Source organism: Ceratotherium simum, chromosome 7, assembly GCF_057802395.1.
Source record: "Ceratotherium simum simum isolate JZ-2026a chromosome 7, ASM5780239v1, whole genome shotgun sequence".
In the NCBI taxonomy this organism is placed as follows: domain Eukaryota; kingdom Metazoa; phylum Chordata; class Mammalia; order Perissodactyla; family Rhinocerotidae; genus Ceratotherium; species Ceratotherium simum.
Genome location: NC_141906.1, coordinates 3,059,680 through 3,131,768, shown reverse-complemented (window position 1 = coordinate 3,131,768; position 72,089 = coordinate 3,059,680). Strand labels below are relative to the sequence as shown.

General features: G+C 41.8%; 1 pseudogene; it reads right to left on the bottom strand.

The window, feature by feature from the left end:
- Window positions 1-37,174: 37,174 nt before the first annotated feature.
- Window positions 37,175-65,976, bottom strand: LOC101405708 (serine/threonine-protein kinase MARK2-like; annotated as a pseudogene).
- Between the last annotated feature and the right edge of the window lie 6,113 nt (window positions 65,977-72,089).

The window sequence follows — 72,089 nt, the reverse complement described above, 5'->3', positions numbered from 1 at the left end:
AACAAAGGACCTGTTTGGGGATCTTTGCCAGTTAGCTCAAGGAAATTTAAAAAGGCTGGGGAAAGATTGGTTGAACATACTCAGAGAGCCACATGTGGAATTTGATAGAAGCAAATAGGTAAATACATATAAGCAGTATTCGTGGGAACTGGAATTGTTTCAGAGAGCTACACTGTACATCTTTCTGAGTCTGCATTTTCTCTCCTATCTGATATTTTCTTCACGTGTGTTCCATTCTCCTCTATAGACTGACTTCTTCTGCCTATTCATAGATTCAGCATCCCCGTGACTTCAAATTACCCATGGCTTTGGTTTGACTGTAAACCTCCCACTCTGACACGGAGTGATTTTCAACCCTAGAGCCCTCTTCCTTCTGAACTCAGGCTCTTTGTCTCTAGGTTCAAATTCTCTTTTAGGCATCTGGATGGGTAATTTCAGCTTGTGGTTACTTTTCTCTTGGTTCAAATGGCCACCACAGAAACAATTCATTATCACACTAGGAGGGTTTGGTAAAGATGGCTGCCCATTTTGAGTCTGTTATCAAGTTGGATCAATTTAGAAGCGAAAGCTGAGCCTAAGAAACTGAGTTCATATCACAGATTAAAAAGAGAATGATAACAACTACAATAACCTTTAAAACTCAGAAAAAAACACAACAACTTGAGTTTCTACTCTAACCAACAACTCTAGAAAGGATATAAAAAGTAAATCAGGTAAAGATTGTGCTCACCAGCTTATCTTTAAGCCTCTTTGATCAAGCAAGACTTGACCTTTGGGGAGTTTTGATCTGTTTTTGTGTTGTTACATTCCAACCACGTAAGTTATGAAATGCTATAAAATTTAAGGACACAATGCTGCATCACACTTTCAGTATACACATATCATCTGCCTGGGTTTTGGAATGTGGAGAAGACAAGTGCCTTCCTGGTCAGAGACATTTATTTTTCTCCCATGGAGAAACCGTCACCAGGCTACTCTTGGAAGATGGAGGAGAGAAAATGAGACATCACTTTTGGTTGAGTGGGCGTCAATAGCGGAGGAAGATGGCTGGGATGGCTCACAGAGTACACTCCAATTTTCAAATCTCTGGCCTTTCATGTGCAGGATAGACACTCTGGAGCCATCTAGTGGTATAACATCATTGACTAAAGCATTGAGAAGGGCCCAGTTCAGACTTGAGTAAAAGTCCAAATGCAACTCCAGTGGAATCTGACCATCTAACGGAACAATCTTGCACAGAGGCATCATTATTTCATGAAGGCAACACCTGCTGCAGCTGTCCTGGTTCTAGGAGGGCAGTGGGCATCCTTGCACTCAGTCATTCCTCCTGTCTACAGCTTCCTCCAGCGCTGGTCTAAGGTGTGCATCATCTAGTGACCTAGATGAGATGAAAGTTATAAACAATAGTTATTCTAAAAGATGAATCCACAAAATACAAGACTGCATCCATTCAGCAGAAATTAGAATCTTTTGGTGACTTTATTATTGACTACTACACAACTCTACCTATTTTCAAATAAACACCTTTGGGCTGAGGTTGGGTTGTCAAGAGGATTTTCGATGGTTTTATGTTTTAAGGGTAATGCTTCATTTTAACTGATATTTATGGGGCTTTGGAAATGGAAGGACTGGAGGCGTTTTCCTGTCCCTGAACCTGGAAACCAATCCTCTCTAGAAGATTTGGACTGGATGGCACTGATTTGCAATACGTAGAAGAAGTTTTCCTTAGAAACTGCACTGATAGCTTCGTTCTATTCATTTTACCTCATTTCTTTTGCTTGACAAACTAAATTGGGGTCCATGGCAATTGTTGTCAAACTTGAACGTGCATCAGAGTCAGCTTAAGGCCCGTTAAAATGCAGATTATTGGTCCCCACTCTCAGAGTTTCTGCTTTAGATAGAAAAGCAGAAACTGCTTTTCTGGGTTGGGTCCAAGAATTTGTGCTTATAACAAATTCCCAAGAGATACTGATATTGTCGACTAGGGGACTGTACTTTGTGAACAACTGATGTAGGGAATCAAGGCATGGAGGTTCATCCTTCGTTCTTTCACTGACTCAAAGTCAAGACTCAAACATTCTTTCAGAGCTCCCTAATGTGTAACGGGTTTTAATTGTTGATAATTCTTCTATCTTTTGAAATAGACCTAATTCTTCAAGCGAGATCCTTCACAGAATCCAAATATATAAAACAAACAAAAATAAAGCTGCTCTGATTAAAATGAAGGTTGGGGAACAGCAGCTCATCTGTTCTCTTCACTCCCCACAAATTTTCACAGAAGATACTGGAACCACCTCGGTAGAACCCCTAAGACATCACAGAGTGGTTGGAAAAACAAAGCACTTATGAATACGACTTCTATCCCTTTAGCTCCGCCCTAAAGGTTCACAAGCTACACAACTTCTCAGAAGTTTCTGCTCATCATCCAGACTTCTCTCTCCGTTTGTTTCATCCCAGCCTCAAATACTATTTCCTACAAAATGCCGCTCTTACACATCACCACTATTTTCCATTGGGTGGTGGGAGAATTATGAATAGAAGAGTGTGCATTTTTCTTTTGAGGATAACAATTGATTACAACTTTGGTTCACAGTACTAGTCTATGAGATTTTGGGAATGGCATAAAACATCAGTACTGCATGAGGAGTATCTTTTGCACAGCCCAATTCTTTAGTGCTTCCAGGAGTAGTGCACCAAGCTCACCACTGCCCTGGCTGCTGCCACCATACCTCCCATCAACCCCGCCACAACTATGAAATAGAGCATATTGATACATAATATAAAACAGATCCCAAATAATTACAAACATTAATTTGGGAATACTTTTAAACCATGTCTTTGAACTCAAGATTTCTCTCCTCCAATAGCCCAATACTGGTTTACTACAGAGGAGAGAGAGAAAAAGCAATTTAAGAACTGTCATTAACTTGCAGATTTTCTAAGTCACAGCTTTTATTGAGCTACCTACGGGAATACATAATCATGTGAATATTTATCTAATGCATATATTTCTTTTTTCTCTTCCAAATGAGTTCTTGAATCTAAACCATTACTAGAAAGGTGGAAGTTTCTATATCTCTGAGTTTTGGGCTTACTTTGGGGTATAAATCTAGAATCAATCCACTTTGGTCTGCAGAGAATTGTATTACTTTTCATGGGATAGGAACCGAAAAGGAGTAGTCCCATGATTTTATTGTTGGAGATATGACCCACTCTGACAATCAAGGACAAACAAACCAGTCATATTAAAGGCAGGCATTTGTTTGTTACCAACATACCAACAACGTAAAGGAGAATTTCAGAATAGAAGAAACCCACTGGGAAGTACACGTTTCATTATGGATGGTCATTTTCTTACTTTCATAGACTAAACGTGAATTTCACTGAGGCATATTTCCAATAGCCAATATCCTTTCTCCAGGAATTTACATTACAGCCCCTCTACCCATCGTCAAGGATCTGTTCCTTAACCTGAACTATAAGAAGACCCTAATCTAAAATCATTACTATTAATAATACCTACTCCACACTTTGTTGGATCCCGTTAGTTGGGAATCCAAGGCTGTCTCAAAGAGGCCAAAGGCAAAATTAGCTAATGTAAAGCGTAGATCCAGAAGTTAGGAATAGGTGATGATTCAAAGGTAAAAGTTAACACTTCTTACACAAGTGAGTACCGCAGATATCACCAAGGACAAACATCAGAGAATTCAAATTTGTGGGCAGATTCAAAAGATGAATATGGGGTTAGCAATGGGACATAAAAGTTAAAAAGTCAATTTCTGAACAAATGTAAGGATGTGGAATTGAAGTAAAAATAATATGAGTGGGTCAAGGTCATATTATGTAAAATAGACATAATCAATGCTTAGTGACTCTATTTCTTGGGTTTGTGTTGCTAGGCATATATATTAAAGTGTGTATTCAGAATACACATGTAACATGCCATTACAATTCCCAAAACGTTTTGTCCACTCTTTTCCATTCTTTAGATGAGACATCCCTTAGACGCCTGAAGAGGGGTCTAATAGAAAAACAAAAAACCTGAAAAAAACAGATTAAGTTTCCAAGGGGACGATAATGGGATCTACATGGAAAAAATATGATAGCATCTCTGTGTTTTCTCCTCCAACCCCTTAGAAGCTGGTGTCAACTACCACGTTACCCAAGTCACCTGTTGATTTAATGTCATAAATTAGTTTGCTCTGTGGATACAGAGCACACAAAAATCTCAAAGGAAATCCTATAAAGAAATTTTTCAAAAGACACACATTTGGGGCTTTTTTACATAGACTGCTCAGGGACGCTACGGTCCCACACACTACGGCAGAGTGTGGCAGGTATGGCATTAAGAAACGAAGAGAGGGGCCGGCCCCGTGGCGTAGCGGTTAAGTGCGCGCGCTCTGCTGCTGGCGGCCCGGGTTTGGATCCTGGGCGCGCACCGACGCAGCTCTTGTCAGGCCATGCTGTGGCGGCATCCCACATAAAGTGGAGGAAGATGGGCAGGGATGTTAGCCCAGGGCCAGTCTTCCTCAGCAAAAAGAAGAGGATTGGCGTGGATATTAGCTCAGGGCTGATCTTCCTCACAGAAAAAAAAAAAAAAAAAAAGAACGAAACTAAGAGAAATTGCCTGACTTCATGTCACCAGGTGAGAGTGGAATCAAAAACTCCTAAGATTTACCGCTTTCCTTCTAGACAGGCTGTCTTTCTCATAATCAGAAACCATGTAACTCTCTCTGTATTTGCTACTTTTACACTTGGGAAAGGAAAAGAAAAAAATAAAGGTATTTCCCCCCTGGAAGAAACTGCTCAATTTCCTATGAAAAAGAAATAAAATAAAATAAAATAAAATAAAGTATTTTATAATACACTGAGGAAATTTGGATAGTGGTCAAAATAAATCCTCCAAATGGACAGACCTATGATTTTTCAAGGGTTGTTACAAAGACTATGCCCTTAAGCCAAACAGGCATCATCTTTGGGGAGATTTTATTTGTGTGATCAATTCATATCTGGACAGGTCTTCTGCTGGTTGGCATAGCAACTAACTGAAGTTCATTGAACTTTTAGATGTGTGTGCTAACAGTCTAAAGCTGATTTTCCCCCATAGGGACTGGGAAAGGCTTTCTTTGTTAAACCTCTCCAGTTGCATTCAAAAATACATCACTTTCCTCAAGCCTACAAACACACACATTTGAGATTTGGAAAGTAATATTAGGAAAATTGCTTTTTTTCATATAATATCATAATAATTGTCCTCTATTCCTGAAAGAAAGGCTAAAGTTAAATATTACCCTGTTTCCTATCCATTTCTAGGTCCTTCCTTGGTAACCTTAGGAGGTTCTTTCCGAGAATTTTTCCTTCTAAGATTTTGTTGAAGAAGTCCAGCAGTGGTTTTGCAGAGTTGGCATGTACTCTGACCTTGATAAAGTTCTAGACTTGGAAGTGTTAGGTCTCCACTTAGTTAGGCGAAGATCTCCAGTAATTTGCTTTCAGCCTATGTTCGTTAGGCAAAGAATTAACCGACGCATGTGTAGAGACGAGGCCTGTCACAATCCTGTGCTGAGCACTGCGGAAGGTGAAGGAGAGCACGAGGTGGCCCTGGCGTTGAAAGAACTTATAATACTGTTTTTAAAAAGGGACTAAAGCAGAGGGAATATTAGCAAAGAAGATGTCTCTGCTACAGGGAAGAGTACAACAAAGATTTAAGAAGGACAAATTTCTAGTTCTATCCCACCTTTTTCTTGGTTAATTCCCAACTTTGAAAGCATTATTGCTACAAGAATTGAAGAAACTTCAGGTATGGGGTAGTTGTTTTCCCCAGGAGAATGTAATACCTGACCTACGTGTATCCTAGAAGATCTCCTCGCTATTTGAAGAGATAAGAAGAACAGGTAGCTTTTTAAAAACTACCCCCTTTATGAAGTGGGAATGCTAGTCCAATGATTTGTTCAAGGAATACCCTTGCTCCTTGATTTTTATTTAAAGTCTGCAAGCGGTACCCAATTTTCCCAATTTCAAAAAGATTTGATTTGTCTCACTTCGTTTTTCTGGAGTATAGGAACAATTTCTCAAACATGGATTTGTAGTCATTTCTCGATGCTGGAGCTGTTGGAGGCCACACTGCTCTGATTAAATAGTTAATCTGACTGCTCACGAAGACAATTTCCCTCCAGCCTGGACCTGAGCCAGTCTGCTGCCAGTGAGCCTGTTACCCTTCAGTGACTTCATTGGTGAACAGCGATTCGGTCAGGTTGCTGACCGCGTGTAACTGACCACTGCTATTTATGAACAACTACTCAGTGGCCCCAACTCAGGCTAGTTGCACGTGGCTTTGTGGGCAGCTGGCCCACAGCCTCCTGTGTCTGGGGGTCTTTTGTAAAGAAGTTGGTGTGTTGTGTGGATCTTCGTTCATAAATGGCCTTTCTGGACTGAAGGGGCCGCCTTTGTTAGATTCCGAAAAGGGGAGTGAGAAACGTTAGGAGCTGGGGGGCAGGGGGCCGTGGGCATGTGGAGGAAAGGAGCGCTGAGTGCCAGTTCTGAGCAAACCCACTGTGGGATTTTGAAGGGATGCGTGTGGGGAGGTTTAGCATTAACCTATACTGCCATCCCATGGAGAAGAGGGGGAATTCCTCCCCTGTGACTGAGCTGCAGGACTGCAGGGAACTTCACGAGAAAGAGGCGGCCAAAGGCTGCTTCGAACAACACACGTTTCATTAAAAATATCTTGGAGTCCACATTACTGCTTCAAATGACAGGCTTGGGGGCATTTTCTAGAGTATTAAAGAAGCAATCCTCTGAGACTAACAGTCTCTGGGCCTGCGCCAAACCTCTCCCACAACGGGGGCTGACGCTCTGAACTAGGCTCCTCCATCCGACCTCAGAAACCAAGTGAAAATAAGGAAAAGTTCACAAAAAACCCTCTAAAAGTCAGACTAGAGAACAGAAGGCCAGGCAGTGACAGAAACATCGACAACAAATGAGTGTGAGTGGAAGGGGAACCAGAGAAGAGAGCTTAGATGTGAGACAACGTGACCCTGAATGCAAGCCCTGGCAGTCATTTACTGATCGTTCTTGAAGGAATCCTTCTCTGATTCATGGCAGGAAAAATCGTAGCAGGTGGAGTTAAACAGGCGAGGAAGACATTATTGAAGACTCTTAACAGGGGCCAAGAGCTACTGGGAAGTCCTGGGGACTTGAGGGGAAGGTTGGTCACTGTGATTAGGCCGTGTTTTAGCTAATCGAAGTCTCTGGAAGCTAGGCTCCTACCTTCCCACAGAGGCTGGGAGATAGGGGCTCAATCTTGATGGTTACAACTGAAAGCACGGCTCCTGGATCCTTGAAAAAGATGTTTCTGGGTTGTAAAACTGGCAAAAACCTGGGAGAAAATTTACATCTCAAAGGAGCAGAGAAAGAATTTACAATTGAAGTTTTCTAAAGTAAAGGATCTTAAAAAAGGGAGGTCAGAGGCCTAAAGTCGGGAAGAAGCCTGTCTAAAGTTTAGTCAGGGCAAGGCGAACATTAAGGCCATCTTGGTGAATCAGTCTCCCAGTCTGTAAAATGGCCAGAGTAAGCCAACCATCCGTATCTGCAAGCATGAATGTGGGCATTGGGGAAAAAAATAGAGAAATATGTGAATATGCTAAATTCAGTCAGTGTTCAAGTACTGTTACTATTTTTCTCCATCCTACTTTAGAAATATGCACAAATTCAACTTTAGAAGGGCTAAGGTGAGAAAGGAAAAAGTTTTTACAATGCAAAAGGAGGTCCAATAGAAAATCTCAGATTCGGGTCTAGCTCTCTAACTAACTAACCACGGAGGCTTAAGAAAGTCATTTAATCTCTCTAAACAGTAGTAAACCAAGTGCAGCACAACCCAACCCACCTGATGGTTGTGAAATTTAAGCAAGAGACCATGTGAAGCTACCATACACGTAGGTACTCGGTGAGCACAGTAGAGACTGTGGTTGCATGTGTTCTCTAGGCTGTGCCACAAACTCATTGCTAGTATGATTTTCTTGTTCTGATCTGATTCATGCATCTGTCAGATATTTTCACAAAAATGTGATGTAACAAACCAACCCCAAACTCAGTGTCTTAAGAAAAGAAGCATTTGTTTCCTGGAAGAAGGTATGGAAAGGTGTTGCAGGTCTCACGCTGCTTTGCACAAGGCTGAGATTCAAGCGGTCCGGGCTGGAGCTGGCTGGACCTGAATCCGGGTGGAGGGTTCATTTCGGGTCTGCTCCATGGGCTCTCTGTCTTCTGGGACCCGTGAGCTATCACAGGATGTTCTTCTCATGGTGACGGCACAGGTGCTCACGACACATCTGCTGAAAACCAATTGGCTGAACATGGCCCGTGCAAACCCAAAGGCAGGGGGTGGGCATGTATGCTGCCCAGAGGGCAAGAGGGCGAGGAAACAATATTCCTACAGAGAAGTGGAGGATTAAGACCAGCAATGCTGTCTACCACAGTACATTCTCCAGCGTTAGTATAGGATTGTAGCTTCCCCTATACCTTGGTGCCCCGCATCTTCAGCTCTTCAGTGTGACTAGTTATGCGAGTGGAGAAAGTGTTTGAGCATAAAGCAACATCTCAGGAGAAAGGAGGGAGTGCTTTTAACATATTCCCCACCACACATCTGGAGGAAAACAGGACCCAAACAAATCTCGCATCTGTTTGCAAAAACATTTCATTATGCAGGTATCTTACTTATTTCAATTTTCCTTAAAGCTTTGCCCTTATTGAGAAATGTTCCTAGGACAAATTAAATGAAATGGAGATGCCAGGCTGAAGCAAGAAATTTGAAAGAGTTTGCCAAGTGCAGAAGAAATAAGCAACCATCGAAAGGTGAGCCGGAGATGGCTAAGCACGAGGACTTGCCTCCCCTTTATCTCTTCACCTCCTACTCACACCCCAACTAACAAAGCTGCGTCATTTCAGCTGAAAGAGAAATTCATCTCTGAATATAGATCTGAGTTAAAATCATTCTGCAACGGTCCTACTGTGGCTTTTGAGAACAATGCCATCTCTTAAAATAACTGTGTTTTCAGTCGTGACCTTCAGTGTGTCTGGAAGTTTGCGATGATGAATAGTGCATGGTGAATGGCGTGCTACAGGATGCAGCCCGTAACCGCTCGCAGAGAAGTCACATAGGATTTTCAGTCCTCCTGTTTGTGCCAGTGCTTGGAAAAGAGCAGCAAGTCTGGGTCTATGTGGAGCTACCAGACTGAATCAGAGATGAAAATTTCCATTTAAGCCAGCTACTCAGACTTTTGTGAAACAATTTGGAGAGGCGAGGGGCAGGAAACACTGTGCATAATGATGGTGTGCAGAGACTTTGACATCAGACATGTGTGTGCTTAAATTGTGGCGTTACCATTTAATAGCTATGTGGCCTTGAGCAAATTTGTCATTCCTTTGTCTTTCAGTAACAATATCTGCAAAATAGGAATCATCATCACTCCCAGGGTTCTTATGAGGACCTAGCATGCTAATGTATGTAAGAGATGGCACACAGTGAGTACACAAGGCAAGACAGCTGTTGCTATCATGATATATTAGGGAATTTGTTTTCAGCAAAGAATAGGGTGGGAACCCAGTCTGCTCCTACAGGAGTGGAACCTGGAGACAGGGTGGCACACCTGAGTGGTGGATGGGGCAGGGGTGGGGGCTGTGGGAGGTGAGGAAAGAGTCTGATAAGATAGGTAGGTGGGTGTACAGGGAGCACAGCTGGGGGAAATGGAGATCAGAAACAGTAAGACAGTAACAAAAGCACCTCTTCTCCAAGGCTGAGCATTGCAAGTTTGCTCCTGGAGCAGCATATTCATGTTGATGACCCTGAATCTAGCAATTATAGTAGTGGAAAGGATGCTTTTCAGCCTCTGGAATAAAAGGGGAAGTGTGTGATGGTTAATTTTGTGTGTCAACTTGAATGGCCCATGGGGTGCTCAGATACTTGATTAAACGTTATTCGGGTAGGGGAGTGGTGAGGGTGTTTCTGGAGGAGATGAAGACTTAAGTTGGTAGACTGAGTAAAGCAGATCGCCCTCCCCAATGCGGGGCGGGGGGACAGGCTCGTGCAATCTGCTGAAAACCTGAATAGAAGAAAAAGCCTAGGGGAGAATTCGCTGTCTTTACCTGACTGTCTGTGAGTTGGTGCATTGGTTTCCTCCTGCCTTGGGCTCGGACTCAGGCTGGAACATACACCATGAGCTCTCCTGGTTCTGAGGCCTTTGGACTTGGACTAGAACGATACCATCAGCTCCCCTGGGTCTCCAGCTTGCTGCAGATCTTGGGACTTCTCAGCCTCCATAACCACAAGAGCCAACTCTTTACAATAAATATATATATAAAATCTCCTCGGTGCTGTTTCTCTGGAGAACCTAGACTAACAGGGTGTTCTGCTTCTAGACACAATCCTGAAGCAGTACTCAAAGCCATCTGGACTTAAGATGTGAGGCAAATTACACTGGGTGTTCCCCTCCAGCAACTGTAGTCCAGGGAAAGCAGGTGACAATCCACATCACAGGTAGCTCTGAAGGAGAAAAGCAGCCAGCACTTTGGCAAGGAATGGGATTGGCCACACAGGCTTTAATCTTGTCAAATATTATTTGGTGCTGAGGGTTAAAATTAGGCCTCATTTTAGACGTGGGGTACAAAACGGTGTCTTCTTCCCAGGAGCCAGACGAGGCACAAGAGGGCTGGAAGGCGACATGACTGGATGTGAGGCACCTGAGCTGCTACTTGGAGACGTACCGAAGCATCTAGATGGAGGACAGGTCCCATCCAGGCTCTATACTGCCTGGGAGACGAGACCCCTTGACGAGACTTTGATAATGACCAGAGTGCTACCAGCTGGGCTTTTGAGCAGCGAATCTCCCTGAAACCCTTGCTTCCACACTTGTGAAAGGCAGGAGAGCCCTGTCTTTATCTGTCCTCATTCAGGTCTTTCTATTCATGAAATCTTCCCTGGTGAAACTCCACAAGGCAGGACTCTAATACCCCTCTGCCACATACAGACCAAATCCCCAAGTGCTGGCTCAACTCACTCTACTCCCGATGTGATCTCAACCTGTCCTGTAATCTCCACGTGGTGACCTTGGCACTGACTTTCTCTCAACTTTAACTTTACTACATCTCATACTTCAGACTTGGTGCTCAATACTGTTTTCTTAGAATCCTCCTTGGATACCCTCCTTGAATTTGTTGAAGTAGAGCAGTAAGTACACATGGGTCTAGTTATTGAAATGTACTTGGAAATTAACTTTCCCATCTCTGCCAGAACTCTAGAAGGCAAAATGGATTTATTGGTGAGACACACGCATAGAGGCTTTCCTTTACCCTCCACACGGTTTAGAATGTGTCTGCTAAACAAAAATGCCACCACACTCTGGAGGGCAGCGTGTCAATCTACATCTAAGGAAGAATAAGATGATAAGTGTCCTAGATATGAAATTTACAATTTCAAAATTTTTAAGAGTTTGCATGGGATGCCATGTAGTCTGGCAGGGAATCTTTGGAAAATTAAAGCATGAGATTAGCCCTTCCTGACAAAGGCTGGTTCCCACCATAGACTGTCTTTCCTGATCCTCATTGCTCCAACTCTCTTTCCCTGTGGATGGGTAAGCCCTGTGTGTGTTGAAGTTAATTTGACTTTGGGAGAGGACACATGAGAAGTTATTGACTTTGAGGTTTTAAACTCATTATAAAGGCCTCTCTTTGGGAATTAGGTTTGAATGGGAAACCTTTTCAGATTCTAATGTTATAGGGGCAATAAAATACCTTAAAAGTCAGCAAGCCAAGTGGTTGCTGTCTCTTACTGAATTTGTTCCGATGCTCCAGTAGGGAACCAGGCAGCAATTCTTGGCCATTCCTGAACTTTACAAGTGTGGAGGCGACGGAAGCAATTTGCGGACTCTTTCTAGCCCCTTCCCTTCATCCTGCTCTCACCCCCAAGTCTCCAGCCAGTTGAGATTAATCTATTTGAATGAAGGCAACAGATACATGTGCATGGATTCTATGACTTGAAGCAAGAGACCCTGGTTGCCCGTGCTGTTCTCCATCTGGCAATAGCCAGGCAGCTTCTTGAATGTGGCACGGCTGCTCAGCCTTGGTTTCTCAGGCCTTTCCCATTAGAGGGGTCTTTGAGCTGCTACTTCAGAAGATGGGGGCACCAGGGAAGCAGAAATAAGCCATAAAGACCTTTCAAAGATGGCTTGACTTTACTGTACCGTGCTACCAGACATCCTTTCCTCCACGCTGAGCCAGCACCAGAAAGCCTCCCAGAGACCTTCTTTCCTCGAGGCACCCACTTTGTTCTGAGACCAAATGGGCTGTGTGGGAACTTATAAAAGATGCTGAGAGCAAAACATTCTAAAATGAGTTACTGCAAGAAACTTGTTCTGTGTGTTTAAATGCTGAGCTCAAATTTCGCTTGCATGTTTATAAAAATCCTTTATTATTCAAAGAAAATGCTCTACAATGTAAACAGAAGCTATCCTTGAGTTGTGGGATTATGGATAACATATCCTTGGAATTCTTTCTTTTTTGCTTTTATTACTTTTTTTTATTAAGTGTATGCTATTTGATTGTTTTGTTTTGTTTGGATGAGGAAGATTAGCCCTGAGCTGACATCTGTTGCCAATCCTCCTCCTTTTGCTGAAGAAGATTGGCCCTGAGCTAACATCCATGCCCATCTTCCACTGTTTTATGTGGGATGCCTGCCACGGCATGGCCTGATAAACGATGCGTAGGTCCGCACCCGGGATCGGAAACTGTGAACCCCGGGCCACCAAAGCGGGGTGTGTGAACTTAACCACTACGCCACCAGATCAGCCCAAAGTGTATGCTGTTTTTTAAACCTAAAAATGGTATAAAATTAAAATCCTGTTCACTTTTATGAGGACTTTAATATCTTTCTACGTGTGTGTGCGCGCGTGTTCACACATCCGCATCTCCACATTACAATATCACAGCTGCCTTTTTTCCTATATGTTCCTCTTCTTTGCCCCTCAAAATTACTTTTAAGCTATAATCAAGGAAAAAGAAAATTTCGATCCATCCTGGCTTGCTTTTCTCACACCCAACAACCACTTTAATTTTTTCTGACTAAATGAACTTGGTAGATGAACAGTAAGGCATCACTATTCAGCATTCATGAAACAATGCACCTCCTAGGTGGAATAGTGCACAGTACACCTGCTTTCCAGGAGACCCGCAATAACGCAGGCAAACCTGGAGGCTTCAGCTTCACACACACGACGCATTATCGCTGGCCCCAAGGTTGTTCGTGATTCTCCGGGAGGTCAAGGGCACGGGTCCTGCGGATGAGGTCCACCTGTTGCTGGGAGCACTCAGGACAAGGAAGAGCTACAGTAACTGAAGATTCAGCAGCTTCTCATGGACTGGCATGTACATTCCAGGTCTGGCTTGACCCGTACTCTGCCACCAAGAGGTGGATGACACCATCTTCATTTTGTAGATGAAAATAGTGAAGATCAAAGAGTAAAGTGGCTTTTCTGGTCTGACATATGCAGTGAGTGGCAGATTTTGGATTTAAAGCCAGGTGTTATGACTTTACAGAACTTCTATCCCGTGACTTTACAGAAAAGGGACAAAGACTATATAGAAGAATGAGCTGTTCTACATGAACGGGAGGGGGAGGGGTGAGGAATGAGAGGAGGTAAGAGGGTGGAGAAGGTGAACTTTCCAATTTTCACCTGGCCATAAACCAGACTGACCCCAAGGATTCCCTTTACCCCTCCTTGTGTGGCCCACATTGTTTCCATAAATCCAATCTCTTCTGCAGGTTGGTCCATAAAACATGTGCAGGCTAAAGAGAAGGTCTCCAATAGAGAGTACCTGAATCTCAGAGAGTCTAGGTGATTTCCAAACTTGTAGAATCACCTTATTTTAAACAAATTCTCTATAAACTGTCTCCATTTTTGAGCAATGTGAGGAGTATATTAGTGCTGGCAGAGCCAGTTCTACGATAGACTGAGCAGACAAGTATTCAACTTCAAAATGATTTAAAGGGATACTTCACTTCAAAATACCTGTAATTGGACTGTACTGGGATTTAAAATCAGACAAAGGGTTTGAAATCTAGCCCTGACCAGATAAGTCAAATTGAACAAGTCTTCACCTCTCCGGACACAGGACTAGATGACTAAGGTGTGTGTTTACCCAAGGGCACGCTGGGAGGTAGAGAAAGACCCGGGCTTGGAGCCCAGGCCCATTGATTCCCAGCCAACCATGTTAACCAAGGCATAGCCCCCAGCAGCCCCCAGATAACGCTGATGCTTTCTGGTTTGCCCACCTGCACCTGGAGACAGGACTCTTTTTCCAGGTTTGATAATCACAGAACTTTTCTGCTGTTAATGGAAAACCCTGAGAGCCCTGGAATACCCCCTTCCCGCCTGCAGCCTCCTCCCACCCTCAACCATCCCCTCACCAGCCCAGAACACAGCCTAGAAGGAAAAGGAAAGAGGTTTCTTCTTTTGTTTTTCTGATAACCCACCAGCTGTCAAACACCATGGCATTTGCACATTATCTCATGTCTTCCTACAAATTTATGTCATGATCACTGTTATTCCCAATTTAAAGTTGGAGAAACCCAGGCCCAGGGAGGTGAGATAACTCTCCGAGGATCACGTTGCCGAGGAGTGACTAAAACAGGACTGAAGGTCCACGCTGTTTCCCTACCCTGTGCTTTCCTCCACAGAGCACTGAGAAATGGGTCCGTCAGATGTGAGAGGTTTTTATTAATCTACACAGTTTCTAGCCCATCCTGAACATGTCCTTGATCCCAGAAGAAGGGGGAATGGAGAAGCCGCTTCTGCACAGCAGTCTGCACTGTTCTGTCTCTCTCTCTCTGTCCTCTCCCTGGGCCGAGGGAGGCCCAGACGAAAGAGGCAGAACAGGAGAGGAGCAGCTCTGCTCTCCGGAGTCCATGCGCCCCTCAAGGGCCTTCCAGGGCTGAGTCATTGCTGCCCGGGGCTGAGCAGGACTCTGCAGAGTGGGGTGAGGAAGGCTGGCGTGGCTTTCCCTCCTGGTCCTTGACAACGGAATGCGATCCGTTCTGGTCCCACTGCCTCACAAATGAAAACCCTCCACAAAACAGCGTTAGGAAGCAGAGGCCAGTCAATCCTGCAGAGGGCAGGGACAGCGGAGATCCTGTGTCTGTGACAAGTGGGCTAATATGATTTCCTGAGGCCTTGGGGAAAGAGACACCGGCCTGCCTCAGTGAACAAACAGCAGTCTGCTGGGTGGCAGCCCACTTTGCGTCTGGCTTCCTGCCCGCTGTTGGGAGAGATTGCCGCTCCAGAAGGAAGGGAGAAGGGGAAGGAGGGGGAGTGGAGGGAGATGCGTGTTTCTTGAGGGTCCCCAGCGTGCCAAACCCTGATAGAGACACTTTAAAATATATTAGTTGGTTTAATTCCCACAAAGTATTGAGGTAGCTACCCGTTTTAAAGTTATTCATATTAATGTTGAATATTGAGGATTTATTCTATGCCAACCACTGTACTATATATGCATTATCTTATTTAACTCCCTTATCTCCCCAGCAAAATAGGCACTATTATTAATCTTCTTTACCAGGTGAGGGAACCGAGGTGTGACTTTAAAATCACACAAGTACTAAGCCAGGACATTGGAATATGAACTCTGGGAGAATGATATCAGAGTCTGTGAACGACTGAATACACTCCCTGCATACAAGAAAGATTAACTAACTTCAAATGTAGAAAGTGACAGAGTCGGAACTAAAGGCTATGTTTCTAATATTTTTTTCTGAGTGTAAAATGAATATTTTTTTTCATGGATAAATTTTACATGCAGGACACTGACCAAAAGAATGTAGTTATCATCTATAATCACAGAATCCAGAGATGACTGCTGTTAACTGTTTCCCTTCTACTTCTCTGTGTGTATGTGTTTATCATAGCTCCAATCCTATTATATATATAGTTTTTGAATAGCATTTGTTTCACTTAATATTCAAGAATTTTCCCAGGCCATTAAACTATGTTGAAAGTACAACATTCCATGAAATGTTGTATTTCATTCCATGAAATAATTAATTATACACACGTTTTAGAGTCTGGATTGGTTCCAATTTTCACTACTCTGAGTTTTGTTGCAATGCACGCCTTGGCTATAAATTTAAGTATATATCCCTATTTCTTTCTGTAGGCAAGCTCCCTATAAACAGAATTGCTGGATCATGGGATCTGACCGCATTTAAGTCAATACCGACTACTAAATTTATTTCCAGAAAAATTGTATCACTTTTCATTTCCTCCAGCGCTGTATGAGATTTTCAGATTCCTTTACTCCTTTGCTCTTGTGCCCGTTCTCCTGCCTCTTATGGATTATTTCACCCACAATTAGATTCCTTCTCTCCAAAATTGTCAGCCTCTCCATCGTTCTAGGCTCCCTTGCTCTGCTTTCAAATATGCACCATACGTCTCTATCCTGACTCAAAAGCAAGAATCCCTTATTTGACCCTGTGCTCCGTAAGCTACACCGTATTCCTGTCTGCCAGTTCATCTCAGTTTTCTGAAACACATGGAGAGTGTCCTCAGCACGCTGCCATGTGCCCCCTCTCTGTCGGTTCCCTCCAATGAGGGTTCTTCCTTCCTCATTCTAATGAGACAGCTGCTGGCCTGTCACCTTTCTTGGTCTCTATTATTACTAGCTTCTCTGTGTAATTGAGTGTCATCAAACTACGTTGCCAGATTTCACTCACTGAGACGTTTATTCTTTAGTCCCTATGGCATCACTCTTTCCTGTTTTGTCTTGGCTTTGACTAGTTCTCCTCTCTTTCACTAGAACCTACTCCTTCCTCATGGAAATTCTCACATTGCCATCAGAGTCCACTTTTTCTAGGCCTAGCTGAATACATAGCTTCAATATTTTGATGGCAACACAAACTTAAAATATAACAACTTTTTAATCTCTCAAATAAGCATAAAATTTGTCCAAGTAGACAGAAAGGCAGGATATAGAGAGAATATTCAAGGCCGAATAGTAGAGAAAAGGTTGAGGCAGGGATGTGAATACTGCTCTCAAGAGCGGCTGAAGTAGCCTTTCTCCTAGCATGCCAGGGCGTTTGACAGGTGTTGCTCAAAATGAAAAAGGGAGAGTGCAGGACAGGGTATTCAAATGTCAAACTAATTTGGAAAACATGGCACGCTGTGCCTCAAATTTACTATAGAAATTTGCAGAGTAAATGCTCTGGGAAGTCCTCCAATATGAAGACCTGTTTAATCCAGTCTTTCTCGTCCTTATTTGACTGTTAGACCTTTTGTGGTAGAAAACCTAGTGGGATGCCAGCGTGGGAAATTCTAGACCAAGCAGACGGGGCTCCCAGTGATGAGGTCGGGAAAAGCCAGATCCTGGCACAGCGTCCTGCCCAGGAGTGGAGGATGGATGGTGCAGATGGTCTGTGGAGCTTTGGATGCTGGTTCGAGGTGTCCAGAAAGGGACTACTTGGACAGAAACTTGCTTGTTGAGGTAGATAAATTCTTGTGTTATGTGAGTGAGGGCTGAAGCACGGGGGTGGATTGAAGGCACTTTGAAGTTGATAGAACGTCTCCACTGAGAAAAGTGGTGCTGCTTAATCCTTGTCCCGGTGCTGGGAGTGGAGAGGAAAAACTCAAAAAAGGAGATGGAAAGAACAAAGCTTTGCAATTGATCAATAGAGAGGGAGAAGCAGAGACAGGAGTCAGACGGCCTCGTGTTATTAGCTCATTTATTCACACACACAACAAAAGTCTGCAGTGCTGGTACCTGCGGTCATAAAGGCCGATTGCATCTTCCGCAGCCCCAGACTCCAGCAACTCGTAGTCCTGTGGCCCAGGAGGATGCTCAGAACACTACCCGCGTCTGTCTCTACTACCTACATCATCTATCTATAGAGACAGAAAGAAATTTTTAAGATAAAGAAAATTAAATACATAAAAAATACATAAAATGAGCACCTAAATAATAATTATTTATTGCACATAAAATACATAAATAATATATGAAATATATACTTAATACATAAATACATAAAATAATTATACATAATGTATTTTATATACATAAAATAATTTTACATTGGATGTATATATAAATAAAATACTCAAAAAATACATAAATAATACACAAAATATATACTTTATACATAAATATATAAAATTATTATACATAAAAATACATACATAATATATTTTATGTACATAAAATACTTGCATAAAAATAATTTTATATTAGATGTGCATATACAAATAGAATGTTCCTCCTCTGTAAGGGAAGCTCTATTCCAGGTGTGTATGTGTATTATATGTGTGTATAGATAATGAAATACTCAAATGCTATAAGGAAATAAGATAAATCCTGTGTGGTGGTAGATGACTGATATCATCACACCTCCTAGAACTCACGACCTGGTCCTGAGGCAACTTTCAAAATTCTGCTTCCAAATCACCCAGCCTATTAGGCACTATTTCATTGCACCGTTCCTTTTTTACTTCTATAATAATGATAACAACCAGCTCATCAACACCTGGTGAGCAGAGCATTCTACCACCAGAGAAAATCTATTGTGAAAGATAACCAGTTTCTCTGAGCTGAAAATGACACTAAAAAAATAAAAAAGAACACAGCAAAAAAGAAAAAAATAGACATGTGGCATCCGAGGGCAGAAAGCTCACTCTGCTGCAATTTTAGAAAATGGGATGTAACAACCTCCTTTGGTTTGGTGTCTCTTCATGTCTCAATATTTTTATAGAAAATGGTAACATAATTTCTAGTCTCAGAAGCGAGCTGACATGGCCAGCAATTTTCAGTGGCCTCTGAAGAGGAGATAAGCCTGCTATGAATTACAGCTTTGAAGTCCTCTGTATACTCACCAGCATTAGTCATTGAAATAAAAGCCAGAATGTTATCTTAGAAGCAGAATGAGCCAGAAATGGACAAAACACTTGATCTCACAATATTTTGCTGTTCCTGGATAAATAACAAATCGAATTGCCAAGCATGCACTTCGCTGCTTCACTGAGGGAAGCCCCGTGCTGCGAGTGGGGAGGCAGTGATAGGAGAACATATGTGCTCAAGTCGAATGGCGTGGTACCTGTCTCCACCACGGACTAGCTGTGTGATCTTGGGAAAGTTACTCAGCCTTTCTGAATCATGATTTCCATTTTAGAAAAATGGGGAAAATAATCATCTAGCATCTTATATGATTGCTATGAAGTTTTCAAAAAGTGAAAATCAGTGTCTGTCATAGAGAAGGGACTCAACAGCTATTAGTTGTCTCACCTCACTCAACACCCTTATTTTACTAGAGGGTCAAATTGGACCAAAGCTCTTTGAGAACAGGGATGTGATTCCTGTTGTAATCCAGCTAAAGAAACCAAACGAAAAGAAAAACAGATTAAGAGATTTTTCAGAAGGCCCATTCAAGAAAAGTGGGCTGTCTCTCAGGGAGCGTCCCCGAGGACGGGAAGCAGCGGGTGCTCAGGGCCCGAGGTGGTCGCCCTTGATAAACGCTGGTCCTGGTGTGAAAGGCGTGGCGAAACTCAATGGTGGGGAGCAGCAGGAGGGAGCCGTCCAGGGGGACAGAGGGTTTCAGCAAATATGACAGCAGAAAAATGCATTTCAGAGTACCGAATGAGAGAAGACCCCTTTCTCACAATATTGATATCTGACTATATTCCTTGTTCCACAACTGAAACGAAAACTTCTCCACCTTGGGCTTGAGGGAAAGGAGAGTTAAATGATAAAAGAGAAAAAGAGAAACACCTCAATTAAAAACAAAATGAAAGATATAGCCAAACAAATAACAAAGGAAGTGCAAATGACTAATATATATTTTTAAAAATTTTAAAACTTCCTAGAAAAGAAGTACAAACTGAAAAATGAAAAATCAAGTTTAACCTTTCAACTCTCAAATGTCACAGAAGCAGCAGGAGGAGGAAGGAGAGGAGGAGGAGGAGGAGGAGCAATAGCTGGTGTTGGCGCCAGTGTGGGTTAGTCCCCAGCTGTTCACGTACATTACTGGTTGGCACGAATTGGCACAATCTTTCTGGAAGTCAATTTGGCATTATTTATTGTAAATTTTGAATTTTCCATATAATTTAGTCCAACAATTTCCAATAAATTCAATTAAAAAATAGTCATGGAGGGGCCGGCCCAGGGGCATAGTGGTTAAATTCGCGCACTCTGCTTCAGCTGCCTGGGGTGCGCAGGTTCGAATCCTGGGCACGGACAACGACACCACTCATCAAGCCATGCTGTGGCGGCATCCCACATACAAAATAGAGGAAGATTGGCAACAGATGTTAGCTCAGGGCCAATCTTTCTCACCAAAAAAAAAAAAAAAGTCATGGATACACAAAAATATGTAGCTAAAAGAATGTTCATGACAGCTCTCAAACAATAGTGAATCATTGGAAACAATCTAAATACCTTACCATGTTGACTGATTAAATGACTTATGTCCTATCTATTCATGGGAATTCTATGAAGTTAGTAAACATTATGTTATACACGGGTAAGTAACGCCACACTATGGAATGTAAAACAATATTGCAACATAAGCCCTTTAAAATATGTACATAAATATATACGAACAGAGAGAGCAACTGTGACTGTGGCATTTCCTGGTGATGCTGTACTTTGAGTTCATTCATTTGTATCTTTTGAATTTTCTGCAATGAACAAATTCTCTTGTCTAATGAGATATACAAAAGAAACTAAAAATGAAAAACACAGAAGCAAATGAGGAAATATTATTCACTGTTGGTAGGAAGTGGCTCTTCAGGATCCATGCATGGGATGAAAATATGGAGGAAAAGACTGCGGAAGAGGAGAAACTCTAAAAAGGAACTGGGTTAGGTTTGGCTAAATTCAACCTTGTCTCACGTCTAAAATATAGTATTCAGCACTAACTGACATGCATCTTGAGAACGAGACTGATTTGGACCACAGTATAAGAATAAATTGTATTATTAGTGGCCATCATACAAGGGCATCACAAGGGCAGAATTTGCGTGGAAGGAATTTGACCTTTCCAGTATAAATCATCCTGAGAAGAGGTATCAAGAGCAGGCATGAAATGATGATTGAGAGTAACCCTGCACATAAAGGGAGCATTTTCACAGCTATTCAAGGCAGATGGCTGGTTTTATGATATGGGAAAGTCTTGGTCTGCAGCTCCTGAGAATAACCACATCTTGCAGCAATTGTAAGTGATCCTCCCTGTTGAATTTTCCTTCTGTTATCACAGAACTTTCAATAACATCTTATTAAACTATAGCTTTTCCTTATCTGTGCCATGGGGTGTTAAGAAAAGGATCTATGCACAGTATCAGGATTACAGAGGTGACCTGAGGCAGAGGGAACAGTGTCCATGAGATGGAAAGAGAGATAGATGATGAAGGGCCAGATTCTCAGTCAGGGTGACAAGCAACACCCAATTTGTGGACAAATTTGTGGATCGTGAAAGCATCTCCGAGATTCTAAAATAGACTTTCTATGCAGTTAAACTGTTATTTTGTATTTAATTAATGTAAAATTTATGAATGGTGAGGTAAAATCATAGTAGTTTGAATCCTCAAGGTCTTCATACAGTCAACACCACCTGGAGAACTCAGACTCAGCCCCATGTCACACGGCACTGCCCTGTTCCCAAACACGCATTGGTTGACCCTAATTCAAGAGATATCACTGGCCCCTGATGCAGAATAGTCATGTGTAGGACTTAAAATAATACTGAAATTTCTCCAGGCCAAGATATAAAAACAAATGAAGTCACACTAAAGGTAATAACTGAATTCATGCAGCCCATTCCTCACCTGCATAATGGCGGACCTCCAACGCCTTTTTCCAGCCTCCCACAATCATTTCTAAAGGCATCAGAAGAGTCACTCATAACCACTAACCGCTAAGCCATGTTTTTTACAGTGCCTTGATGCTTACACTTCTGTTAGTATCTGATCCCCCGTGATGCTGGGATCATTAATTCACTCAACAAATATATATTTTTTTAAATTGCTTGACATTTTAATGGATTTGTTTCCATTTGTTTGCATAGTTGAATTGTATATCTAGAAATTTTCAAAAGATATATATGCATTTCCCCACATTTACACATGTATTTATAAAATAATTTTCAAGGTCTGTGGATGTGTACCCATATGCATTCTGTTAAACACCTCCTTGATGACATTTTCTGTTCAAGTCACTGAATGGCAGTGAATAAGACAAGCTCTTGCTCTCATGGAGCTCACAGGGCAGGAGCCAAGTAATAAATAGGTAGGCAAATAGATATGTAATATGTGAGGTGATGATAAATGCAATGAGGAAAAGCGAGGCAGAGTAAGGGAATGCAGTGTGCCGGAGGTGAGGACAAGATTTTATATGAGAGAGTCAGGGAAAACCTATTTGTGCAGAGAGATGTTTGAAATGAGGGAGAAGCCAAGTGGATATATCTGGGCAGAGATCATCCATCATCTGGCAACAGTGAGGCCACACAGAGATTCGTGGTCCCCCTCTGTGGTCTCTCGGTCAGCCTGGGTCATGTTCAGCCTAGGGGAGAGACCAAGCCAAGGAGACAATTACTAATATACCCAAAACTACAAACTTTCAAACTTCCCCCAAATTATCACTGAATAGAGGCTACCTGTATTCTGTGCCAAAGAGGGGAAAATGCTCGTCTCTCATGCTATCTGTTGAAATCTGTCACTAGAGGTATTGAGGAAGTTTTGCTTTAATTCAGAATCCCATAGTCCCCAGGGAAACAACTCTAACGCATGAATCGAAAGCTCAGGTTAAAAATCAGAGACCTTGCTGTCTGGTCCACCTCTCCGCTCCCTTCAGACTCTATAGCAAACTTCCACAACCCCAAAACCTTTCTTCCTCTGCAAAATGACTCATACACCTCATGTTTTGCTCCACACTTTATTTCCAGGATGCAGCACAGTGTTGGGGTGTATGATATGTGCTCGGTATCAAATTTGAAGAAACAAATTAATCCAAACCCATCATCACAACAGCCATACCCAGATGTGTCTGAAGGCCAGTCATGGGCACAGCCTAGGCTCAGATTCTGATTTCTCCACACGTTCTGGAAAAATTCATCTCTGTATGTGGATGAGAGAAAGCTAATCGGGAACTAAAATGCTAACATTTTCCTAACTCATTGCTCAAGTTCTGTTGTAAGAGCTCAGGCTCCAGAGCCACACAGATCTGGATTCAAATCCTGGCTTTTCCTGTGTCTGCCATTAGACAGGTTCACGCACTTACCTATTCATTCACTTACTAGGCACTTATCAGGTACGTAGTATCTTTTGAGCCTTGTGCAGGCACAAAGTATGCAATGGTGAATCGGGCGGCAAAGAACTCTCTTGTCAGGAAACTCATTTTCTAGTGGGGAAGACAGATAAAGACAAGTATGTAGTCATTCCAGTTATTTAGTCTATCTCCTCTGCTGTTTCATTATCTACAAAAATTAAGCATAATATCTGCTTTGCTAGATTATTATGACAATTAAACGGTTAAAATACGTAAAAGACATAATGGAATATCTGACTCATAATAGGCAGTCAGTGTGGAAAAGCAACACAAGGCAGTAGAGAGAGCATTGTCTAATGTGGCGGATCTCAAATTCTCATATTGTGTCAATATCCCCTAAAGGCTTCTTAAACAGACCATTGGGCCCCTCCTCCAAAGATTCAGATTCCGTAGGTCTAGGGTGGGGCCCAGGAATTTGCATTTATAGTAGCTCCCAAGTGATGTTGATGCTGCTGGTCCAGGAATCTCATTTGAGAACCACCGGCCCATGGAATCAGATTTACTGACAATCTCATGCCAAAGCCAATCTTTATGATGTCTGTGGTCACGAGCATATAACTTAATTTCTCTTAGTTTCTGATGCCATATCTCCAAAATGGGAATAAGAACACTTACTTCACAGGACTGCTGTGGGGATACTCACTGGTGCAGTTTGGCATGTGATACAAGAGCAGTACATGTAAATGATCTCTCTTTTATCTGAGTCTGTCTTCATTTCTCTGAGCTCCGAAATTACCATCTAAACTCTCAGAACTTTCTAATTTTTATGGAAGTAATTTTATAAGATTATCTTTTCTACTTGACAGAAAGCTCCTCAAGGGAAAGGATGTTATTTTCTGCATTGCTCACTTAACCTAGTGCCTGGAATATGACAGATACTCCCAGAATGAATGTGTGTTATCTTTATTATAACTGGGTCCTTCTAAAGATATTGTATGCCTCATTTTCTTATATATTTGCTTGTTTTTCCAAAACATGGAAGTTCTAATAAACAGAGAATTGGAATAATTTTGCTCTGTTTCAAGTATAACTCACATATCATTGGCTACTGATGAATCAGAAAAGCCCTATTTCTAGGATTTGAGCAGTTGTTCAAAAATAATTATGTAAACTTTCTAAGATGTGACACTGATCTTCCTTCCTTCCCCGTGGCCTGTACTCATGGAAATGCTGTTCACGATTGTTTCTCCACACACCTGATCTCTGTGTCATCTTGCTCACTACTCCTTTGTGGTTCATTCTATGTCATCTAATACCGTCTGGCACTTGGGGCCAACTTCATAGATGTGTGACCCATGCAGTCACACAGGGCCTCATGTTTAGAAAGGCTCTGTGCTTGGCATCATACTTATTGTCGCCATCTTTCCATTCTTCATAATCTTTTAACAAGGGACCCTGAATTTTGATTTTGTACTGGGCCCCAAAATTATGCAGCTGATCCTGCTGCCACTAAAGCTGTGGTTCCAGGGAGGTGAGGATGCTGCGGCACAATAAAAAAATATCTTTCTTTCATTTTCTGGCAAACCATTGATATGTTTCACAATAATTACATAACCTTGGGAAAATCACTTCAACTCACTGATCCCCAACAACCTCATTGATAAAACCTCATCTAAACTGGATGCCCCCTTATGTACTTCTAGTTCTAAAATACTATAAATCTGTTAGTTTCTATATACAGAGAACTTTATAACTTAAAAAAAAAGAACTCCTTCTTTAGGGAGATACATTTTCTAAACCTATTGAATCTATTTGAGAAGAGAAACAGATGGTGAATGTATCCGAAGATGCCATTATTTCTCATACAACTATATACCTTGCATTTCCATGTAATTTCCTGGGGATAGTCAATCTGAAAGCTTTCTATACCTTAGCCTGAAAAATGACACATCAACAACATGCTGAGCCTCATAATTACCGGGACTGCAGGGCCCATTAAGCTGTGAGCATGCATATGCTCACCTAATTATGTTTATGCTGCTTATAAATCAGCAAAGTGAGAGCATATGCATGCTGAAAATTGCCCATCATTAACTTTCCTAATTGCACCCAAATAAAGAGAGAAATAATTCACTTCAGAATATGTTTTCATCCTTTGGGCAAAGCCTACACTCATCTTGTTTAGGTTTTGAAAAATTGTCTTCTTGCTCATAAATGGAAATCAATTCTTTGGATGCCAAAACACAAGACAGTTCTTTCCTGAGTGTTGAGCCAGAGAAAATGAAAAGATTCAGATATGAATGTCGGAAGACTAGAGCATGGATCTAGTGAGCAAACAGCACAGACAGGAGAGAATAGGTAAATGAAAGCAATTCCATCATTCTGATGAAGAGTGTAATGCAGATGGTGACAGGCCAACCACAGATACAATAGGATGCAACAATGAGGGACAGATCCTCAGGGAAAAAGAACCATTAAATTTAGATGTCGGAAAGAAGGCTCAATTTCATGACAGTAATTGAGATCAATTGGAGCACTGTCTGCTCTCCTCACTCACAATCTCCCTTGTAGTTGCTCTGAACAATTACTGTTCTATTACTGGCAGGATTAAGATAAGACAGACAGGAGTTGTGCATGCCTAATTGGGCTTCCATATACGGTTTATTGCTGTCCTTAGAGACAGGAAGCAGAAAGGGAAGAGGGAGGGCAAAAAATAGGGCTTTTGGTGTTCATAATAATGGGAAACCATTCTGGTACGAATTCAGTGGTGCAGAGTCCTGAACAAGAAATCTGAGGATCTGCCTCCTGATAATTCTCCTCCAGGCACTTTGCATGCATTACTTCATTTAGTTCTCACAGCAGCACTACAGAGGCTTCTGTTATTGTCCCCACTGTATAGACGAAGAAGATGAAGATAAGGAAATTGACTAAGATGACCCAATGACGAATCGGTGGGGTGAAGATTCAAACTCCAATGCTTTCTGACTCCCAAGCCCTTGTTTCAGCCTAGACTGCCACCCAACTCAAAGGACCCAAATTCTTAGATTTAATCATGTTCATTTTGCTAAAGATTCAAGTGGCCTTTTATTTCTCTTCACTATACTGACAATTCTAAAAAAATAAAGCAACTGAATTAATGTCTGTTTCTAAAATGCAACTCATACCATATGGCTTTACTGACTTCTGTTGACCTAGGCGAGGGCAATATTTTCATTTGCGCCTACCCACCATACTCGAAAAACTTCCTCTATTTTAGTATTTTCCAATTATAAGTCTAGCCTTTCCTACGGAAGAAGCCAGAAAATTCTGATCTGGATTCTACCAATAAGATTCAGTTGTGCAAGATTTTGAACAAAAAACCCCAAGGAAGCCATGAGTGTGGGGCAGTGAACTTCATGAAAGCAGAATGTTGGAAGAGTCCAGTTCTTCACGGACAGCAGTGGCTGTGCTTCTGATTTACAACCTGGGACGTCCCAGGTGCTGTGTCGTGGCACCCGAAGGGGAACTGGGCATTGGTTTTGGCTCTGAGGCTCAGCATCTGGCTCTCTTACCTCTTGGAGATTCTGTAAACTATCTAGTACTCTTTACTAAACCCCTTTTCTACTTTTATTAGCCAGAGTGGATGCAATTGTTTGCAACTAACAACTCTAATTTTGACACCAATTGAAGTAAGTAGAAACTCTCTTCCTTGGCACCCACAGTCTTTCCCACAGGAGGCTCCAGTGTCATCCTCTGTTACTCTCTCTCTCAGTGATCTAGTCAGTGTGACTCGTGCAGCGTTCCTCTACTTGGAAAGCAATCCTGTTCACTTAGACACTGCACCAGGCTTACTACACCTGAATCCATAGACCAGTTTCAAGGACTATCCACCATCTCATGCTCCCAGTTATTTCAGATACGAATACCTAGACTAAACTCCTACCTGAGGGTGAATATAAGGCTTTGCTCATCGTCTAACCATTGATAAAACTTGTGAAAAAGAAAATATAGGACAAGCTCACATCAGTATCATTCTACCCCTGAGCAAATCTTCTGTTCTACATCCTTGCTTGCTGCCCTCCATTTGTGCAGTGGGAAGGACTACGTGACAGAAAATCGAAGGGTCACATTTATCTTCACATCTTCTTCCTCTCTGTCAATTTTTCCATTTTTAATACATTATACGTGACCCACCTCATCATCCCAGTCAAAACTCTTAGGAGTCATCCCTGATTCTGTCTGCATCTTTAGTCCTTCAATCCTGTTCATTGTGTTACCTTCATATTTTTCAAATCCTTCCTATGTTCATCTATTCATACCCTATAGCAGCAGCCTCCTGCTAGTTTTCTTGCTTCTAGTTTCTCTGCTGGTTTTCTCTTCTCCATAAGTATAAGTAGAGTGATTTTCCAGAGCACAAATATGATCATGTCTCTCCATGGCCTAAAATTCTTCCAATCTCCCACAGAAGTAATCCAAATTTGCTGGTATTGCATACAGGGCCTCCATGATCTGTCCCAAATATCCCTCCTCCTCATCTCCTGTGCTCTCCCACACACACTATGAGGTGCAGCCCTTGATGAGCCACCAGCCACATGTGGTTCTCCAAACAGTCTTGCTTTCTACCTCCATGCTTTTGCCACATTGTCCCTCTTGACTACATATCCTGTACTGTGGAGCTTGAAAATCCCAGCTTTGAGAACTTTCACCAACACCTCCAGACGAAGCTGAGGTCTTCCTCTGTGCTCTCACGCTCCTGAAGCATCGTATTCATTCATTCCTCTCTCTGCCTTTATGTGGTTATGATGATCTGTTTGTGGTCCTGTCTTCCCATATAGTCTCTGCCCCTCTTTCTCCCCACTACCTAGAGGAAGAGACAGATTTGACGCCTGTCTTGCCGCCTGGGTTTGGTCAGTGACTGATGCTTGGCGGTTTGTGTAAATTGTATTCCCTGAGCTTACTTCCATGCTATTCCTGAGACCTATGAATTCCTCAGAAAACCTTGTCTCACTCTTCATTGAATCTACCTGTGTCTAGCAGTGGATGAGGCACATAATATTCTAATGATGATGATTAATAATAATAATGATAATTATTAGCTACTATTTATGGGATGCTACTATATGACACCAAGTCATTTAATACCCATCACAACACTCTGATAATAGTAACATCATTATTACTTCGTAGGTGAAGTAAATGAAATATAGAAGAATTAAGAACATTGCCCAGTGTCACAAAGCTTAGACATCGTAGAACCTGCAATTGAACCTCATTCTGTTTGATTCTCCGACCCTTCTCCATTGCTGCCCCTTGCCACAGGATAAGTCCTCAGGTCCACGTTCCAGGTAACTGGGCCCAAGAATTACCTGCCCAAAAGGCCCAGGGACTGTACATCTTCTCAGGGTCCATTCTCCTGCCTTGGGCCCCAGCACTGGTGGAGTGGCTGTTGTGGTGGAGTATAAATAGGGTTTGACACGAGGGCTGGAGTGTCTACACTCATGTAGACAAAGTTCCTCACAGAGGGCAGTGGACTGGCCTGGGAAGGAAAGATGGAGCGCAGTCGAACAACACAGAGGAATTTGAGAATTCTAAGTTTGAACCTGGCCTTTGATGTTGTTACAAAGCTTATTTATTAAGGCAGGAGATAAAACATATTTTATTTAACAGTTTCTAGTTTATTTATGACTTTTAAATGTTTAGATATGTATTATGTTGGCCTCTTTTTGTACTCATGCCCCTGACCTTGTAAAATGTTAGGGGTGGCCCTTGTTAAAGCACGTATTAGTAGACCAATGGAGTATTCTACATCAGATCGTTCACAACTGTATTTTTACAGTAGCTTTTTCTCTAAGTGGCATAGGTGGTCAAAAGAAACTGACAGGTTAAGTCTTTCAAATCCTTTGGAATCTCATTTGTGTCCACCACGTACACTCCCAGTCTGTATATCACATTCCTATAGGTGTCTCACCAGGCGCGTTTAGGGAGGAAGCCAACTCCATGGGGTCATCTGACCCTCTCTGCCAGTCTGCCATACAAAATTCCTAAATCGCCTTAAGCCTCACTGCTTAACCCTGAGAGAACGTTCACCTTTGTGCAGCAAATCTTGCTGGTCCTCAGGGACAACTTAGCCACTGCTACAAAAGTTATCTCCAAAAAGTTAGCATGCTTGAGCCCCAAAGAAACAAGCTTGTTTGTTTTTTCCTGTTGGACACAGTACCCAGCTAACAATAATTTTCTCAAACAATTCAGGGAGAGAAAGTGTAGACTGTTGTTTGTATTACGAGTGTCATAATATTACCAGTGGGCATTGTTGAAAGTCAGGAACAAAGAATTATTTCCCAGCTGATGACGTGACAGCAGCAATTATTATTACCTTTTCTTAAAGTAGCATGTTACACTCCAAAAATACCATGAGTCACTCATTGCGCTTCACTGCTAATGCGTGTTCTTAATATGCTGGATAAGAGGTTTACCAGAGATAAAATTCAAGAAGGGGCTATGATCTATGCAGGGAAGCCTCTGCCTGAGAGAACTATGAGAGACCGTGCCGAGTTGACCAGCCAGCAGCAGGTGTTCGTGAAGAGCCCCCGGTGCCCAGCTCTGTGTCTCAGAGCCCACTCTCTTTGGCAGGTGAGCACAGCTATACCACCTTCTCCATGAGTTGCTTAAAAGTCCCACATAATTAAAAAACTATGTTCCTGTTGAGTTACATTCTCATTTCAGATCTTCGTCATCGGCACCATCATTTTTCTCGTACTTCGTCAATCTGCAGATGGGTGCTTCCTGACCCAGAGAGTTAAGGCAACTTATCCAAGGTCACAACAACTCATGTCTGCAAATGGTCAGTCCTGTGCTATGTAACACACTGCTTTCTGATAGATTTTAAATGATATGAACTTTTGGTACTTTGCTTTAAATATATGTCTCTGATTCTACTATTTTACCTTCTTTTCAAACTCTTTAATTACTAATTGATCCATGCTATAGACTGAATATTTGTGTCCCTCCAAATTCATATGTTGAAACCTAATCCCAAGTGTGATGGTATTTGGAGGTGGGGTCTTTAGAGGGTGATTAGGTCATAAAGGCAGAGCCTTCATGAATGGAATTAGTGCCCTCATAAAAGAAGACCAAGAAAGTAACTCACTCTTCTGCCATGTGAAGATACAGCAGAAAGATGCCCATCTAAGAACAAGGAAGAGAGCCCTCACCAGACATTGAATCTGCCAGTACCCTGATCTTGTACTTCCAGCCTCCAGAACTGTGAGAAATAAATATTTGTTGTTTATAAGCCATCTAGTCTATGGCAGTTTGTTAAAGTAGCCCAAACAGACTAAGACAATCCACGAATAAATGTTTCTTGCACAAACAAAATAATTATTTAAATAAATCCTAAAGTGAATCATTCAGTGAAGCAACATTTATTTCTAGTTAAGTGAATTCATGCTCCATTTTATCTCTGTCATGAACACAAATAATTGTACCCAAGCCTTACATTTACTGAGTGAGGCTTACTTCTCATGTATGTTACAGGATCGTATGCTTCAATTTCTCTCTCTTGAATAGGGCTTTGTATAATCTCCTGCAGTTAAGGAACATAGTAAAAAAAAAAAAAAAAAACTGTACAGCCATAGTACTTAAATTCTTTGGACCAGGGACTCATTTGAGAATCCTTTAAAAGCTACACAATCTCCTCTTGGGAAGAAATAGACGTACATAAATACAACTATTTGCGTACAGTTCTGTAGGGCTGATGTAATCAAAGAAGTCTGAAGGAGGACTCCCTAGATGTCCAGGACCCCTGACTAAGAACTTTGCCTTTCCATGTGCCTGGAAGCTTCTCCTAAATATTCTGATAAGAAGGTTACAAGGAAGGTAGGGAGTGGAGAATAAAAAGTTAATTTCCAAGAAAAGAGAATTTTGATGTACGGGAAATAATAAGAAAGAAAAGATCTCATCTATCATGGATAGATGAGAATTTAGAGATCAAATTTGCAGAAATGGCCAAAGGGATTTTTAAGATCTCTTGAACTTGATATTTAAAGATTTTATTTATTTTATTTTTCCCCAAAGCCCCAGTAGATAGTTGTGTGTCATAGCTGCACATCCTTCTAGTTGCTGTATGTGGGACGCGGCCTCAGCATGGCCGGAGAAGCAGCGCGTCGGTGCGAGCCCGGGATCCGAACCCGGGCCGCCAGCAGTGGAGCGCGCTCACTCAACCACCAAGCCACGGGGCCGGCCCTGAACTTGATATTTAAATACTTTACCGTGTGTCCCGGTCATGTAAGCTCCTACCACGTACCCTCAAATCTCCAGTAAAATTTCCCGTACATGTCTGTCTCATGCAAAATGAATTTGTGGGAAAAGTGCTCAAGAAATTGATGCTGTTTTTGACATTTGAGTCAATGACAAAGCAGAAACAGAGGAACAGATGCAAGATGCAGAAGCCAGAAATCAGAGCCAGAACAGATGAGGAGAAATGTAATTTTTTAGACCGTGAAGAAATCTTGGAGTGTTCAGTCTTCCATAGGATGTAGAACTGGCTTTGAAGCCAATTTTATCCTGCCTTTAAACGAGTAGGTAACCTCAGCTGATATCTCAGTTACTCTGACATTTTATTAGCTCTGGAGAATTTGCAAAGGACAAGTGCATTAATTATCTCATTTTATCCATCTAAAAAGCCTGTAAGGTGGGCTATGGTTCCCCTTTACAAATGAGGAAACTGAGCCCAGAGTATAAAATAACCAAGATCACAGAACCAGAAAGACTGGGCTCCCAGAGCTAGCTGTCTGGGACTCTCACTTCTCTTCCTACCTAACCTCTCTCCCTTTCCTCTGGGCCTCACGCTGATTTGAAAGCCAGTGCTTGATAATGGAGAACTAGTGCTGGTCTTGTCATCACTCCTTTCGGGTTTGCCTAAGCTCTTTGCAGCTGGGCCCAGTTGGAGCCTCAGTGCACCACCAGACACACTGCCCAGGGCCTCCCTTTCTCAACAGGTGAGACTCCACAGGGGAGGGGAAACCTCTTCAGCGTCACTGTCTGAAATGACTGGGGTCAGACTTCTCCCGGGGGCGTATTGAGCGTGGGCAAAGGAATTGGAAGTAAGAAGGTCTTCTAGAAACTACTTGGCCCACAGCACTTTTCAGTTCCAGCTCTGGCTTTTGCACCTGTATCCTAGTCTTGGACTTTGAGCTCAAGCTTCCCAAAAGACGACATTGCCACACGGATAACTTGTGACTGAACAGACTCAAAGTCAGGCGGAGCAGCACAACTGCAGGAGTCCAGGTTGGCAAGACCACCCACTGATGTTATGTCAGTGCCTTAATTTTACATTATACAGCAGTTTTGTGTGTTCAAAGAAAAACCCAAATATTTCCCCTTACAGGAGGTGTTTTCTGATTCCCACATTGGATTAGAATGTTTCTTGTGATTTAGCACCAGGCTCTTGTACATTTGAGAAAAGTGGCCTGCTTCCCTTTGCCATTGCAACTAGAGTAGGTCATTGTCAGAGGCATTCCCTGGCTCCCCTTTCCAGTGTTGGCCCCATCCCCACCCCATTACCCTCGGCCACAGCTCCAGCCCATTCCTCTCCTCGCACTTATCACGAGTGATAACTAAGTCATTACGGTTTAGTGATGTTCACCTCCACTCCACTGGACCCTCCACAAGGAGATAGCACATCTGTTTGGGTACTACAGTATCCTCTGGCAGAGCGCCTAACACATATTAGATGTTCAACTAGTATTTGTGGAATCAAAAAATCTGTGAAATGTATGAATGAATAAATGAATAAGGATGTTATCTCTGCCGGAGACTCGAGAATCAGTCCAATTAACCATACACTCCCCGTACCCTCTGTTCTAACAAACAGACATGCATGTTCCTCTGGACTGCCCCCTATCTTACCATCATTTGTTCACCAGTTTGGGTAACAGTGTCCCCCCGTCCGTGAGTCCCCTGGGTGACTATGCTGGTCAAGGGTTAGGAGCACCAGGGTGGATGAGAGCCCACCAGCTTGGAATTCTATGTGAGTTTGAATCTTGGCTCAGAGACGGATTAGGTCAGAAACTTCAACCAGTTAATTAACCCGAGTGTGTTTCTTGCTCTGCAAAATGGTAGCGAAGGTGACCTGCTGGTTCTTACCCTACCCCAGTCCATTCAAATGCAGACCATCTTTTAACACTGTGACCAAAAACTCTGTAAGGGCCTAGGCCTAACATTTTTAACTTAAGCAAATAGTTTTCCTAGGCTCTAAATTGTAAGATAAATCCATTTTCTAGAAAATGTGTTCAGATCAGAATATACCAAATGATAATTATACTTAAACATAAAAGTAGCACAAAATATATGATTATCCAAGTAATTTATAATCAGTAGATGAACAAATCTTGTCAATGCACTGTTCTACTCCTTCCAATAGTGCCCTACCTGACCTTGCTGCCACCAGGCCCCCCGTCACTGGGGCTGCCTCCCTGCTAGTTACACAACCTCCTTTCACACTCTACTGCTTTTAGGCTGAAGACATGCTGAGCTAAGCCCACAGGAAGCCCAAGGCCTATACCTGACGTCCCCATTCTGGGAGCCAGTCGGAATCCCACTCCTGCTGTTGCTAATCTTATCACTCAGTCCTGGAATTCCGAATTAATCTCTTCTTATAAGTGATATTATGAATAATGCATAGGATTTTAAGGGTCATTGCAAGTAGTACTATAATTCACTTACATTAAAAGTTGAATAGAAATTAGTGGTGTTTTAGTCTGCTTAAATATGAATTTTCCAGTCCTGAAGGTAGACCTAGTGCTGTTGCTTTGCCTATGCCAGGTTTAGGGCCCCTTCCTGCTAACCCTGGCTCATTGGGCAGAGTGAGGCATAGGCTCTTCACCACTACATGGGGTGAAGTACAGCCTCCCCTCCTTCCCAGGACAAGACACCGCTGTGCCTTCACTGGGGGCAGAGGCTGTGAGCAGGTACCCTCCCCATCATCAGCTGAACACTCTTCCCTCCCCACATAAGGAAACAGTGCCGCCTTCCCGGGTCTCTGGCGGCCAGTCCCCTCTCCCCCGCCCAGCGAGGACCAGCCCTTCCTCGCACGCCCCAGCTCCAACACACTGCCTCGCCTCAGGGAGTCCTCCTCTGTCTTTGGTGCTAAACTTCTCCACACGGACCTGGGTGGAGGTTTCTCCAGGTCGTTCGTGGAGGCCCCAAGGGGTGCGTACAGAAGGATTTAAAGCGATGGGGACAAAGGCTTAGCAGATCTGGAGGGTGAAGGTGGGAGGGAGTGAAGGATAACATCACCGTTTCATTTTTTTCTCTCTGGCAGCAAGAAGAATGAGAACCAAGTTAATTTCACCTTATATTTTCCTGCCACACACAAACCTATATTTGTACTTCTCTCTAGTGTTTCGTCGAGGTGGAAAGAATCCTAATTACTAAAGATCCAGCTAAAACCCACCAGTACTCCAGTATGCTGATGTCATTACAGACAACGATTGTCACCAGATCATCAGTTTCCAAAATACTGTTGGAGGAAGTGCTAACAGGTGTGTCTCATCCCCAAAGAATTTGCTTTTAGTTTTCAAATAATTCTAGGAAACAGTATCTGCTGCCCCTCCCTCTGAGAGAGCCACATGCATACTTTAAAGACTGTTCTAAATCCTGGTACAAAGGATCCTATGAAACATTGCTTAACGCATAGTTTTCCAATTTCATTTATGTCCCTGCACTCTCAGGAAGGGCCTGTACATTATCTATTGTAGAGCTGGAGTGAATATTACCAATATTTTGTTTGGAAAAGACACTAGAGCTGCCCTTGCTCCCTCCGCACCATTTGTAAGTGCAGGTTGAGGCTGGATCACCCGGCTCCAAAGATGCTGTGGAGACATTGGCAGAATAAATTTCTTGGCTCCAATCTCTCTCATGTTGATTCTGAGGAAAGATATTGCAATTTGGAAGTAAAAATAGCTCAGGAGATTGTAAATGGCAAAAGCAGAGGGAAAGGGAGGCAGAAAATGATAAGAGATGTAGCTAAATATTTATATATACAAAAAATGAAAACATGGAAAACGTTCCTTCTGAAATACGTAATTAAGCTCAAGACAGAGTAGGCAGATGGAGTCGGTAATTACAGGTTCCTAATGTATCTAAAATTCCCAGGGAACCAAAACGTTGCTACTAATTTTGTAGCTTCACAGTTTATAGCGTGTTGCTGGTTATAACAGGCTCTGCTCCGTTAACACTTGACGCTCCAGTTGGATAGCTCGCATTTTAAAAATAAACCCAGCAGCGCAAAGCCGCACGATTTCTGACCTACTTGGACTATTTATGTGAGAATGCGTTGTAAACTAGGGTTATGATGCACGGATTATGACTGGGATTACTATCGTCCTCTTTACTATCGCAGGCAGTTGTGGTGTCAGGGAGAAGACCCTGGGTCTGGAATCTCGTTTCATTCCCACACATATTTATCGAAGGCCTGCTGCCGGCGGGGCCCCTTCTGAGCCATGGGGATGCGTCGGCGAGGGAAGCAGACAGATTTCTGTCCTTGTGGAGATTTCGTTCTGGTAGAGTTAGGGAGACAGAAAATAAATAATAAACAACATGAATAAGTAAATTATATAGTATACTAGAAGGTAATATGGGTGATTATAAAAAAGGAGATTGTACTGGGTGGATGGGTTTATCAACAGAATAGTCGAGGCCGAGCTCATGGGGAATGTGACATGGGGCAAAGACGGAAGGAGCTGGCCATGTGGGTGCCTGTGGGGAGGGGGGCACTGTCCGTACTGAAGCTATAGGGCAGGGGAGTGTGGGGCCTGTTAAGGAAGAGCAGGAGGTGAGCAGCAGGAACAGGCTGAGAGACTAGGAGAACTGTAGGACGTGAGGTCAGAGAGGGCACAGGGAGGTCGTACAGAGCCTCGTGGGCCATCATAAAGTTCTTTTACTCTGGGGGAAACTGGGATCTGTTTCAGGAGTGCAATAAATTGACTTACATTTAAATGTGAGACCTGATTGTTAAAGGATTTGTTTCAAATTCTTTTCAGCTTACATAGGTTCACATTTTCTTTTATGCATGTGTAATAGAAAAAATTATCAATTCCAACTACCTAGCTCTTCAACAAGGTGGGTGGGGTGGGGTGGGGTGGGGTCTATGACTTTTAACCAACAGGGTTCTTGTTTAGGAAAGTGCTCAACATCTTTCACAAAACGGGACCAGGTTGTGGTCACTTTGGAAGACTGCCAAGTCAGTGTCAGGCCCACGGCCTTTCCCCACCACCATCTATGGATTCGGTTTCTCTTCCCAGGAGCTGAGTGAAGAGAGTAATTTCAGAGACATCTTCTCTGACAGGAGAAAAGTTACACAGAATTCCAATCCATGGCCCTCACTGGCAACTTCTACCCCGTTTCCATGGCCGGGGTTATAATTCCATTCTTTTGACCCTCATCCCCCACCCCTTCAAACTCAGGAACAACCAGAGAAAGCCAAATTTGCTCCCCAAACCAAACACATGAGCAGCCCCCTCACCTAGTGAGCCCACCTCCAGCTCCCCCATGCCGACACCTCCCACTCAGGCCCAGCCGGAGCCTTCCCTTTGCTTTCATCACAAAGCTTCCCTCCCCTGCCTGCACTGGAGCCTCTGCCGGGGCAGGCGATGGTGGCTGATCACCTTGCTGTTGTGAGTTTTGAATGGCCAGCCTGTTTTCATTTGCACTGTGTTTATTTCTACAGAACCATCTCCATTCCCCACAAACACAGAAAAAGAGATAGAGAAGGGCAGGGAGGAGAGAAGTGTTCCAGGAAAAAGACCCCAGTCCAGTCTCTGCAGTTTCTCCCAGTTGTGGATGGAGCGGCAGATCCGGCAGCTAGGGCCAGCCAGCCTCTGCTCTTGTCTCCCATGAAGCCCCCGCTAGCCTTTTACAGCTTAAGCTCCTCGGTTAATTTGTCGTCAGTGCTTTTGAAGGCCATGGAGGTGCTGGGTAGCTCTTGAACTGAAGCTGCTGAGAGAGCAATGGGGCAGTTTGCACACCTCCATCTTCCACTGTGCAAAGGCCCTTGGCCCCGTGGGCCCCGCGGGCCCCGCGTGCACAGAGCAGGCACTTCCAGTACAGCTTGCACACGGCTATTTGCGTCCAGCATGCTTTCCCTCTCTCGCCTAATCTCCTTAAGCTCCACGGAGCAGGCCATCTTCACACCCCATGTAAGTGTGGCAAGCAAGGCTTAGGCTCTCGAAATTCTTTTTCTTTATCACTGCCTCTGCTGCCCACCATAGGAGGTTTGAGCATCTCCACTCAGTCTTTGCTCTTGGGTTCATTCAAGATGCTTCTGGCAAACCTGAAACAGAGATTTCTGTATATAAAACTGAAGGAGAATTTGCTGCAAAGCCTTGGTTGTTGCCAGAGGGAGAAGCTGGGGTCACACCAAAGGGGAAATTCTGCTGGTCACAGCTGGCAGGGCCACCCAGTACGGACAGAGTTTTTTTTGACACACCAAGGGGAATCGGTTGAATCGGGGGCACCACCACTGCTGCTGATGCTGTGAGCTGAGGGGGAGGCCGTGGGGACACACTGGGAGCCATGCTGTGCTGCGGGACCTCACGTTACTGTCTGCACAGCCTCGGGCCTGGTGAAGTTGCACTAAGGCTGTCTGGGATTCTTGGTGCAGGTCGGGGCTGGGAACGCTGTGGGGGAAGCAGAAGCCAAGAGGCTCCAACCCTGGCACAGTTAGGATGACTTTGTCCTTCGTGTGTAGGCCTGGCCAGGGCTGGTCCTTTCCAAAATCAGAGAATTCTTGTTTTGTGCTGGTGGAAAGGTTGCTGTTTGCTGAAGGGAGTGGGGGTTCTCTGTCTCCGGGACAGGAAGGGGGCTGGCAGACATTGCGTGCTGCCGGCCTTCCATCCTTCCGCTTGGTCCTCCTCTGGCCACTGATTTCTGCATTGCTACTCTGATTATGCTTAGAATCAGGACTGAAGCAAGAATGGCAGGCTTGCTGAAACTCCTCTGCTTGGGGTTAGCAGAGACACTATGTGTACCTTGTGGGATGCGGAAGGAGCATTGCTGTTGGTCACATCAGCTGAAGCCTGGGGCTTCGGGGTGATGGTCTAGCCCTCCAGCTTGGATCCATTGTAGCCGTGGAGCAAATATGTGGCCATCACTTTGTGGTACTTCTGGCCTATCAGGAGACCTGGATCCCTTCTCAAGTGTAACCAATGGACATCCTCAACTCAGGCCCTAGGGGTCCTTATAGTCATGGGGTGGATGACCATAAGGCTTTAGTTTGTTATCTTCATGACCCACATTCATCCATCAATCTTTCATGATTTGCCCTAAGGTGCTTCTCTTACTGGGAATGAGAAAGAGAAATTTCTTGAGCAGGTTTTCACACTCTATGGACACGTAGAAGGGAATATGGTATTGTCCTCTCAGTACCTGCTCCCACAGCTTTGTGAATTTCTGTGCACCAGAAGTTGGGGATCTGCTGACCAACATGTATAGGATGATTTCCACACTGCACACATCCACTGCGGGACCATCATACTTTTGTCGCTGGAAGAGTTCCAGGCTGCATAAGGGGGGCTGCCACACAAGGTACCTAGCTTGCTGTCAAAGGTGAATTCATTGCTTGAGCTAAAGTCTGCAATTTTGATGTTCACATCAGCATCCAAGAGCCGGGTTTCTGCCTTTAAGTCTCTGTGGACAATAAACTTGCTGATGACAGCACTCTGCAGTAGACACTGTCTGTCAGAATTTGTCTGGGGCCACTTTTTCTATCATATATCCATCAGACACTAGGTAATGAAACTTCTCCTCCATTAGTGTACTCCATGACAAGGTAGAGTGAGTCCTCAGTCTCAATCACTTCAAATAATTTATGTTGGGATAATTCAAAGTCTTATTGATTCCTACATTGCAGGATAGTTTCTGGAGGCTGAAGGAACCCTGCCGAGTCTTGTCGACGATGGTCAGGGCTACCTCTTTGTGGGTCAGGATGTGCCAGGCCAACTTCACCTTGGCCAAGTTACCAGTGTTGATGGTGTTGAGGATCCAGCAGTTGCCAATGTGGGTCTCCTTCTCAGCAGAGACCGCAATGAGGCCCTGCACACCCTGGACTCACTTGTGACCTTGGAGTCAAGGTGTCCCAAGGTTGGCTTAAAATTGAGAAAGCTGGTGAGAAGCTTGCTCAAAAAACACCACTTCCCAAGTCCACTTGCAAAACTGATCTTTATAATAGAAACAAACGATTCCAGACAAAAATAAAATAAACAAAACAAATGCTTTCAATTGTAGCTTTTCTGTGAGTGTGTAGTGGGGCAACGCTGTGGTTTTATTTAGCATTTTCCTGGCCCCAAAGGAAGTTGAGCACCTGTCCAGATGCTTATTGGCCATTTCTTGTTCTATGAGGTGCATGTTCAGGTCTTTTACCCATTTTTGTACTGGATTGCCTGTCTTTTTCTTATTGGTTGTGGGTCTTATGCATATATTTTGGGTATGACTCTGCATGCTTTTTCTCACTCATCGTTAACTCTTTGAAGCCACCTCCTACTTTGACCCATTGCTTATTCCCTTCCAGCCATTAGACTCCTTGTTCCCTGTACATGTCAGGCACACCCCTACCCCAGGCTCTCTCTCCTATGTCTGCCTGGAACGTTCTTCCCCAAGAGATCCACATGGTTTTCTCTCCTACTTCTTTCAATCCTTTGTTCAAATGCTACCTTCTTATGCAGGTGTTCCGAGTCTCCCTGTTTGATTTTGGCACTCTCCTTGCCCCTTCCATGTCCTATCTACCACACTCATCCATTGCTTTCTTTTTAAAAAAAAAAAAACTGTGTATTACGGAAAATTTCTAAAATACACAAAATTAGAAAGAATAATATAATGACCCTTTTCCACATATTTATCATCTGACATCAACAATTACCAACATTTCTGCAATCCTATTTTATTCATTCAGAAATACCTTAATCCACATCTTTAAATGATATATACTTTTTTTAAACATAGCCACCATGCCATCACAAAATCTAACAAAATTAACAGTATCATATTATACTAGTCCATATTCCATTTCTCAGTTTTCTCAGAGATGTCTTGTTACAGTTGATATGCCTGAATAAAAGTTCAAACCAGGTAAACACATTGTTTTTTCATAAAAATATCACTATTCAAAATACTATATATTTTACTTATTTATTTGCTTATTGTCTATCTCTTCCATTAGAACATCAACTCGGAAGTGATGTCATCAAGATGGTGAAATAGGTGGTTCCCAACTTCAGTCCTTCTCACAAGAAGATCAACTAGCAACCATCCATAGATAAGACACCATTGTGAAAATTCCAGACCCCTGGGGAGAAGGAGGTGCCCCCTTGGGCCACAGAGACTGAGATGAACCACCTTAGAAGGATAAGAGGAGCAATTTTGACCACATGACCCTTCCTGCAGGCAGACACAGCACCACACCAAGAAAGCCTATGGTTTCTCTGGTGGGTAATGAGAGCCCAAGGCGGACATCCAGATCTCCCAGCTTGCAGGACGCTTCCAGGAGGACCACTTGGCCTTGTCTCATGGGGATCACTGGTAGAAGCTGTGGGGCTGCACCACTGGGGATCAGACAGAGATGGAGAAGGGACAGGGCTTACAGCGCCCAGCGCTCAGGTCTTGGAAGACCGCATTCCTACAGGCGGCAGCCTCAGATGGGGTAAATGCAAAGAAAACCACACCCGGCACACTGCTGTTAGCCATGACAGGAAAACAACCAACTTCCCATCAGGAAAAAAGACAAAACCCTGCTTAAAGGCAATAGAACATCTTTAAAGCACTGAAAGAAGGAAAGTGCCAACCTAGAATTCTATATCCTGTTAAAATAAATAACTTTCAGAAAGAAAAGCAAAACAAAGACATTTTTGATTAAAAAAGAAAAATTTTTAGAAGCTGACTCTCACACAAAAAATGGCAAGTGGAAGGTCTTTAGTCTAAAAGAAAATGATACTAAATGGAAATTCCTATCTATTGGAAGAAATAAAAATCACTGAAAAAGTAAACATTTTGGTAAATATAAAGACCATTTTTTTCTTCTCTTGAAGTATTTAAAAACCAATAGACTCTTCCTTTGGTTTTGATCCAGAAGGAATAATCATATTCCACATTTGCTTTCCCACTGAATGCAACTGAAAAACTGGGAGAACAAACAGTAGAGAAATAATAAAGTTGTAGACCTAAATACAAACATATCAATAATTACATTAAAAATAAATAGCCTAAGAACAACAATTAAAAGACAGAGATTGTCAGACTGGATTTAAAAAAAAAATCTAACTATATACTAACAATAACAACAAAAATACACTTGAAGTGTAATGATATAGCTATGCTAAAAGTAAGAAGATAGAAAAGATCAAAAGCATCAAAACACAGAACCAAGGAAAACTGGTGCATTAGTTTCTACCAGAGCACAACAAATTATCACAAATTTAGTGGCTTAAATCAAAATAAACTTATTATATCACAGTGTATGTGGTTCAGGAGTCCGAATACAAGTGAGCTGAATCCTGTGCTCAGGGAGGGGTTCAATAAGCTGAAATGAAAGTGCCTTCCTGGGCTGTAATCTCATCTGAGGCTGGGATTCTCAGATCTGGTGGAATTCAGTCCCTTGTCATTGTAGGAGTTAGGCCCTCAGCTCCTAGAGGACACTCATCATTTCCTGCCTTCTTTCCAGCCTTCTCAACAACTTGTTTTATTCCTTCAAGGCCAATAGTAGAGCTGCTGCATTTTTTTTAAAGGTTTACTTGATTAGTTCAGATATACCCAGGATAATCACCTTTCAATAACTCAAAATCAACAATTTGAGGACCTTAATTACATCTGCAAAATCCCTTCATCTTTGCCATATAACATAACCTAACTCCATCTTATTTGCTGGTTATCTCCAGGGGAGAACATTATACAAGGATGTGAGGCATTAGGGGTCATCCCAGAATTCTACCTACCACGGATGGAATGACCAGATTAACATCAAAGTATATTTCAGAGTAAGAAAATTACTTTAAATAAACAGGAATATTACACACTGATAAAGGATCAATTCAGCAAGAGGGACATGATAATTATAAATTTATGTGCACCTAAGAAGCAAAAATTGATAGAAATATTAAAAAAACTAGAGAAATCCAGTTTTCTTTGGAGACTTCACCACACCTCACTCAGCAATCGATAGAACAAGTAAACAGAAAATCATCAAGACGTAAAAAAAATGAACCAAATGGAGATAACTGACATTCATAGGCCATTCCACCAGCAACAGCACAATACACATTCTTTTCAAGGGTACATAGAACATTCACCAAGATATTCCATATTCTTGGCCATAAAATACATTTGAAAAAATAGAAATCATGCAAGGTGTGTTCTCTAACCACAATGAACTTACTAGACAGGCTTCCCTTGTTTTTGTCATCAAGTTTCAATACTGAAATAGGGTCAACCAGGTAAGAATTTTTTCTTTCAAAACAAGGCTAAAATGAGCTTTATTTGTTTAGTAATGTGTTATATACTATAGTTTTATAAGTACCGTGAACTTTCTATCAAAATCAGATGTTTCAATAGGATTATTTTATTCTCAGGGCACAAAGTTTTCTTTTCATAAAGATCATAGAATCCTACCAGTTAGGAAACTGAAATCTAAGCATGTGTGCCAATTAGGGAGATAGCTGAGACTAGAGAGCCAGTTGTTCAGATTTCCTATGTATCCTCTTTCCATTAAATTATTTTATTCCCTTTATAACCCAAAGAATAATTTCATATGAATCAAACACTAACTAAAATTGTTTCCTTGTTTATGTATTAAATACAATGGCCAATTGGTAAGTCTTTCCATAACTGTTTCTTCTACTTTCTTCTACATCCCTTGTTCCTCCTAACTCACTATTCCTTACATGAGACGCCAGATTCAAAGAAAGACAATTCATTTGAAATTACCCACAGAGAAAACAGCTCTAAAGTGACCAACACATTTTCATGTTCAAAACCTTTGTCTCTCTAATTTCCTTTTCCAGTCTTGAACTCTCCGTGACACTTCCATATCTTCTTTAAGAAGACCACCACCACGACCATCATCCTCCTCATTATTATCACCATTATTTCTAATCTTTATTGAGGATTTATTAAATACATGCAATGTTCTAATGCTTGACCTGCAATATCTAATTTAATCTTCACAAAAACCCCAAGTGAAAAAGAACACTGACATTTGACTCAGTCCTCTAGGCTGGATCAGAGTTAGTGAGAATATCCCAAAGGATGAACTCAATTTCCAATTCTTTTAGAAAAAATAGCTTCTAAGTAAGAATAAATATAGATCCATATTTACAAATTGCCCTAAAGGAAGCATCCATCTCCCCGACAAGTCTTGCATTCTGGAGTGTTTGTTCTCATTACAAGCATCTATTCGTTTCATTTTCAAGAGAAGAAAGATGAAATTAGTGTATTTAGTCTTTTCTTCTATTATTTCTTTTGGTTTTGGAAAAGCTCCTAGGGTCAAGTGATACACACAGAGGCAGCACTGACATGGCCCCATGGAGATGTGGCTGCAGAATCAGCAGACTTCTGGGCATAGGATAAACACCAGAGTCAAGAAGTACCAAATGTTGCAGTTATATCTCAATTCCCACTTGCTGGTGAGGTTTGGTGGAAAGAATCCTGGACTAAAGTCAGTAGGCAGGGGGTTGGTATTCTAGCTCAGCAACTTATAGTTTTATTCTACATGAACTTGAGCAAACCAATATCCTTATCCAGTCCTCAGCTTTTTTCTCCTTGAGAAGAGATCCTTAATTGGAAGGGAATCTGATGTAGTGGTAAAGCCACCAGTTTTAGAGTCCAACAGAACTGAGATTGCATACAAGCCCAGCTACATACTAGTGTGTGTCCTTTGACAAGTTACATAACCTCCCTGAACCTCAGCTGTGCCATAGGGAGTTATAGAATGTGTGTTTTGTTTCAAATATTTTATAAAAAATGAATTAAATACTCATTTCTTAGAGGATTAAATTAGAACATAGTTAAAATGCTAAACATATGGTATATACCCCATAAACGTATCTGACATTCTTTCTGGTACGGACATTTGATACCTCATTCATCTCTATCCCAAGGGTAAACTAAGAAGTCAATCCCCTTCATCACTGTAAGTGTATGTATCTACAGGTAGGAGATAGCGTTGGAATACATGAATGCACTGCCAAGACCTTAGGAGAAAAGATACCCAAAAGACATCATAATGGGGAATGAGAAGGATCAGCCTCTCAACTCTACCTTGTTGATTGCTCAAGCTTTGTAGGCTGATCTACTCTATATAAATTTTACATGTAATCAAAGAGACAGCCTTGACTCTGAGCCCAAATATCATTGTATCAGTATCTTAGAAAAAGCTAAAAAACAAGGATCACTGCTTTTTCCAAGCTACCTTGAGGCCATTTGATGATAATTTAATGATAATTTCCTCTCCTCCAAAGCCTGTTCGATAAACTAAATGGCATAACTGCCAACACTAGGTTTTCCAGGCTTTCTCAAGTCTGTCAATGGTGGCCTCACCACTTCTTACCTCCTTCCCTTTTTTCCTTTTATACATCAACTTTAATGACATAAATTGCATATAATAAAATACACAGACATTAAGTGTACACTTTGATGAGTTTTGACAAATGTGCACATACATATAAACATCACCCAAATCAAGATACAGAGTATTATTCTCAGGGAAGAAAGTTCCCTCGTGCCCCTTCTCTGTTAATTCCCCCACCACTACTCCAGGCAACCACTATCTAATATCTACCTCTATGGTTTGCTTAAACTAAACTTTGTATAAACGGAATCATACAGAATGTACTCTTGGTTCTGGCTTCTTTTTCTCAAGATAACCTTTTTGAGATTTATCTTGTTGACAGAATGAGTTTTTTCCTTTATATTTCCAAGTAACATTCCATTGTATGACTATACCACTATTTCTTTAGCTTTTTTCTATAATTTACTTTGTATTCATTTATTTTTTGTTTTTTCAGTTATGTGCATTTTCAATTGAGATACAATTAGGACAACAAAATTAACTATTTTACAGTGTACAATTCACTGGACTTTAGCATATTCACAAATTGTGCAACCATCATCACTCTAATTCTAGAACATTTTCATTTCCCCAAAAGAAATCTCATATCCATTAGCAATCATTCCTCATTCTCTTTTTCCCCCAGTCCCTGGAACCTATCAATCTACTCTCTGTCCCTATGGATCTGCCTTTTCTGGATATTTAATATAAATGAAAGTATACAATATGTAGTCTTTTGTGTCTAGCTTCTTTCATTTAATATAATATTCTCAAGGATCATTCATGATGTAGCATGTATCAGTACTTCATTCCTTTTTATGGATAAGTAATATTTAATTGTATGCATATACTAGATGCTGTTTATCCAGTCATCAATTGATGGACATTTGGGTTATTTCCATTTCTTGACTATTATGAATAATACTGGTATGGATAATTGTGTACAAGTTTTTGTATAAAATATGTTTTTAACTACCTTGTGTATTGAAGGGGAGGAAGACTATCCTCTACCCATTCTGGGTCGTTTCTAGCTGGGCTACAAATTAAATTGACATGAGACCGAATAGCAGCGGAAAATCAAACAAAGCTTTATAACATGTATACATGGGAGAGACCCGGAAAAACTGGGTAACTCGACAAAATGGCAGAGGTTCTCCACTTAAATACCTTCTTCAGCTAAAGACAAAAGAGGGTGTTGGGGGTGGGGGGAGTCAGTTATGGGAGATTACCAGAAAAGCACAGTAAATAAGAGTAAAGTTATTATGTAGCCTCACTTTCCACATTGATAAGTTTCTAGAGATAAGGTCATCCCCCCTTCTTCCTGGTACGGAGAGGGAGAAATCTTTACAAATGGAGATTTCCCTTACAAATGTGAATGTTTGGTAAACAGAACTTTGATAAGAATGGGCTTAGGAAGGACCCTCCCAGTCTATCCACACCCAGAGTTATCTAAGGTGATGGTCTGTCCTGGGGACAGGCCTTCTATCTTAAATCCTTTTAGGCAGTTAGTAGAGGGGGAGGTCAAAGTTTCTTTCAGAGTCTTCTGAGCCTTTATTGTCTTCAGCTTGAAATAATCCACATACCAGAGTGGGACATCTTGGGGTGGCCTGCCCTGAACCCCATCTGTATATATACAGAAGTAGAATTGTTCTAGGCTCTTTATTTCTTCATGTGGATTTGGATTCCTATCCAGTAGCCTTTCATTTCAACCTAAACGACACTTTTTAAGTAATTTTTTAGGGCATGTCTGTTAGTGACAAATTCTCCCAGTTTTTATCTGGTAATGACTTAAATTCTTTATTTTTTAAAAATATTTTTCTTAAACGTAGAATTCTTGGGTGATAGTCTTTATTCAGCCCTTTGAATATGCTATCCCATAGCTTTCTGGTATCCATGGTCCCTGATTAGAAATCAGCTGTTAATCTAATGGGGATCCATTGTATGTGATGAAACTCTTCTCTTTTCTGCTTTCAATATTCCTTGTCTTTGTCTTTTGACAGATTGATTATGTGTGTCTATGTGTGGATCTTTTTTAGTTTATTCCATTTGGAATTCATTGAACTTTTGAGATGTGCACATTAATGTCTTCATTAACTTGGGAAGTATTTGGCCATTATTTCTTCAAGTACTGTTTCTCTCTCTCTCTCTTTCTCTCTTTCTTACTCTCTCTCCTTTGCTTCTGGGACTTTTCCCATGTGTATGTTGGTATGATTATCATGCTCTGCAGGTCCCTGAAGCTCTGTTTATTTTTCTCCATTCTATTTCATCTCTGTTCCACTGATTCAATCATCTTAATTGACCTGTATTCAAGTTTGCTTACCTATTCTTTCTTCTGTTTCCTCACATCTGCTGTTGAGCTCCTCTAGCATGGCAATTATTGTACTTTCAACTGCAGAAATGCAAGTTGGTTCTTTTGTATACTTTCTATCTCTTGTTGTAATTCTCTATTTGGTGAGACTTTGTTCTTATACTTTCCTTTAGTTCTTTAGACATGGTTTCCTTTAGTTTTTTGAACCTATTTAAAATATCTGATTTCAAGTTTTGTCTATAACTCCAACATCTGGGCTTCCTCAGGGACAGTCTCTATTGACTGCTTTCTTCTCCTGTGTATGGCCATATATTCTTGATTTTTCTTGTTGTAATTTGAATATTTAAAAAATTATAAGGTAGCAACTGTGGAAATCAGATCTCCCTACACTCAGAGTTTATTCTTGTTATTTATTTGTTTAGTGACTATCCTGAATTAATTCTGTAAAGTTTATATTCTTTATCGTGTACGAAGTCTCTGCTCAGTTAGCTTAGTGGTAGTAGTGATTAGACAGAAATTTCCTTAATTTTTGAAACCAGTAAGTCTTTGAGAGTTTTCCAAAAAATTCTACTTGGTGTGCATGTTGGTACTTGCTTTCAACATTTTTACTTTTAGCATTCATTTCCTGTTTTCACAGAGCCTCAAAGTCAGCTAGAGGAGAGAGCTTAGGGCCATCTCAAATCTTTCCTGGAGATGCATACAACCCTGGGTATGTACACAGCCCTATGCATGTATGTGGTCTGCTAAATTCCCAGTGACATGTCAGAACTTTTGAAACCCCCAATGGACATGTCATCCCAAGCTTTCCCTTTAAAAGATTTTTATCAGCTTATTGTTTGCCTCAAATACATTAGACCTAAGGCAACTACAATGTTAAACAATTTTCATTGATTGTTTTCAACAAACTATTCCCTCCAACACATACACCTCAAGGAAATGGTTCTTCACATTGGGAGACTGCCTTAGTCTGTTTGGGCTACAATGACAAAATATCATAGACTGGGTGTCTTATAAACAATAAACATCTATTTCTCAGAGTTCTAGAGGCTGAGAAAGCTAAGATCAAGGCACCAGCACGGTCATGTTTTGGTGAAGGTCCTCTTCCTGGTTCGTAGCTGGTACCTTTTCACCATGTCTTCACATGGTGGAAAGGGGCTGGGGAGCTCTGTAATGTCTCTTTTATGAGAACACTAATCTCATTCACAAAGGCGCCACCTTTATGACCTGAGCACCTCCCAAAGGTCCCACCTCCTAATGCCATTACCTTTGGAAGTTAGGATTTCAACATATGAAATTTGAGGGGAAACATTCAAAGCAGAGACCTCTGAGTCAGGTCAAAGAAGGTCATCCCCCCTTCTTACGAGTGGGATTTTCCAGGGACTCGACAGGTTAAATAATGACAGTTATTTGGAAATTGGTCTTTGGAGGAGCTCCATTTTACTGCCTCTAGAGGCTGCTTGGCTGATGGTTTTCACCATGTTTGTGGGCCTATTGGTTGTCAAGGCTATCATAAGTCTGGCAAGAGGGGGAGGGAAATAAAGAAAACTAAAACATAAGAAAGTTTGCATTTCTTATTGAGATTCATCCTTTCTTCTTGAATAAACACTACTTGGATTGTTGCAAGTCTGCGTTTTTTTTGTTTTTTTGTGTGTGTGAGGAAGATAAGCCCTGAGCTAACATCCATGCTAACCCTTCTCTTTTTGCTGAGGAAGACCGGCTCTGAGCTAACATCTATTGCCAATCTTCCTCCATTTTTCTCCCCCAAAGTCCCAGTAGATAGTTGTATGTCATAGTTGCACATCCTTCTTAGTTGCTGTATGTGGGACGCGGCCACAGCATGGGCGGAGAAGCGGTGCGTTGGTGCACGCCCGGGATCCAAACCTGGGCCACCAGTAGCGGAGCATGCACACTTAACCCCTAAGCCACGGGGCCGGCCAGCAAGTCTGTGTTTAATTTCCAAAGTTGTGAAAAATATTAATACTGACAATTTTTGTGAGTGCTCTCTTTGCTTTACAGTAAAGAGAATTTTCAGAGATTTTTACTTCTCCATTACCACTGACATCTCTTCTTTCCTTTTTTGCTATTATAAATATAGCTCCTGTGAAACTTCTTTGTATGTCTTTTTGTGGAAATATGCTTTTATTTATCTTGAATAAATATTGAGGGTAGTAACAGGGTAGGTGTTTTATTCAACTTTATGAAACATTAACAAGTGGTGTTCCAAAGTGATAGTGTATATCTCTTTCATCTTTTTGGTTAGATATATTCATAGGAATTTATTCATTTGGATGCTACTGTAAATGGAATTGTTTTCTTAATCTCCTTTTTATATCATTTATTGCTGGTGTATAGAAACATAACTGACTTTGGCATATTGATATTTTACTTTGCAACTTTGATGAATTTATTAATTAGCTCTAGTAGTTTGGGGGTGGATTCTTTAGTACTTCCATATGTAGGATTACTTTATCTAAATAGAGATAGTTTTGCTTCTTCCTTTCTATTTTGGATGCCCTTTATTTCTTTTCCTTGCCTAATTACTTTGGATAAGACTTCTAATACAATGTTGAATAATACTGGTAAATATGGGCATCCTTGTCTTGTTCTTGATCTTAGGGGAAAACTTTCAGTCTTTCAACATTGAGTGTGATGTTAGCTGTGGGTTTTTGGTAAATGCTATTTATTATGTTAAGGAATTTCCTTCCTAGTCATAGTTTTCTGAGTGTTTTTACCATTTTATGGTGTTGAATTTTATCAAATGCTTTTTCTACATTTATTGAGATGATCATGTGTTTTTATTTTCTTTCTTTCTATTAATATGGTGTGTTAAATTAATTGAATTTTTTATGTTGAATCATCCTTGTATTGCTGGGATAAAACTTACTTTGTCATAATGTATAATCCTTTTAATGTGCTGTTAGATTTGGTTTGCTAGTATTTGTTGAGGATTTTTGTGTCTATATTGATAAAGGATATTGGTCTGCAGTTTTTGTGTGGTATATTTGTCTTTGGTTTCAGATAAATAATGGCCTCATAGAACATGTTAGGAAGTGGTCTCTCCTTTTGTATTTTTTGGAAGAATTTGTGTAGGACTTAGTGTTACTTCTTTTTTAAATGTTTGGTAGCATTCACCAGTGAAGCCATAGGGTCCTGGACTTTTCTGTGTTGGGAGGTTTTGCTTATTAATTCAATTTCTTTATTTGTTATAAGTCTGTTTGGATTCTTTTTCTTCTTGAGTCATTTTTCATAATTATTGTGTTTCTAGGAAACACAATTTATTTTACCTATGTTATCTAATTTGTTGGCATATAATTGTTTTTAGTATTTTCTTAAAATTCTTTTAATTTCTGTAAGGTCAGTAGTAATGTCCTCATTTCAATTTCTGAGTTTAGTTATTTGTGTATTCTCTCTTTTTTTCTTAGTCAATCTAGCTAAAGTTTTGTCAATTTTGTTGATCTTTCCAAGAAACAACCTTTGGTTTCACTGATTCTATGTTTTTCAGTTCTCTATTTAATTTATTTCTTCTCTAATATTAATTTCCTTCCTTCTACAAGCAACAGAACTACCAGATATCTGTCATATGTTAGATTTAACAGAAAAGAGATTCCAAAGTAGCCATTCTAAGCAAGTTCACAGAACTAAGGAAAGTATGATTAAAGAAGTAAATGAAGGTATTATGACAATGCCATAACAACTAGAGAATATCAATAAAAAGATGAAACTCATAAAGAAGAATTGAATGGAAACTTTGGAGTTGAAAAGTACAATAACAAATAAAAATTCACTGGAGGGCCTCAATATTAGAATTAAACTGACAGAAGAAGGAATTAGTAAACTTGAACACAGATTGATAGAGTCTATGCAACCCAAAGAACAAAGGGGAAAAAGAGTGAAGACAAATGAACGGAGCCTCAGGGAACTATAGGACACCACTAACCGTACCAACACACACGTGATGGAAGTGAGAGAAAGAGAGGAGAGAGAAAGAGAAACAAAAAATATTCAAGAAATGACTGAAAAGTTCCCAAAATTATTTAAAAGAAATAATCTATACATCCTTGAAAATTGATGAGCTCCAAATGGGATGAAGATAAAGAGACTCATAAAAAGACACATCATCGTAAACAAGATGAAAGTCAAAGACTAGGGAAACCTTGAAAGCATCAGGAGAAAAATAATGCATCACTTTCAAGTGAATCCAAATAAAATTAACAGTTGACTTACCAGAAGAAGCAGTGGTGTTCAAAAGTAGTTGAAAATTGGCACCAATCTTTACTTACATTTCTTTCAGAACATTACAAAAAAATGTTTACATTTAAGATTTTCTTGACTCTCTTCTATATTCTCACACCCCCTAGCTACTCTAGAGCTTCCTGCTCTCCATCTACATATTCCCCTTTGCCAAAAACTTTCCGTGAAGACCCAGCCCACCTGCCTCTTATCTTTTTGTTCCTCCCCCTTTTTTATTTCCAACTCTCCAGTGTTGTCTGTCCATACCCATTCCAAAACTCAACTGAAAAAATAAGAACCCTCTGTAAGGGATAGGATAGTATTGAACTGAAGCAGGTAAATATCAAATTCTCTTTATTAAGAAGAGTTGGGGGCCTGGCCCAGTGGCACAAGCAGTTAAGTGTGCATGCTCCGCTGTGGCGGCCTGGGGTTCTCCGGTTTGGATCCCAGGTGCACACCGACGCACCGCTTGTTAAGCCATGCTGTGGTGGCATCCCATATAAAGTAGAGGAAGATGGGCATGGATGTTAGCCCAGGGCCCGTCTTCCAGGGCCAGTCTTCCTCAGCAAAAAAGAGGAGAGTTGGCATTGGATGATAGCTCAGGGCTGGTCCTCCTCACAAAAAAAAAAAAAAAAAAGAAGAAGAGTTGGACAGTGGGAGTACCAAGGGCCATCAAAAGTCATACAAGTTAATCTGTGGGACCCAACTAATTCAGGGGTTCTGCGGGTCTTCACTGCAGAAGAGATGTGTGAACCAACATCTGTATATGACTAGCATTAGCTTGGTGAAAAATGGGAAAGAACATTTCAAGCAAAGAGGCTTATTTGCACAAATATCCCAAAGTGGGAATGAGAATGATGCATTGGAGAAGCAGAAAAAGAGAGCTGTGTTGGCCGAAAAGCAGTGAGTAAAGTTTAAAATGGCTGAGGTAAGGTTTGTAGTATAAAACATCGTAGACTTTGTACTCCATGTTAAGAAGTGCTTTCCTCTATTTTCCTTTCCAGAGCTGACATCCAATGACTCCAACTCCTTCAATCATGAATCATTAACCTACTCTCATTGACCCACCTGGAGAGGATCCATTGAAGTACAATATCTTAATTCAGAGACTTCCAAAGGACTGTGGTTTTATTATTTTTAAGCATAGACAGAAATTAAAAACATTCACATGGTGCTTGTTTAATGGGGTGGATGAGGCTCATCAGTAATTAGTAGCAACATTTGCATATAATTAATCCTTTGATGCTTTATAAACCACTTCTCTTAAGAAGACTTCAAGGTTGTGTTTATACTCTTCAATCTGTACTTCTGTTTTTAAGGAAAAAAAGCATTCTGTCAAATTTCAAATAAGGGAGTGAGTTAAAGAGATTCTACTGACGTCATTTGGCTCAACTGGGAGGCTCTACATGCTCACGCAGGAGCTCCTAGGAGAGAACCAGTGACCACAGATCAGTGACTGAGGACGTCTCCCTGCCTGAGGAAAAAACAAACAGAGAGAAAAGACTTTTTTCCTTCACCTGATTTAAAGCTATCTTTGTATATCTGCTCCCACCTGCCACCCGGCATTTGTATTTTCTCTACTTTGGAAATCTTCTCTTCATGGTCTCCGTATCCTGAATGTATCTAGCTACACACTGGGAATGGGAAAAGAGAATGCGGAGGGAGAGTTGTAGCAAAAATATTATGCTGGCTACTCAAACCTGTCCCCAACAAAGATGATATGTATGTGATTGTGTAAGGGGAGAGGGACTATTTTACTGAGCATGAGTGTGTGAGGTTTTGAGAACATAAGTATGTTGAATTTGAGCATTTTTGTATTTTTGTGATTTTGCATTTGATTCACTGTGAGAGATGTGAATGTATGTGAGATATATATATATAAATATATATATTTTAAATGTGTGTGTGTGGGTATATATATATGTATAGCTTTAAAAACTCATTCATAAAACAATAAACTGAGATTGTTCTGGTCTGTGTATTGCAAATCCCTTTCTCTTTGGATGTCCACCTGTGAGAAGCTCGTGAAATGGAGACTAAATTACTTGTGTTTGAAATGTCTGCCTACAGATACTTATTTCCTGTTTTTCAACTGTTACTGATCAACCTGACTGTTAGTCAGTCAGCAATCAGCAACATTTACTGATTTTACTGTGCCGGGCAGGAAGAGGTGCTAAATGCTGAGACCCTGACTTCAGAGAACTCACGGCAACAAAGAGAAACAGCAGGAATCAGACTGCTAAATATAGTCTGCCATCTTGAGTAAACAAACGAAGGCAGTTCTCTTCAAGAGCACTCAAGAGTGAAAGGGTGGTGAACAGTGTTAGTGCAGAGAGGGATTATAATTCCTTTTTTCTAAGTCCCATCTTGGGGGCTATATATGTCGAGAAGATTGTTGGTTAGCTTTCATTTTGAGCCATTGGACATCCCAGAAACTCCCATTCTCTATTCTTCTTTCTCACCAATGACTACTGTGGAATATGACATTAGTGGGCCTGTCCTTTCCTGTTTGGCAGTCTCAGTTGCACAGAGCAAAAAAAAAAAAAAAAAAAAAAAAGAATAGCAGACATTTGGTCCTGTCCAAAACATCCATAAGACATTTAGTCCATAAGACATTAGGTCCACACTAAAAGGTCCTTGATATTTGCAGGACCATTTGGTCCTGTCCAACACATCCATAAGGCATTTGGTCCATGCCAAAAGGTCCTTGATACTTGGTCCTGTCCAAAACCATTTGGCATGGACCAGATATGCTCATGGACATTTCGGACAGGACCAAATGTCAAGGACCTCTTGGTGTGAACCAAATGACTTATGGACCAAATATCTTACGGACGTTTTGGACAGGACCAAGTATCAAGGACCTTTTGGTGTGGACAAAATATCTTATGGAGGTTTGGGACAGGACTAAACGTCCTGCAAAGAAAACATAAAGCACAACAAGGGGACAAAGAAGGAAGGAAGAGGTGAACCCAAGGAAGAAAGGCACTGGAGGACAGCCTGAAAAGATAAGGACATGGGAGTAGGAAGCCAGAGGTCTAGATTCTAGTAATTACTTGGCCATTCGATATGTGCAATTATATCCTTTAATCTTTCTGTTAGTAGGATGAAGTGGTTATCTTCAGTTTTCAACATGTATTCTGTGGAGGTACCACACAGGTGACCTTGGCGAATAAGAGGTAGGATTTTTATCTATTTCATGGCATGAATTTGATTGGGAAAAGACTCTGTCACTAATACATATTTGAAAGTCCTTGGATAAAGTGCTGTCTCAGGCTCTTCCTGGTTTCGAAACTCTCACAATTGAGCATTCTCTTAGGAAGGCTCGACCTATGCAGTGTGGCTTCCAGAAACTGCAAGAGATACTCTTATTCCATCACAGTCTGTTCTCTTGAAGGTGACAGTTTCCTCTTAGTGTCTCCAGGAATTCAGAGAGGAAAAGATTCTCTAAAAGACCACAAGGGAGATATTTTAAAGATTTTGGTGATCTCAAGGGAGGCAAAATACGCACAAAGTCTCATTTTTAAGATTCACTTACATTGCTGCCTTTTTCTCACTCTCATAGTATCCATGTTCTCTTTTTACACCAGATTCAATTCCACAGCCAATTAATACGATCACTATTGTGCATATATGTCAACCTCCTTGTCCCTCTCTTTAGGGTTATTCTAGTTTCTCTTAAAATCACAGTTGCTTAAACTCCTCACTTACTCAGAGCTGTATCAGTATAGCTAAATGTGGCTTTTTAGGGCCGGCCCTGTGGCTTGGTGGTTAAGTGCGCGCGCTGCGATGCTGGTGGCCCGGGTTCGGATCCCGGGTGCGCATCGAGGCACCACTTCTCCGTTCATCCTGAGGCCGAGTCCCGCATACAGCAACTAGAAGGATGTGCAGCTACGACATACAACTATCCACTGGGGCTTTGGGGGGAAAAAATAAAAATAAATAAAATCTTTAAAAAAAAAAAAAATGTGGCTTTTTACATACAATTTTACATTTTAATACAATTTTTTTACAATTTTAACAAATTTTAACTACTCACGTTAAAATATGACCACAAATGTTGAGCACACCCTTTATTGTTCAGCAATCAAACTATAGCTCCCTAGTCCATTAATTTTATTACTTGCCTAGGGGGTTATGTCACACATTCCTTTCTCTCTCCAAACCCCATTCTCACCGGGCATTCTACTTCATTAGGAAAGTGGAAGCAACCAGAGGAGAACTTCCACAAGCTTCCCTACCACAACTACTCCCATCCTAGCATCTGTGTCCATACACTTGGCCTTCTCTCCTATTACTACACAGGGATTACTCACGCTCCTATTGAAAGCCAACCCCTTCATATCTGAACTACGTACCACCCTTCATCTATTCAAGCACTTCTCTCAAAAATGTTCCCCTCTCTCTTCCATGTCATCATTATTTCCCACTCCACTGGATTATTATACCGGCATTCAAATGTACTGTTATGTCTTCTATCTTAAAAATAAATGAGTGTATCTCTGGACTCATTTCTCCTTCAATTACCGTCTCATTTCTCTATTTCCCTTTAGAGCAAAATGTCTAAAAAATATTGTTTTTGCCCATCAGGCTCTTTCCTCCCATTCTTTCAAACTCACGCCATTCAAACTCTTCCCACCACTCCACCGAAACTGTTCTTAACTAAGGTCATCAATAGTCTCCACATGCTAAGTCCAATGATATGTCCTGAGTCCTCATTTTACTTGACCCATCATTAGCATTTTATACAGCTTATCACTCCCTTCTGTAAAATCTGTCTGTTTAGTTTCTGGGATACCATACACCCATGGTTCTTTCCCTTCCTTCTCTTCTATTTCTCCTCAATCTGTTTTGCAGGTTCTTCTTCTTTCTCAGACATTTCACCTTTGATGTGACCCAGGACTCAGTTCTTAGAGGTTCTCTTCTATCTAGTTCATTTCTGGGATAAAATCATCTCTAGTGTCGCAGCTTTAAGTAAGATTTATGCCCTAACGACTCCCCGCCAGGCTATCTCCTCTGAAATGCTCACCGCCCCCAGTCAGATGTTGCTCCTGAAATTTAGCTCATATGTCCAGTTTCCTACCTGACATCTCCACTTGGATGTCTGATGAGCATTCCGCAATCATTGTGTCCAAACAGAACTCTTAAGTTTCCACCCCACTCCCACATCTACTCTACCCACACTTTCCTCATGTCACTAACGGCACATGACTCTATTCTTTCATTTACTCAGACCAGAATCATTGCTTTCTTAATTTCTCTCACACCCCATATTCAGTCCCAGAGAAAGTCCTCCACCTAAATTTTATATCCAGAATCACATCACTTCACATTTTCTCCTGTCTAAGCCACTATCATTTATGGAAATTTTATGGATTATTGCAATTGATTTCCAACTGACTTATCTACTTTCCCCTTCGCCCCTCTACAGTCTAGTCTCAGCACAACAGCCGGGATAATCATATTAAAATTAACCAGGTCATGCCTCTTCTCTGCTCAGAACATTGTGATCTTCTCCACAGCAGTCAAAATAAAAGCCAAAGCCCCTAACAATAACCTATAGAGACACTATAAGACCTAACTCCCTATTAGCTCTCCTGACCTCATCTTCTACTATTGTCTTCTCACTCCATACAGACACCTGACCTCCTCAATATATAGGTATATGCCAAACATGCGACTGCTTAAGAATTTTGTAGTCTTTTCCTCTGCCTGTGACTCTCTCCCCAGATAGCCACATGTCTCATACCTCACCTCCAAGACTCTGTTATAGTGTTAATTTCCCAATGAACCCCACCCTTACCATCTCTATTTAAAACTGCACACCCAATATCCAGCATTCCCAAACCCAAAGCATTTGTATAATTCAGATGAGGAAAGGGAATCACTCTAGATCTTTAAATAGAATACATTTAATTCAGAGAATTGATGACAAAGTTGATGGAAGAGCTGAGACGCCAAAAAGAGGATGGAGAGGCAACCCAGATATCAGCCATCCCATAGGACTAGAATCTCATGGGATCAGAAAGACTAACAAAGTGTTAACAGAGCTCAGAATCTGGGGCTGTCCGGTGTGAGCTAAAACCACGATGGAGGCTACCCAGCTATAGCTGGGAGTGTAGAAGGAAATGTTTGGCTAGATGCCCCAGGGTGCAGAGATATGTGGAAGGAGAAACACCAGAGCTTCTATCCATCTCCCAACCTCCATTATTTCACACTGGGCAAACTTACACAAAAGCCAGAAGGCAAGAGAGATTAAGAAATGCAGTTCCCCTTAATGCACAGTAAAACTGATATGGGCAGAGAATAAGCAGGCAGCTGACTTGCACTTACCATCTTCTAAGTGTACCAGATAATGCAACTGGTTTATTATTTCTCTACCCACTCCCACAAGATCAAAGCTCTACAAGGGTGTGGATTTTTCTCCATTTTATTCTCTGGGATGTCCCTAACACTTAGAAATACGCCTGCCACATAGTGCCAAATGCATTTGTTGACTTGAGTGAATATGACAGAATATGAGAGTGGAGAAATGGATCTGTTTCTTAATCTCATCATAAAATTAGTTAGTTTTTTTTTTATGAAACTTATCTACCTAAAGGGAAAAATCTTATTCACTAGAAATTACCCATAAGGATTTATTGTAGAAAAAGTTATCAGAGGGAAAGAACTAAAGTAGATGGGCTGCAGAGGACAGAAGCATAACACTGCTACCTTCCGCAGGCCACTTTCGTGGATGTAGAAGTGGTGCTCTGTGGACTGCAGAAAGGAGGAATACCTATCCAGGTGTCAGAGAGAGTTTCCAAGAGGAGTGATGCATGTGGCGTGAAGATAGAGAAAGAGGTCTTGGACAGCTGTACGTTCAGGAACAGAGTGACAAACAATCAGGGAGAGGAGAATGTTAGGACACGTTTCTGTGGACTAGGAACTGGATGCCCTTTAACAGATTATCGGTGATGACAGTAAAGATAGAATAACCCTGAACCGCCTCTTTCCTCTAAACTGCTTCTTTGAATCTGATAGCACCAAGACTGGGGCGTTAGTGGCCCCTGGATTAAGATGGGTTAACCTTACGCAAATCTGTGTCGGTCTTGCTCACAAGACCTGCACGTTGGGCGGCACCACTCCCTAGCTGAGGGAACTGTTCACGTGACTCTTACGTGCTCGCGTTCCTTTATTCAGCGTGTGGTTCCTGAAGGCCTGCCGCAGGCTGCTTGCAAAGCTGGAGCCACAACAAGGACACAACTCCTGCTCCCAAGGAGAAGACGGGTGTCTAGGGAGCCAGAAGAAAAGATGAAGAGTTTAATATTAGAAAGCGTGGTACAAATTACAAAATGCTAGGTAATTATTCTTTTCCCATGGATAATTTCCAGTAGTGACCCTCAGCTGGGGCATAATTACTACCTAATTACTAATATTTCCTTTCTCATACAAATCAAAATTTAGGGTTAATGTGGCAAGTGTTCTTTAAAGAGAAAAGGTAAGTGTTACTTTCTTCTTGGCTCTGGTGGAGAAAATGCCTTTAAAACGCCTTATCTGCACTAATAGCAGACTTTTTCTTTCCTCTTTGATTCCTCTCAACTTAAGTCCTGAAATGTTTAATGTACATCCTTGAGCCTTCATCTATAAACTCTTCTGAGAATATAGAGATCAAGTCCACATTATTTCCTAAAATCCAGAGACTCAAGAGTTGAAATGCAATAAAGAGACCTATAAACGCTCTTCTAAGAAGCTTCTGAAATAGAACAGCTTCCTCTCGTCCCCTGCTTTGCCTCTCTGCAGTAAGCGGTGAGGGCATTTTCTCCCGCACCCAGCTGTGGTCTTCCACAGCAATATTTTCTTGAAGTTTTCCTCTCCTCTCTAACAACTCCCCAACTGAGGACTCTCCTCTGCCTCTGCGTGCCCACGAAATGCTAACTTCTCCTGCGTCCTCCACCACTTCCCAGGGTCTGCCTTTGTCCACCCTCGTCCCTCTGTTTCCTCTGTTCTCTCTCCCTTTCTTTCTTCTTTACTCTCCTTGCCTATTCCTTCAACTTTCTCATCTTCCCTTTTCCCCACCCCTCCTCTCCACACTTCTTCCTGGCAAATCTTACACCCTCCTGCGTGCAGAGACTGCTCTTTGTTGACAGTGTTCCAATGGACAGACGTGCCCATCACAGCACTCCCTGGCTTCCAGTCCTGTGTTTCCTCCTCCTACACTCCAGGCATGAGTGCGCTTTCTCAAATACCTTCCCCGCAGCCCCACTTTTGATGGCCTCGTGCTGCACCTTGAGGCAGTGGTAAAAGCAGGGCAATGGATTCACGTAAATTGGACTTTCCATCCTGGCTCGGCCACGTGATTGCTGTGTGACTTTGTAAAAGATGTCACACCTATTTGAATCTGTTTCTTCTTATGTAAAATGGAATTAATAACTACTACTTCATAATTTTGTCAGGAGGATTAAATACGATTATAACCTTGTAAAAAGCTGTCCATTAGGCGTCCGTTAAAATGGATTAAACATAATTCCATGTATGGCGGGTGGCTCCACATACTTCTTCCATCTCTTCAGGGATTCTAGAAAGGTTGGGTGCCTGATTTTCCCGTTGTATTTGGCTTTGAGGTTCTGCTATTAGTCAATGAGTGAACATGATATATTCATCTTTGTAGTAAGTAAAAAAAACAGCCAAAAGTTCTTCGTAGTAACTTCCTTTAAAACATAGATTTTAACGTCCTTTGAATCTGGGCTGGCCTTGAGACTCTATGACCAACAGAATGTGACAGAAGTGACATCGTGTGATTTCTGAGCCTAAGCCTCGACAGGTCTTGCAGCTTCCGCCACTGCTCTCTCAGAACATGGTGCTGAGACCACCAGGCCGTCAAGAAGCCCTGGCAGTTGGTGGAAATGTTCTAATCTGATTTATGGTGATGGTTGCACTATAACATAAACTTATTAAAAATCATTAAAAATACTTGAAATAGATCAACTTTATGATATTTAAAATATACCTCAACTCAAGAACTTGGAGAAACTTTAAAATCAGTGTTATTTTAAGCATCAATAAATAATTTACACAATTATCTGCATAGATTATCCTTATTCTATTAATTTTTTTTTTTTTTTTTTGGTGAGGAGGATTAGCCCTGAGCTAACACCTGTTGCCAATCCTCCTCTTTTTGCTGAGGAAGATTGGCCCTGGGCTGACATCCGTGCCCATCTTCTCCTACTTTATATGTGGGATGCCTGCCACAGCATGGCTGGATAAGCAGCGTGCAGATCCACACCTGGGATCCGAACCTGTGAACCCAGGGCCACCAAAGTGGAGCACGCGAACTTAACCATTACACCACCTGGCCGGCCCCTTTATTCTACTAATTTTTAACCCTATGTGGAACTAAGGTTATTTCCTTGAATTACGCAGCCCCATACACATATACACACATCTACAAACATTGAAACAAAGCACATGCATGTATATGACAGACTGCACTGAAGGTTTGGAAAAATAGAGAACTAAGTTCTTATCAACAAAAGCAATTTACAGTAAAATATTAGATGTCCCTTTTCCTAAAATTCTTTCACTTTATCACTCTTTCTCTCTTCTTTTTTCTCTTTCTTCTTTTGTTCTCCCTACTTCCAAGTTTCTGTACTAGACGCCCTCACTAGACAGCGTGGTTTACTTCTCGGTTTCCTTATGTTTCATCATCTGAGGTCTTGGTCTTATTCCCAATGATGCTTCAAAATCTTTTCCTAACCAAAATCAATGTCTTACTAAGGAGGAATTCCAGAGCTCTCTGTTAAGATTATTTATTATCATACTACTGTGTATATATATATCATCTTGTGCAATGGTATGAATTCTAATAAAATGTACCCTTCTCCCTGCATTCCACATCTTGTTTCACAATATGTCGATTCATCTACTAACTCAAGTTAGAAAATCTGGAATCATGCTTGACCCTTTCCTACATCTACCCTCTAACTCCAATCTCTCTTCATATTTTTTTCTTCTCAGAAATACTTTAAGAATACATCCCCTTACCCACATCCCTGCACAGATCTCTAGTTCAAATCCTCTTCCTTTGTCACCAAGGTTAGCATAATTTCACCCAAAGTTTCCTTTCTGCCTCTAATTCATGTTTCTTCTAAGTAATGCTCCAGAGCAAGGGTTGTTAAACTATGCCACAAAGGCCAAATTTGGCACACCATCCATTTTTGAAAAAAATAAGTTTTATTGGAGCACAGCCAGGTCCATGCATTTGTGTATTGTCTAAGGCTGCTTTTGCATTTTAATGGTAGAACTGATTCATTGTGACAAAGATAATATGGTCCACAAAGTCTCAAATATTCACCATCTGGCTCTAAGAAAAAGTTTGCAGACCTCTATTCTAGAATCTACCATGAAAATCTTTCCAAAATACAGGACATTTTGCATGATTCCATTATTGTTTTTAAAAGTAATATAGATTCCTACATAGATTAAAAAATGGGAGAATATACATTAATTTTTAATAGGTCTTACACATGGTGGAATTCTACTCATAAATTTCTATATCTTTATATTTTGTATAACAGCATGAAATAATATTTTATACAACAGCGTGGGTAATATACCTTATAATAACAATGAAAAACAAAGATTTGAAAACAACTTAAACCTACTTCTTTAAAACTTCCAATGACTATTTTTGTTTGCAAGAAAATGTCCTAATTCTTTAAAAAACATACAAGGCCTTCATAATTTCTCCAATCCTTTCTTTTCAGTGACTCATGCTTACTCCGCCTGATACTCTCTCACAGACTCTAGCTTGATGGATCTCATTAATGGGCTTAAGAATTGTTGAAAATACAGATTCCTGAGCTCCCTTATTTAATACATTTAGGATAAGACTAGGAATTTACTTGTTTTTTTTTTTGAGGAAGCTTAGCCCTGAGCTAACATCTGGTGCCAATCCTCCTCTTTTTGCTGAGGAAGATTGGCCCTGGGCTAACATCCGTGCCCATCTTCCTCTGCTTTATATGGGACGCCATCACAGCATGGCTTGATAAGCGGTACGTAGGTCCGCGCCAAGGATCTGAACCCTGGGCCTCCAGAGCGGAGCACGAGAACTTAACCACTACTCCACAGGGCTGGCCCCTGGGAATTTACATTTTTAATAAGCAGCCAGGCTAGTGGTTCATGGGTCACATTTTAACACAGTTTTACATTGTGAAATCAGATTTACTTAGGTTCCAATAGTCCTCACTCCAGTGGTCACTAGTTGTCTGACTTTGGGAAAATGACTTAAACTCACTAAAGCCCAGTTTTCTGTTCTGTGCAATGGGATCCCAAAAGTACTTGCCTCATTAAGTTTTTGTAAGGCTTAAAGGAGATGGTCAAAGATTGAACCCAGTGTCTGGCTCAGAGTAAATATTTGGTAAACGTGATCTATTTTCCTCTATATCTTCCTCATTATTACCAGTGATATCTTTACTTTAATTGTAAAATTCTCTTTGAGCCACAGTAACTTCCAGGCCACCCCCCTGACCCACACTGTCACACCTCCTTGCCATCGCACGTGATTCCCTTCTTCCGTAATGTCCTTCTTCACCCTCAGTTCCTCTTTTGTTCGCTGGGTTAACTTCTACTCGCCCTCTAGGGACCAATTCCTAGGTCATCTTCATGTGTCCTTCCCTTGACCTCCCTCACCAAGGCTAAATCCCTCTCTCCCAGCTGTCCCCCAGAATTCTTTGTGTGCACTACCAGTCTAGGACTCATGGCATTATATTGAATTTGTGTTCATGTTTGTGCGCCCAGAAGAGACTGTGACGTCTTTGAGAGCAGGCATCACTCCAGTATCTCTTTGCGTGATCAGTATTGTCACGACTGTGGCCACCATTTATCCTGGGCACCCATGAGATAACCCTTGTATTAACAGCGAGTCCCTGATGCTTTGATGCTGGGACCTTGCAGACTCGGGAGACTGCCCCTCCCAGGGCTAGTGAAGTCCTGGAGACAGTGAATGAATTGCCTGTGAGCATGCCTCACGTGCAAAACTGACAGGTCCAGAGCTCAAACCCCCACCCACCCACCTCATGGAGCCCTTATTCTCCAGGCCACTGCCCCTGCTCTAATCACCCAGGACCAGGTACCAGACACCTAGGGACAGCCCTTACCACCCAGAATGGGCGGAAATCATAAAACTGGCCAATCCTCAGCCTGCTTACCCTGCCTCGCCCATTCCTTCCCACAGACACCACAATAAAGCCTCTTGCCCACATTTTCCACTCACTCCCTCTGCCTCCTGACGACCCCTGTGCTTCCTCACGTGGGCCCTGTGGCGTGGGGTGCCCCCTCTTCTTGGGATCTGTGAGTATAAAAGACTGTCTTTACAATGGTAGCTGTCTCCGGATCCTTTGGACTTGCAATACCTAAATAATAATATCTATCTATCTATCTATATTTTTTAAAACATCATTTTATTTTATGTTTTTACCTTTTCACTCCCTTTATCCATTTTTCCTGCTTCCCACCCCCCACCCCACCAATCTGGTCTCTATCTATGAGCTTGGGATTTTTTTTAGATTTTACGTATAAGAGAGATCATACTGTGTTTGTCTTTGTCTGACTTATTTCACTTAGTATAATGCCCTCGATGTCCATCTATGTTGTTGCAAATGGCAAGATTTTGTTCTTTTTTTATGGTTGGATAATATTCCATTGTGTATTTATGTACCACAATTTCCTTATCCATTCATCCATCAATGGACACTCAGGTTGTTTCTGTTTCTTGGTTATCTCCTGATCTCTTGGACTTGCTATACCTAAATAATAATAAAACATATTTTAAAACGGACCCTTAAATAATTTTTAAAAATCACTTAAAAATTCTTACTGTAGCCATGCGAGGTTGGTTTTTTATAGAGATGAGGAAACTCACATAGTGTTCAAGCTGTTCAAGTCACCCACTCGCCCATGCGCAGTGGCCATAATTCAGATCCAGGTCTGTTGTCTGCAAACCCCGAGTTCTCTATTCTGGACCGCCTCTAAGGCCTCCGCAGTCACACACGGAGATTATTTAAAGGATCCTTGAAAAATGGCTTATATACTTCTAAACGACTGCTAAAAACGAGTAAATTTTGAAATAACGAATGTAAATTCATTTGGGTAAAGCTAACTTGGAATTAATGTAGAAATCATTAAAGCAAAAATAAAAAGGCAGTTTGATTCACTAGCTCTTAAGAAACGAGTCCTGTAGGTGAAAGAAGTCACACTGACCGAAGCCCACTTGGTGCTACACCCTAGGCATCTCCACCCGCCAGCAGGAGAGGCTGTCCGCACGGAGTCGGGGGTCAGAAGCAAGACCTTCCGGAGCCAGAGACAGGGCAACAGTCCCAGGAAAGCCGGGAAGGAGGCTCCGTGGGGACACTCGGGGAGAGCCCCTGTGGGGCACCCCACCCCCCAGCTGGGGCGTCAGCGGCCGAGCCGCCGTGGCTCGGGGCTCGGGACCGGGCGCCCCCTCGGGCCCCGCGTTCCTGTCCGCGCGCACTGTCCGCGGTCTCCACCGGTTCAGCTTCTCGCTAATTTTGACCAGCGCCACTAGGTGGCAGCAGGAACCAAATAATCGCTCTCTGTGCCTGGTTTTTCTGGTTTTCAAGAGGATTTTTTACAAGAGTAGGAATCATTTTGGAGAAGACTAATGCCACCACCGCCGCCACAGAAATACAATCAAAAAAGAACGGTGTTTAAAGTGCATAATAACTAAACAACTAAAACAAACGACTTCTGACTCAGTCAGCATATTGCTACCTCAGCAAAATGTGCAATGACAGTAAGAACTTATTGAATCTGCTTCCCAATGAAATACGTTGTCACAATGTCCAAATTCTCATTATTCACGGATTAAGTGTCTATGGACTCCAGATGCATTCCTACAACGACCTGCGCGATATTTCCATGGATGTCTAAGTCCCTCACACTGAAACACAGAGCCCAGTTTCCCCTCCCCAAACAGATACTTCCCCAACTTCTGCCATCTCAGAAAATAAAAGCAATACGCCCCTCACTGCGTAGTCTGTCTAGGAGCCGCACTTTATTTCTCTCTTTTCCTCCCCTCTGCACACGATCCATCGAAGTGCCTTGACCCCACCTCCGGAACACCCTGCAGGAGTTTCCGTTTATTTCCCTCTTCCCTGCTCCATTGCCCTCTTAGCCACCGGTGTCTCAGGGATGACTCCACAAGCCACGTGCCAGACTCTCCGCTTCTCTGCTTGCGCCCTGCCTGGGCGTGAGGCATGCTCCACAGGTCAACCAGCGCAACAGTTTACAGTATAACACCCATCGTGCCACTCTCTTACTTAAAACCCTCCAAAAGATTATCGGTGCCCCTAGAATAAAATCCAAAATCCGTAACACGATCTTGCACCTCCCCCAGCGTGCACACCCCCTCCCTCGGTCCCAGCGGCACTGGGCTGCTCCCTCCCCTGTGCACGGCCCCTCATCCCTGCCCTGGAGTCTGGCCTGGCACCTCCCACCGCCTGCAATGCCCCGTCCCCTCCTCTGCCCACTGCTGCCCCTTCTCGCCGTTCCGCCCTCGGCTCATCCAAGCCTGACCCGCCCCGACCATCTCTAGTGCCTGCGGCGCCTTCCAGCACGTTAACCTAGGTTGTTTCCATCTCCACACTCACCACTCTCTGAAGTATCTGGTCTGTCCATTTGTTTACTTATCGATTGTCTTCTCTCACTAGAAAGTGTCGTTTAGGCCAGGAATATCCTATACTTCAAGTCAAGAAGAACATCGAAGGTACCTACCACATATTTTAAAAGGTGTAAATAAATTAATTATGGACAAGATTGGCTCTTCCTTTGAAAACTGCAAGGCTAGACTGACACTGCACTGAGAAACAGGAACGCAGAACTGATCTCTGGGCTTCACTGAATCCAGTCCTTGAGAATAACTTGTTGTCCCTCTGCAAATCCTCTCATCACAAGCAAGTACCACTTTTAGTATTGAGTAAATTTCTCTCTCAATAACCATTTAATGACAAAATCATGTTGTGTATAATCTCTTAACAATAGCAACAGCAAGTAATATTTGAGTACGTGCTCTGGGCTAAGCCCTGGGCTATAACACTACATTTACAGCCTATTAATCCTTAGAAAACTCCTATGATTAGGGTACATGTTGTCATTTTCTTAACTATTATAGCCAATGGGGCAAATGAGAGTGAGGGTCGTTGCCAAACCTGCTAGGTTTGACGGCTGGTATGTGCTAGAGTCAGCCCTCAGCCCTCGCAGGTCGACCCCGGAGGATGTCCACTTAACTGCTTTGTTGCCTTACTGCTCATCTGAGGTTCCTGTGGCTGCTGTAACAAATTACCACAAACTTAGTGGTTTAAAATAATACAAACTTATTCTCTCACAGTTCTGGAAGTCAGAAATCTGAAACCAGTTTCACTGGGTTAAATCAAGGTATAGACAGAGCTGGTTCCTTCTGGAGGCTCTGAGGGAAGAACTTGTTCCCTTGCCTCCTGCAGCTTCTGGTTGTCGCCTGTGTTCTGTGACTCCCAAGTGCACCACTCTGGTCTCTGCTTCCATTGTCACATCACTGTCTCCTCGGACTCTGATTCTGCCTGCGTCCCTCCTCTGCAGACCCAGCGACTACATCGGTCTCCCAGGTAATTCAGCATCATCTCCTCATCTCAACACCCTTCACTTAATCACACCTGCAAAGGCTCTTTTGCCGTATAGACTTTCACAGGTTCTAGGAAGTAGGTTGTGGATATATTTGGGAAAAGGGGCATTATTCAGCCTCCCATATCCGCACGCTAGCCAGTGATAGGAAGGAGATGCCAGGCAGACCCGCTCACTACCTAAGTGACTCGTCTCTACACACCAGCCTCTGTCTACACCCAACTCAAGCTAATGCTTCAGCAAAATCACAGAATACAGAGCATCATGGACCTTTGGCATCACCCACGAGTAATTAATGCTGAGAATGCTAATGGTCTACTGTCTATTGATAATAAATTTGCCTGCAAGTATGTAAGACTATTGAACCCTGCAAGGAATTAAACACAGAGAGTAAAGACTGAGTCCTACTGCATTCCCTGTCTGCCTCTTTTCTCTTCAGTTTGGGCTTCCTATTTAATAATCCCACTGACATTCTACGGATGATTTTTATTTAAAAGAGGAGAATACTTTTTACAAGGTTCAAAAACTTTTGCCTAGTTCAGATATGACCTAAATGAATCAACTTGAAAGAGAATTGATGCTGGGTTTTATTAAACCGGCTCTTAGATGCTAGTTACAGAAAACAAGCAAAGATATTGACAAGCAGTGGAATACTGTGTGAAGTGCCCAACAGCTTCTACAATTAAATTTGCAATTCACTTAGGATGTAAACCGTACAGAGAAGACTTGAATACATCAGCAGGGCTGTGAGATGATGCCTTTACTTTCCTTCACTTCTGGCCTCTCAGTTACAAAGGCTTCTTGAAAGAGGTTGTGATAGAGCGTGATTCTCAAGTTGCTGCTCAGCAGGACTGACAACAGGAGCTTCCATCGCAGCTTTCCTCTCATCCCATCCCTGGAGGCAGAACAACTCTCCGAGTCCTAAGTGGCTCTGTGAGAGGCAGAGTTTAAGCTCAGGACCATCTGCAATCAAGATCAAATTGTCTCTCATGACACATTTTTAAAAGCCACTGCAACGGAAGGTTTCTATTCGTTTCTCTTTTGCAAAGAGATGAAAATATATGATACTACCAAAAGAAATGGTCATTTTGCTATAAAGCAATTGTTTGTGGCAGGATATGCGATCATTTAGTAAGAAAACAAGTCCTGTTGCAAACATTGTTGAAAAATGCTTTATTCTATGCTCCTTTACAGGAGACTGAAATAGCAGAGTTGCATAGTAAAGGCTCTGTGAAGTCCTGTGATAACGGAACATCCTGTTTAACCCAGCATTTGTGGCCACTGCCTCCTGTCTCTGCACTTTGCCTATCCCCACCCTGTGGGAGGATGCTCTGCGGGGCACCCTGTGTGAAACACCACACTAAAGTGTTTTTGTGGATGAAGTCGCTCAGGTATCACAGGAACGGTGACATGAACAAAATGGTGCTTCTGAGAGGAAAGGGACTAAGGAATACTGATCAGAGAATTCAGAAACTGAGAGTTTTAAGAATAGAGCAAAACTAGATCAGATAAAATTCTAACAAGTGGATTAGATGCTCCTTGAGAGCAAAAGCAGCACTTCTTCTCCAATTTTTAAAATTCCTAAAATATATCCGCTTATTCCATTAAAACAATGACTAGATTTTTACATCAATACTCCCTGAATGTGTCATTTTACAGTGATTTCAAGCTGCATCCAGCATGAGATTCCTGGTTCTCCCTTGAATATATTTGTATATTTGGTAGAAAACCGGATACCCTCTCTAAAAATATAGTTTACGGAGGGCAAAATTGTATCTCTGGAATCAGACGCCTTGAGTTCCAGTACTAGTTCTACTAGTTCTACTAGTTACTAGTAATGTGATCTTGGACACATCTCTTAATTTAGTCATGCCTTCAGCTTCCTTATTTATAAAGTGGGAATACTAATAGAATATATAATTTCAGAGAGTTGTGGGAATTCAGAAAGATGTGAAAAGATGTGTGCCTGGAATAGTGGAGTACTCAACAAAGGTTAAATACCACTTATGCCCAGGCAAGCGGGGTCCCTGCCCTAAACCCGGCGCAGAGACCTCATTCTGTCCGACCTTTGACTGTCGTCCCTTCTCACAGGTCAAGGGGACCACAGGGACACTTGAAGTTTCTCGGAACCCAGAATTCCTTGTCAAATGAAGTGATTGCTAAAGAGTGTTTCGTGGAACACTAGTCCCATGAAATTCTCTTTAAAGGAGCTCCACGGCCATATAAATTTAGGAAACACTGTACATTGTATCTACTTTCCTAGAAAGTGAACATGTTGAAAATAAGCCAGATTAACTTTAATCCAATTTTCCAAGGTCTGTTTGAATACAAAAATTCCTCCACCCCACCGCTCAGTAGTAATGATAAATACCCAGCAAAACTAGTGTGGAAAGTACTTTGGCAAAGGATGGTGTGGTAGAATGAACACAGACTTTAGAGTCTGACAGACTTAGGCTGAAGTGTTGACTTTGCTGCTTGACTCTGCATGAATTACTTCACCTCGGTGAGCTTAAATTTTCGTTGGGGTCTCTGAGGCAGTCCATGGTAAATAGTATCCCTCTTCTCTGCCCAGGTTTTGAAGAAGTTGAAAAATAAATTAAATATCAATATGGAGGCCCTCATGTGACCTTTATTACTAACAGAGGTCAGTTTTAGAACGTGGCTGAAGGTCAGTTAATCCTGGTGACTTGTTAATACAGAGGCACCTTTTCTAAAGAGGAAGAAAGGAGGAGATGAGTCCGTGATGTCCAGATATGTACCAATCAGGCAAGTCCCTCTGTGTCTTGGGGGGCTGAGGGATGGAAGTGATGGGGAGAAGCCAGAAGTGCCGCACCAGTGAAATTTCCTCTAACTAAAAAGAAAACCATCCCCTCCCAACAATGCTATCCCGTGTCTCATAAATGTCCACACGAAAACCACGTTGTCTACACACAAACCTGAGCATGATTGTTTATAGCAGCTTTATTCAGAATAGCCCGAAACTGGAAGCATACCAGATGTCCTTCAGCAGGTGTGGCCCGTCCATGCAATGGAATAGTATTCAGTAATAACGAGAAATGAACTAATAAGCCATGGAAAGACATGGAGGAAACTTAAGTGCAAATTGCTAGGGGAAAGAAGCCAGTCTGAAAGCCTATATGCTGTATGGTTCCAACTATGTGGCATTCTGGAAAAGAAAAACTATAGAGAAAGTAAGAAGATCGGTGGTTGTCAGGGGTTTCAGTTGGAGGAAGGGGAGGGATAAATAAATAAAACTCAGGAGATCATTAGGGTAGGGAAGTTATTCTGTATGACACTGTGATGGTAGATACATGACATCATGCATTTGTCAAAACCCATAGCACTGTACAATGCAAGAATAAACCTCAATGTAAATAACAGAATTTAGTTAATAACAATGTTTTGGTATCAGTTCATTAATTGTAACTAATGCAAGAAGTTAATAAATTAATAATAAGGGAACCTGTTTGTGCCTGTGGGAAGGGGTTTGGGAATGGGGGTAGGGTGGGTATATGGAACTCTCCGTACCATCTGCTCAGTTTTCCTATGAATCTAAAAGTGTACTAAGATAAAATCTATTAATTATTAATATGAGAATAAATAATATTTAAAAAACAAAAATAAGATTAATACCTAATTTATATGATTGCTCAAATGATTGAACTAAAGTGTATACTGTGTACATTCTTTACTATAATAATTAATGTTCATAGCAGCCCCATTGAATCTATCCATCTCATTAAGAACTTACTTTCTACTTTCTGGATTCAGATTACAATTAGTATTTTCAATCTCTGCCTAATTGGGCTTTTCCCCAAAGACACAATCTCACAGGATGGAGTGTAACACAGTCAAGCCCAAATGTTTCCTCTCGTCTTCCTGAGATCTGCTATGAGAAAAAAGATTCCTAGCCAAGACTGAGCACGAGGTGTTAGAATCGATACATAAAGGGGCTGGCACATGCTGACAGCACAGAAGGGGTGTGGTGGAATCAAATGGGCAGTCTGTTATTGACCTGTGAAATGGGTTTATACTCATCTGCTTGGGGCAGAAATTGTAGTTTGATCAGCAGATCTCAGAAGGCGGAAGGAAATTCAGAGACCAGGTCTGTATCCAGTTGCTTCAGTCTATCTCCAGAGATCAAATCACCATGCTGTCTGTTTATACAACCAGCTGTGTTGTACTGATTCTTATCAAGAAAGGCTAAGCACTGAGGGACTGGGAGGCCCATACAAAAGCAATCCACCAATCCTCTTAAGAGAAATCATTAAAAGCCGCTTATATTTGTTTTCTATTGCTATGTAACAAATTACCACAAATTTGGCAGCTTAAAACTATACCCATTTAACAACGCCACAGTTTTATCGGTCAGAGTTTGGTAGGCTTAGCTCGTTTCTCCACTTCAAGTCTTACAAAGCCAACATCAAGATGTCTGCAGGGCTCGCTCCCTTCTGGAGGTTCTAGAGGTCAGTCCACTTCCCTGATCATTTAAGTTGCTGGCAGAATTCAGCTCCAGGCAGTTGTACAATTGAGGTCCCACTTCCTTGCTGGCTGTCATCCAGGGGTCGTTCTCAGCATCTAGAAGCTGCCTGCCTTCCTTGGCTTGTCGCCCCTTTGTCTTCAAAGCCAGCCACGGTGGGTCATGGTGGGTCAAGTCCCTCTCATACTTGGAATGGTTAGTCTTTCTTCTTCCATTTCATCTCTCTCTCTCACTGATTCCTCTGCCTCCCTCCTCCACTTTTAAGGGCCATTTGATCACACTGGGCCCAACCAGATAGCGGAGTATAACCTCCATGTTTAAGCTTAGATGATTAGCAGCCTTAAAATTCCTTTTGACATGCAATAAAATATATTCGTAGGCTTAACCTCAGGGGGCAAAACGTCATGGGGGCCAAAATCCTGCCTACCACACCAATCTTGCTTTATATTTAAAACATAGAATTGGAACTTAAGTACACATTGCTTACACACTAATTAATTTTCACTGGCTTTTTCATTTAACACATATCACTGTTGGGGGACAATCCATTGACTGAAGAAGGAAAG